Source organism: Carcharhinus amblyrhynchos, chromosome 22 (assembly GCF_965287045.1).
Source record: "Carcharhinus amblyrhynchos chromosome 22, sCarAmb.v2.hapA, whole genome shotgun sequence".
NCBI lineage: Eukaryota > Metazoa > Chordata > Chondrichthyes > Carcharhiniformes > Carcharhinidae > Carcharhinus > Carcharhinus amblyrhynchos.
The window spans coordinates 38062110-38134198 of NC_137345.1; the positions used below are offsets into that span (position 1 = coordinate 38062110).

The 72089-nt window shown below is 46.6% G+C and overlaps 2 protein-coding genes and 1 pseudogene across 4 annotated transcripts; 1 reads left to right on the plus strand and 2 right to left on the minus strand.

The window, feature by feature from the left end:
• Positions 1-1678: 1678 nt before the first annotated feature.
• LOC145357072 (methyltransferase-like protein 27) lies at positions 1679-42938 on the minus strand. The gene is made up of 6 exons (XM_080210159.1): positions 42701-42938; positions 13845-13964; positions 4657-4785; positions 2744-2882; positions 2351-2443; positions 1679-2008 (listed from the first exon to the last, which is right to left on the minus strand). Exons 1-6 carry the CDS (start codon positions 42713-42715, stop codon positions 1806-1808), a joined length of 699 nt encoding a protein of 232 aa, XP_080066285.1. The 5' UTR covers positions 42716-42938; the 3' UTR covers positions 1679-1805.
• LOC145357139 (small nuclear ribonucleoprotein F-like) lies at positions 24633-32727 on the minus strand (annotated as a pseudogene).
• On the plus strand, positions 34554-56742 carry LOC145357074 (uncharacterized). 3 transcript variants are annotated; one of them, XM_080210163.1, is made up of 4 exons: positions 34554-34696; positions 39314-39434; positions 47327-47465; positions 53390-56742. In XM_080210163.1, the coding sequence occupies exons 2-4, from the start codon at positions 39315-39317 to the stop codon at positions 53431-53433; spliced, it is 303 nt and encodes a 100-aa protein (XP_080066289.1). In that variant the 5' UTR covers positions 34554-34696; position 39314; the 3' UTR covers positions 53434-56742. The 3 variants fall into 3 exon arrangements, 1 of the variants encoding a protein (XP_080066289.1); XR_013889244.1 differs by lacking the exons at positions 47327-47465; positions 53390-56742 and adding an exon at positions 42669-42754; XR_013889243.1 differs by lacking the exons at positions 34554-34696; positions 39314-39434; positions 53390-56742 and adding an exon at positions 43047-43253 and having other exon boundaries at positions 47327-47460.
• The last annotated feature ends 15347 nt before the right edge of the window (positions 56743-72089 follow it).

Consider the following 72089-nt stretch of genomic DNA (forward strand, 5'->3'; position numbering starts at 1 on the left):
CATCTGACCTGGCACACATCTTGTTTACACTCTCCACTCCTTGCAGAACAAGCTGCTCACAATAACACGGAGTGAGCACAGACTGGCAAAGGCATGCCCAAACTGAAAATCCTCTCACTATTCAGGGAGAGAATCCTCAGATTACCGGGGAAGAAGGGGACTACTTCTGCACTGACGATGAGGTGGGTGCAAAGGGAAAAAAGTGAAGACCCACAACCTGTTCTTCCATCTCGCTACCCTCACATGAATCCTCTCTTTCCTATCCTTATGGCCCTGCCTTGCAGTAATGCTATGTACCTCCCCTTGGAGGAAAATGAGTGAAGCAGCCCAGCCCAGCCCAACCACAAGTGCAGTTTTGGAGACTAGCAGGAGAGCAACTCTGAAGAATTCACGGACTTTGCCACTGAGGAGATGTAACAGCTGCCACCCACACCTTCACCAGCTCAGACACTCACACCTCGGTGGGAATGGCTAGCAGAGAGGCTTCTGATGGGTACCTCTGATTATCCACAGCAGGTGGAGGCAGTAACCCTTCTGCAGGGATCTGGCACTAGGGCCACTGCTGGAGCCAGGACTCAGCTGAGCCTCAATCAGGTGACATGCTTCTGGACCCAGACATCTCTTAGCTGCTGGATCTACAAAGTCAGGGACATCAGGAAGGCTTCACCTGTCACATTGCAACACCGGCCGGAGGAGTTTTATCCTCTGCTGACTGAGGAGATTGGACCAATGAGCTAACACTGCTAGGGTGGTGCCTGTAGTGAAGACCTTGGTGCAGAGTGTATATGCCATGAGGCAGGATGTTCATTGTTTGGCTCAGACCATGGACTCCATGGTTCAGGGTATGAACTTCATGCTTCAGGGCACCATGGTGCAGACCCTTGCCATTGCCTACTGGCTTTCCTCCACCTTCTCCAGGGGTTCTGCCTTGGCACCCTTCTCAACATCCACCTCATCAGAGGAGATGTGCCGCTTATTCATCTCCTCTGATGCCAACTCCTTGCCCTGTTGCAACGCCAGGTTATGGAAGGCACAGCACACAACAACAAAGTGCAAAATGATCTGGGGTCTATACCCAGCATCTCCCATTGTTGGTCCAGATACCAGGACCATATCTTCAGCAGGCCACACATCTGCTTTACCTAAGCATGAGCTTCATTGTGACAGCCTCTGCTGTGCTCTCTGGCCTCCGCACAGGCATCATCAGCCACATCCTAAGGGGATACCCCTTATCCCCAAGCAGCCAACCCTGTAACCAATCAATTCCCTCATCCCTGTATTTGAGAATGGCCAAGGCTACACTCTAAATTTCCTGGAATTCTGGGGAATTTTACAAGATGGGCCTTCAATTGGCTCTAGACCTGTTCTTCTAATGACATTGAGTCAGAAGCTCATTTCCTGCCTGGATTCTGGATTGCTGCCTAGAACAAAGTGAGGGCTGATGTCCATCAGTGCAATGTGGGAACATGTCGGCTGCCTGCCATCTAGGATACTAATCCACCCATTTAACACCTGAAAAATAGACAAAAACACAAGAGATTTTGGGGCCCTGGGCTTTTATAGACTTTGAAACTATATATATTGTATGTATATATATCAACACATATCTTTCATTGCACACACCACGTAACATCAGCAGCACATTCAGCACAAACGAAGAATGAAGAGACAAGGAAAGTAACAGTCACTCTCTGCTTTATTTGCACCAGATGAATTTTCACTCATTTATTTTCATATTGAAACCATTCAATGACAATTTTCAAATGTGAAGCTCCCAGGTTATCCCGGGTTTGGCCACAATGTTATTATATCTTCCTGTAGACACCCACTACTCCATCAGCGTACTCTTCTGCCAGTCCTGTCTTCAGCACCTCCTTCTGCCATTTCTCCACATACCGTTCGACAACCTTTTCCCACAGCCCCCTGCTCACCAACTCCTGGATTGAAGCAAGAAGTTTGCTTCTGTGATCACTCTCCTCAGCTCTCAGTGTGAAACAGATAAAGCCACCTGCAGGAGAGGTACATTAACAGGTCAATGTGAAACAAGAACAATACAGTTAAACTGCAAACATGCTTTCAGAATCGCAACCTCAGCATATCTGAACAGTGGGTTCCTGTTTGAAAATCTGTCCACAATTAATCTACAAAGAATTCTTTGACAGAAATGAAAGATTTGATTGTAAAACTCATATCCTTCACCCTCCACTTTTCATTTGCCTACTTCTGTCTGAAGAAGTATTTGCCCCCTGTTGTTGTTACCATATGGCAGCCTTCTTGTTTCGGTGGTACTTCCTGTGGGTGCTGTGTTGATGGGCTGAATGATGTGGTAGGAATGGACCTTTCTACTCACCTGATTTGGTGACTCTCAGTATTTCTGGAAGGGTATCCCAGGGAAGATGTTGCTTAGACAATCCACCAACAACCATCACTAAATCATAGGAACCTTCAACGATTCAAACAACAACAAACAGGCTTGTTAGACTTTACAGGCTAACTGTTACCCTGCCTCATATCACAAACTGAGAGGAAATCTTTAGAAAGTATTTCCAGTTCCTTTTAATCTCAGTCAGTCAGATTGAAGATTCTGTGACTCTGACAGTGGAGGAACTCCAAAGATCTCTGAAATATTTGGACACCAGCTTCTCAAAAGACCCAAACATCAGAAAGGAGATCCCCAGAATAATGCAGCCTATTCCCTGGGGTCTGTAGGTGCTAATTAGATGTGATAGATTCTGTTGGTTACCTGGTTCTGTAGGCAATGGTTTATCTGAAGTTAATATCCAACGTGTCAATTTCTGATACAGGCCTTTGGATTCAGCCATCTTCAACATTCGCTCACTGCCATCTATCCCATGAAAGTTCTTAAATCCCATTTCTTGCAGCTATAGAAAAGAGACTCTTTCATGTTAGGTGTATTCCAACAAGCCTCTGATTGTCCATTCAAATTCTTTGCTGTGGATTTGACTAAGCTCCAAATGAAGGGTTAACCGTATCACAGTGCCATGATCTGCAACTCAGCAATTCAACACTTGCACCAATTGCAACTAATTGGAAGCAGAATGATGAGAGGAATGAAGCGTCTGTCTCTCTCATGTTTCATGTGCTTGGATTCTCTCTGTCTGTCACTTGTTCACATGGATTCAAAACTCATTAACACAAATGGTCCAGCTTGTTTCCCACCCCCGTGAACTCCAAAAGACACTGCAAGGTGTTAATTATCTAAATTCAGGGCAAAGATAAACTATAGAGGGAACTTATTTCAGCATTTATAAGGGACATTCCCCAAGGTTATCAGGTCCAGGCAGTGGACAGATGATGGGGACATTGAACCTGCCTATCTGCCCTTCTTCTGTGGGTCAGCCGTGCCCAAGTGTCCCTAGAGAGGGAGAACTTGCTGCCTGCTGGGATGCTGAGGTCTTCCATGACCAGGGGGCGCACAAGGGCTGAATTTTATTTTTAGTTCAAGTTTGATATGTTTCTTTTAAAGTTTTGTTATTGTGTTATGACGTTCACTTTCTCTGTGGCCCCTGTGCGAAGTTAACAGGCTGTGGAAATTGTAACATTTAAGAACAGGATGTTTCAATGCTCGTTGCATTTGTACACACCTCATAAGGAACACTTCTGAAGTGTTGTGATAGCTCACCAGATCAGTTCAGGAAGAGACCAAGAAGAGGATGAATGATCTCATTCACACCCTCAGGGTAAATTGACATTCAGTTTACTCCAACACACACTCACATCATGCACTCAAAGGGTCACACAGCTCAGTGAGTCCACAAAATGCGAGCAGGGGAGATATCAGTATTAAAAGCCTAATCACCAGCATCCCAGCTCTCATACTGTCCAAACTCTATCCTCACCCATTATGGGAGAGTGCTTCGCACACACAGCAGGCATGCATGCTTCCCAACCTCTTTTTCTCTTCTCATCATATCCCATCTGCCTTGTCTTCATGCAAGCCAAAATGTTGCACAACAGGGACCAGAACAGAAAGGGAATGTGAACATCCCAGGCCTCACTAAATTTGAGGAAGATGCTGTCAAGTTGACAAAGAGCGGGTGTTCCTGTGGGGAAGATGAGATAGGCCTCTCCCAATAACCAGTACAGATGTGCCCTCCATGAGTGGATCACATCCTGATATTTCCAGTGAGTGACATGTAATGTTGTATTGAGCATGTTCATGAACTAATTCTACCTTCTTGTTCTTACAGGCAGCAGGTCCAGATAGATCAGCACAGCCACCATAAGCCCCATCCCCCTCCCAGTTCCTGCCAACCTCCATCACACCTCAGAGAGGATGCTGAGGATCCATTCAAAGGCGTCCTCTCAGCGCATTCACCTGCACGCTCCTTCAGCACAGAGTTACACACTGATATTCCACCGCACCAACAATAGCAACATTGATCTTTAATAAGAAATAGAAACTGATTTTCCAGATTCACCGTCCCCTGGGACCATCCAGTCCCACCAAAAGTCAGTTAATTTTTGGCTGTGCAAATCTCCTGCAATGACTCCCATTGTGGTAAGGCTGGAAAATCCCAGCCACTGGTATTCTAGAAACTTCCGACTATTGGATAGAGCAATGAATGGCGAGAGCAGTTTACACTGCTATATGCCAATATCTCCATGGTATTTCATTACAGTTTCATCTCTTACCATCTCAGCCACGAGCCCTGTTCCGCAAGGCACATCAAGGACCAGCGCATTCTCTCGATCTCCCACATATACAGGATCCAAAGTCTCCGCACCAAACTTGGGAGCCTGGTAATCCATCACACTCATGTCCTGTGAGTAGAAAGAGATTTCATTCATGCAGTCTAGGTACTGAAGAGTTTTGATCTGTACAGTCTGTATCTTTGAGCAGACAGTGAGAGGGGGCTAATTCTGAAGCAGTGAGATAGTTGAAGGTTGGTTTTAATTTCCCAAAATTCCTGAGATTAGTGGAATGTTCTAATAGATTGAAAAATAACAAACGTAACTCCTTCATTCAAAAATGGAGGGAGACAGAAAGCAGTAAGGAATAGGGCAGCTATTCTTAACATCTGTCACAGGGAAAACGTTGGAAGCCATTATTAAGGACATTATAGCAGCGCACTTGGATAATTCAAGGAAATCAGGAAGAGTCAACATGGTTTTGTGAAAGGGGAATCACTCAACCAAATTATTGGAGTTCTTTGAAGGAACCACATGCTGAGGATAAAGAGGAACCAGTGGGATATACTGAACTTAAATTTTCAGAGGCACTTGATAAGGTGCCACATCAAAGGTTATTGTGGAAAGTAAAAGCTCATGGTGCAGGGGGGTAATATATTGGCATAGGTTTAAGATTGGATGGGTAACAGGAAGCAGACAGTAGGCATAAATGGGCCATTTTCTGGTTGCTGGCAAGATGTAACAGTGTGCCATAGGTATCAGTGTTGGGCCCTCAACATTTTACAATTTATATAAATGACTTGGTTGAATGGACTGAAGATATGGTTGCTCTATTTGCTGATGACACAAAGATAGGTCAGAAAATAGATTGTGAATAGGGCATAAAGAGGTTACAAGGGCATATAGGTAGGTTAAGTGAGTGGGCAAAGATCTGACAAATGAAGGATAATGTGGGAAAATGTGAAATTGTCCACGTTGGCAAGAAGAATAAACAATAAGTTTGTTATTGTAGCTCTCTGAGATGCAGAAGGGTGTGCATGAATCTCCATAAATGAGTATGCAAGGGCTCATAAGTAATTAAGAAAGCTTATAGAATATTTTTGTTTATTCAACAAATACAAAGTAGGGAGATTATGCTTCAGTTCCGTAGGGCAGTGGTGAGAACACACCTGGAGGATTCTGTACAGAATTGGTCTCCTGACTTAAGGATAGATGTAACTACATCAGAAAATGTTTACCAGACCAATACCAGGAACAGATGGGTTGTCTTACGAGGAAAGGTTTGACAGGTTAGGATTGTATCCTCTGGAATTTAGATCACTAAGAGGCAACTTGATTGAAACATGTAAGATCCTGAGGGGCATTGACAGGATGGATGTAGAGAGGGTATACCCTCTTGTTGGAGAATCGAAGACTAGGGGTCACTGTTTAAACACAAAGAGTGGATGGAGATGAGAAGAAATGTTTGCTGCCAGAGGGTTCTGAATCTCTGGAACTCCCATCCTCAAAAGGCAGTGGAAGCAGAGTCTTTGAAAATTTTTAACGTAGAGCCTGATAGATCCTTGATTAACAAAGGAGTGCAAGGTTATCAGGGTGTTAGAGTAACTTGGAATACCCTGGGATTTGAAACACTAATAAAAACTAATAGAACCCTAACAAACAGAATAAAACACCAACAAAGACTATTAAAGCAGAGTGGATTAACTTAGGATAAGAATTACAGGCTGCCTTATACATATATTTTACAGAGGTACTGTCTGTATAGAAACAAACACAACCACAGTTAGAGGATATAAACATGTATTTTTGAAAAGAGTATTATTTGACAGCCATATATATCTTGGCTAATGGCACAGGGTCTAAAGCATCATGGGAAATAGGCTTGCAATGTGAACCACATTTCTTATAACAATACATTCAGTCATGGTTGCTGCTTGGATCTTAACTAACATATCACTTACCTGAACTGACCAACAGCTGGGAATATAAAAGAAAGCTGCAGGGACTATAAATAAAATAGTTAATTGTCAGAATGATTATGTGTGTTTTGATTCTTTTAGTATTGAGTTTACTGATTTTAACTCAGACTAGCCATTCAACGTTCTCCTTGCAAATTACATGCCAACACTTGCTTACACATGGGATACACATGTGTTATAATTTCCACAGTAAGAAGTCTCACAGTACCAGGTTAAAGTCCAACAGGTTTATTTGCTAGCAAAAGCCACTACCTTTCAGAGCGCTGCCCCTTTGTCAGGTGAGTGGGAGTTCTAGTCACAAACAAGGCATATCAACGATTTAACCTGTCCTTAACGCTCTCCCCACTCAAAAAGACTTGATTACCTGTAAAGACTCACATTCATAAGAACATAAGAACATAAGAAATAGGAACAGGAGTAGGCCATCTGGCCCTTCGAGCCTGCCCCGCCATTCAATAAGATCATGGCTGATCTGTCGTGGCTCAGTTCCACATTCCCGCCCTCTCCCCATAACCCTTAATCCCCTCTCTTATCAAAAACCCATCAACCCGCGTCTTAAAAATATGTAACGAAGTAGCCTCCACCACTTTAACGGGCAGAGAATTCCAGAGATTCACCACCCTTTGAGTGAAGAAGTTCTTCCTCAACTCCGTTCTAAACCGCCCCCCCTTTATCTTGAGGCTATGCCCCCTAGTCCTACTGTCCTTTCTGAGCGGGAAGAGTCTCTCCACCTCTATCCTATCCATCCCATTCATCATCTTATACGGCTCAATGAGATCCTGAATGCCAACAGCCTTCTGGGATCTGAGACCATTTACTTAAAAAACATCCATTTGGTGGCCTAATCTTGGACTAACATAGGACCTAGAGGGGGGATTTGTTGGAGGAATTCGAAATACCCTAAGATTTAAATATTTAAAGACTATTAGAACCTTGGGATTAAAGCATAAGAACATAAGAACATAAGAAATAGGAGCAGGAGCAGGCCATCTAGCCCCTCGAGCCTGCCCCGCCATTCAACAAGATCATGGCTGATCTGTCGTGGCTCAGTTCCACTTTCCTGCCCTCTCCCCATAACCCTTAATCCCCTCTCTTATCAAGAACCCATCAACCTGCTTCTTAAAAATATTTAGCGAGGCAGCCTCCACCACTTCAACGGGCAGAGAATTCCAGAGATTCACCACCCTTTGAGTGAAGAAGTTCCTCCTCAACTCCGTTCTAAACCGCCTCCCCTTTATCTTGAGGCTGTGCCCCCTAGTCCTACTGTCTCTTTTGAGCGGGAAAAGTCTCTCCACCTCTATCCTATCCATCCCATTCATCATCTTATATGTCTCAATGAGACCTCCCCTCACTCTTCTAAACTCTAACGAGTACAAGCCTAGTTTATTCAGCCTCTCCTCATAGCTCAACCCTCTCAACTCTGGTATCAGCCTAGTAAACCTCCTCTGCACTCCCTCCAAGGCCAAAATATCCTTGCGCAGGTGCGGCGCCCAAAACTGCACACAGTACTCCAGCTGCGGCCTCACCAATGCCCTATACAGCTGCAGCAAGACCTCCCTACTTTTATATTCAATCCCCCTCGCTATGAAGGCCAGCATCCCATTCGCCTTCCTGACCACCTGCTGCACCTGCAGGCTGGGTTTTTGTGACTCATGCACAAGGACCCCGAGGTCCCTCTGCACCGTCGCCTGCTGCAGTTTTTCGCCACGTAAGTAATAGTCCTTCCTACCATTCTTCCTACCAAAGAGGACCACCTCACACTTGCCAACATTAAATTCCATTTGCCGTTTCCTGGCCCATTCGCCCAGCCTATCTAGATCCTTCTGCAGACTCTCCACACCCTCCGCACAATTTGCCTTTCCACCAATCTTGGTGTCATCAGCAAATTTCGACACCCTACACTCGGTTCCCTCCTCCAGATCATCTATATAAATGGTAAATAGCTGAGGCCCCAGCACCGACCCCTGGGGCACCCCACTAGTCACCAACCGCCAATCCGAATAGCACCCATTGACCCCCACTCTCTGTCTCCTATTTGACAACCAATCCTCTATCCACGCTAACACCCTGCCCCCAACTCCATGTCCCCTGACCTTCTGCAATAACCTCTTGTGAGATACCTTGTCAAACGCCTTCTGAAAATCCAGAAAGACCACATCCACCGGCTCGCCTCTATCCACCGCCCTAGACACATCCTCATAGAACTCCAGTAAATTTGTCAGACACGACTTCCCTTTAATGAAACCGTGTTGCGTCTGCCCTATCAAGCAATTCCCTTCAAGATGCCTCGCAATTTCCTCCTTAATGACGGATTCTAACATTTTACCTACCACAGACGTTAAACTAACCGGCCTATAATTCCCCGCCTTTTGCCTGGCACCCTTCTTAAACAACGGCGTAACATTAGCCGTTTTCCAATCTTCCGGCACTTCCCCGGAATCCAGCGACGTCTGGAAAATAACCACCAAGGCATCCACTATCACCTCCGCCATTTCTTTCAGAACCCTCGGATGCATTCCATCTGGTCCTGGGGACTTGTCCACAATCAGCCCCTCCAGTCTGTCGAGCACCACCTCTCTAGTAACAGTAATGTCATTAAGACCCTCCAGTCCTACCACCTTTCCATCGCTAACACCCGGCAAATTATTCACGTCCTCCTCCGTGAAGACAGAAACAAAAAAGTTATTCAAGACCTCAGCCATATCCCCATCCCCTACCACTAGGTCCCCTTTCTCATCCTCTAAAGGACCAACGTTCACCCTAGCCAGCCTCTTCCTTTTTATATATTTATAAAAACTCTTGCTATCCTTTTTTATATTAAGCGCTAGCCCAGCTTCATAGCTTCTCCTACCCTCCTTTATCAACTTCTTTGTCAATCTTTGTTGACATTTAAACCTTTCCCAATCCTCTTCTTGCCCACTGCTCTTAGCTACTCTAAATTCCTCCGCTTTTAATTAAAGCACTATCAAAGACTATTAAAACATGGATTAATTTAGCATAAGAATCACAGACTGCCTTATTTTACTGCAGTACTATCTGCATAGAAACACTGATATCCACAATTAGAGGATTTAAATGCGTATTTTTGAACAGGCATACATCTTGGCTAATGGCACAGGCACCATGGGAAATATAGTTCTTATCAGCATGGGTACCACTCAGCTCAGTGAAAGAGACATTCACTGAGCAAGGACAAGCTAGTGGTTCCAGGCAGCTCAATCAACAGCAAAGTTTTCAGCTAGATAAGAGTGCCTGAAACTGGCAATAGGTGGCCACGGGAAAGTCAGGCAGAAAACACTAGAACTTATTGTTCCCATGCTGTTAGGGAATATCTGTAATTGGTTAAAGTATATGACCTATACTACTGGCAATTGGCTCATGTTGAGCCAGAGGTCGGGTAAAATGTCTTTTGGAAAATGTATAATTGTATTGCCACTGTGATGTAACTTCAGAGAAGTGTTGGACTGCCCAAACCTTTCCCTCCCAGTCTGCATTGGTCAATGAAGAATGTCTTTCACCAGGATATTGTGGTCGCGAGTCTTTGTATTAGCTAAAGCTGAGCTCAATAAATAGCCACTGTAAAAATCCCTACATGGTGTGTGGGAATGAGGTTACAATCAGATCAATCATGATTTTATTGATTGGCAAAGCAGATCCAAGGAACCGAATGGCCTATTCCTGCTCCTAATTTGAATGTTTGTTGTGTTAGATTGGGAGAGCTTGGCATCCAGCAGCATCTATTGTTATAACACGTGATCTCATCCACTGAATCAACAGACAGACAATGTACTTATACAGGTGGAGTTACGAATCCTGACATTAATCCAAAAGTTTAGGTTAATTGTACCTTTGCTGCAACTCTGCTCGCACCTCCTGACCTCCTTCCTCTATCATGCTGATTCTAATTCCAGCTTTCTGGTTTTATCTCCTGCCTGTTCTCTCTTCTCTCTGACTGTCCATATGATTAAAGGGCCCCATTCCCCTGTTTGCTATCCAACCATACTCTGCCTGCGTGGACAGCTATAGCTAGCTGTCTGTTACTGTACCAGGAACAGTAATGACTGAGGCTAAAGGTCAGACTGTGTTGCAAAAGGTGGGAACTAGCTTAAAGAGAGGAGCTGAGGTTATCACTGGTCCCAGTGGATCAGTTTGGGGCCCTTGCTATTTTTCACATATTGACATAAAGAGCAGGAGATGATAGTAAATGGTAACATTTAAGCCACACAAATGCCAGGCAGTGCCCATCTTCAAAAAGAGAGAATTCAACAATCTCCCTGACATTCAATGTATTATCATCACTGAATCCCCCACCATCAACATCCTGGAGCTCCTCATTGACCAGAACGTGAACTGGAACAGCCATATAGAAATCTCAAAACAGGACAAGGCCATTCAGCCTATCGAGCCTGCCCCACCATTCAATGTAATCACAGCTGATCATCCACTCTTTTGTCCTCTTTGCCACAATATCCCCATATACCTCCGTCTCATTGGTATTTAGAAATCTGTCATCCTCCGCTTTAAACATACCCTCTGAGTTAAGAAACTCCACTAATCTCAGTCCTAAGTGGATTCTCACTGATTTTGAAATTGTGTGCCCCTGGTGCGAGATTCCACAGCCAAGGGAAACATCTTTGCTATATCTCCCCTGTCTATCCCTTTAAGTATTTTGCAGCTTTCAATGAGATGACCTCTCATTCTTTGAAACTCTGAAGAATACAAGCCCAGTTCACCCAATCTCTCTTCAAAAGACAGTCCTGCTGACATTCCATTAGCCTTCCTAACAGCTTGCTGCATGCTAGCCTTCAACGACTTATTGACAAGGATACCCAGGTCCCTTTCTACATCTAAACCTGCTAATCCCTTACCATTTAAGTAATACTCTGCATAGGAGATGAGTTACTCTGGCCAAATTGGATCACCTCACATTTTCCCACATTATATTCCATCTGCCATGTTCTTGCCCAGTCACCGAGTCTGTTCGAATCCTCTTGTAGCCTCATTACTTTTTCCACACAACACACATTCCCACCTAGCTTTGTATCATCTACGACCTTGGAAAGAGTATATTTGGTCCCCACATTCAAACCATTGATATATATTGTGACAGCTGGGACACAAGCACTGATCCTTGTCGTCCCCCTCTAGCCACAGCCTGCTAATATGAGAATGACCTGTTTATTCCTACTCTCTACTTTCTGCCTGTTAGCCAATCCTTCACCCATGCTAATCCACAATTCATATCAATATATTTACCTCGTATCCCATGAGCTTTTATTTTGCTAATCAACTTCCTAGAATCATAGAACCCAACAGTGCAGAAAGAGGCCCTTCGGCCCATCGAGTCTGCGCCGACCACAATCCCACTCAGGCCCTACCCCCATAACCCCACATATTTTACCCGCTAATCCCTCTAACCTAAGCATCTCAGGACACTAAGGGGCAATTTAGCATTGCCAATCAGCCTAACCCGCACATCTTTGGACTGTGGGAGGAAACCGGAGCACCCAGAGAAACATGTGCAGACATGAGGAGAATGTGCAAACTCCACACAGAGCTGGGAATCGAACCCAGGTCCTTAGAGCTGTGAAGCAGCAGCGCTAACCACTGTGCTACCGTGCCGCCCCTGTTGGAGATTTTATCAAAAGCTTATTGAAATTCTGGGTATAATGCATCCTCTGCTTCCTATTGATCAATTCTGTTAGTAATATCTTCAAAAAATCTCCAACAGGTTCATCAAACCTAGGGCTGGATTATCCGGCTGTGAGCACGCCAAGGAAATTCCCCTCAAGGTCAACGGACCTTTAAATGGTCTGCTGAATTCTCTGTCCCAGCCGCTACGATTCCCGCTGTGGGCAGAACAGGAAATTTCCGGCCATGATTCCCCATTTGTAAATCCATGCTGACTATACGCAGTCAGATCATTAATGTCCAAATGTTATTTTATTACCTCCTCTATAATAGATTCCAGCATTTGTCCAATTACTGATGTAAGGTTATCAGGTCCATAGTTCCCTGTTTTCTCTTTCACTCCATTCTTAAATACCAAGATGACATTTGCTACCTTCCAATCTGCAGGACAATTCCAGAATCTGTAGAATTTTGGAAGATTATCACCAATGCATTTCTATAGACACCTCTTTCAAAACTCTACTGTGGCTAGGAGAGCAGGTCAGAGGCTAGGAATTCTTCAGGAAGTAATTCATCTCCTGACTCCCTAAAGCCTGTCCACCATCTATAAGACAGAAGTCTACCTTCTCAGAAGACTAATGAAATTTGTTATGTCCACTACAACTCTCACCAACTTTTACAGACGCATTATAGAAAGCATTCTTTCTACTTGTATCACGGCTTGGTATGGTTCCTGCTCTGCCCAAGACCAAAAGGAATTACAAAGGGTCATGAACGAAGCCCAGTTTATCACTCAAACCAACCTCCCATTCATCGACTTGACTACACTTCCTGCAGCCTTGGAAAAGCACGAGTGTAATTACGACCTCACACCCCTGACATACTCCCTTCTACTTTCTTCCATGAAGAAAAATACACAAAAGTCTGAAGACATGTGCCAACCGACTCCAGAACATCATCTTCCCTACTGCCATCAGACTTTTGAATGTACCTACCTTGCATTAACTTGATCTTTCCCTACACCCTAGCTATGATTGTAACATTACATTCTGCACTCTCTCCTTTCCTTCTCTATGTACAGTATGCTTTTTTTTGTATAATGCGCAAGAAACAATACTTTTCACTAGATACCAATACACGTGACAATAATAAATCAAACCAAAAGGTATGTTTGGAATACTCTCCACTTTCCAGGAACTCCCTTCCTTACAGCACTGTGGGTATACCTAATCACATGGACTGCAGTGGCTCAAGAATGTAGCTCATCACCATCTTCCCAAGAGGCAACTGGGGTTGGGCAATAAATGCTGGCCAGCCAGCGAGACCCACATCCCAGGAATAAAAAACAAATACAATATGGTGGAGAAAGAATTCCTCCTGCTCTGGGTGATGACTCCACAGTTACAGCAAAAACATTTTTTCTAGTGGTCATTTGATGTAAAATCATAAATACAGTAATAATGGATATGTGGAGACACCAGAGAAATCCATGGTAACAAGGCCACAAGAAGTGTGAGGAATGGTTCTTTCCCCAGAGCTCCCCAGTTCAGTAGATGGTAAAATGAGATGTGAGTGTTTTACCTGTTCATAGTCCTGTGCCCAAGAGTCATAAAATTTCACTCGTTCATCTGTTTCCAAACTGCTGTATGAAGTCAGTAGGTTCTTGATGGTAGCTGACATAACAGTTCCAGAGTGTTTCACCTGTGGAACAGAGAGACAGTAAAATGAGGGTTAGAATCAAATATTTCATCAAAACTCCTTTCATTCTAAATGTGAGGAATTGAAATACGATGAGTGCGTACAGCCTGTACACAATGTGCACAATTTGTTTCTGTGCTGTGTGAGAATAAACTTGGAATCAGGACATTACCTTCAAACGTGGCTATAATGATTTAACTTAATGGCACGAAGAAAATGTTCTCACCTACTGCTCACACACTCAGTGCAAACTTACCGTCTGCACATTCAGCATCTCACTGAAGAAATGAAGGCTGACACTCCAGGATGGCATTGTGACTGATGCTTCATTGAGATCTGATTGCGCTAATGGTCCAATTACGCATCAGCAACTAAACTGAGTAATGAGTAACAACTTAGTTTGAAAACCAAAGAGCAGTGTGTACCCTGCTGGAAAATAAATCTCTGCTGTCAAAGACAACATTATTTATCAACCAAATGGGAATTTGTATTATAGAATTGTCAATCTTCCAGGATTATCTCAGAATCTAGAAAAATTAAAGAATAATCTCCAAGAAAATCGCTTTCGGCAACTTGAGAGGAAAAGCAAATAGCATTCAATGAAACATTTTTGTCCAATGTTGTTCATTAGCATAGAAATATCGGAAGTTGGACAAAATAGTTGCGTCATTGATGGGAGAGCTTAACAAACATTTGTTTCAACATTGTTTATTCTTTGGGATGATGTGTCTCGGAAATTTTGCAATTCTGTTGTATGTTCTCTGCACAATGCCTTACAGTGTCAAAGATGAGTGAAAGGATATTGAGGGTCACTGAGGGATGTCAAATACCAAATCTGAGACTTAACCAGACTGGCCTCCAGCGGGACCGGAGCGAGCTCCACCGGGACCGGAGCGAGCTCTGCTGGTAATACCAGGGTGGCTGAGCTTTGCTGAGAAGACCAGGGTGAAAGGATGCCATCCTAAAATTGCCCGGCATTTCCCAAATCTCTGGCTTCTATCAGTTAGCAATCCTTTATATTATTATGCTACTCCGAACAGCATGGGCTCTTACCTCACTAAACAACCTGTTGTGCAGTACTTTATGAATGCATTTTGGAAATCCAAATGAATTACATTTACTGGTTCCCGTTTATCTCTCCTGCTCATTACACCCTAAAGAACGCTAATAAATATTTCAGGCATGATATCCCCTCATGAAGCCACGCTGATTCTTTTTGATTAGATTATGTATTTCTAAATGTCCTGCTATTATTTGCTTTATAATGGACTCTAACATTTTCCCAATGACAGAGATTAATATAACTGGCCTATGGTTATTTGTTTTTACGTCTCCCTTTATGAATAAGAGTGTCATGCTGGCATTTTTCCAATCTTCTGGGATTTTTCCAGAAATTAAGGGCCCGATTCTCCCAAAAAAGTCAAAGTGCTAAATTTGTGGGAAAACTGGTATAAATCATGATTGCTTTTTCAGTGGGAGTTCAGACTTGAATCTCCCACACTCTGCATTGCAGATGCTACACTTGTGAATATCATTAAATTCTTGGGATGGCGGGGCCTATTCATGCTGGACTCTGACAGTTCTGGAACTATATGCATGCGCAGAGGCCCCAAATTGTCAGCCTGCAGTTTACTGATTAGCTCAATTGCTGGCCAGCCCGGGACTCCATCAGTTCTGCCCCTCCAACTCCCCCCACCACCGAATCATGGTCCCCTCAAGCATACCTGGGCCATAAGACCCTCCCTCCTATCCCGGAGCACCCTGATCTCCAGCTCCCACCCCCAGCATGATGATCCCATCCCAACCTCCAACAGACCCCCCCATCCACTGAGCTTCCCCAGCAGATCATTCCCCACCCATGGGAGGCAGACCCACCCCAGCAGATCATTCCCCACCCATGGGAGGCAGACCCACCCCTGCAGATCATTCCCCACCCATGGGAGGCAGACCCACCCCAGCAGACAACACGCCCCGCCCCAATTGTTGGCCTCCCTTGAGCCCTGACTGATTGTATCTGCAGAGTGACAGCGGGACCCCCACCCACAGTGATCTCCAGGCCCCACCCATACACCCCACCCCCTTGCCATCTAGGCCCTGCCCCCTAGGTCTCACCCCCTCCCTTGGCACTGTCCAATGCCTGGTGCCAAGGTACTCCCTGGGCATTGGCACTTTGCCCCTTGGCCAGTGCCAGGGGCACAGGCTGGCACTGCCAGGCTATCAATTCCCAGGGGCAATACTCCCCACCACCGGGTGGACCCCGATTGCCCCCCTGTCACTCCCCCAGGGTCTCCTGCTAGCTAGTTGGGGAGCTTGTCTGAACCCTGCCAGAGTGAGGTACTCCAGGCAGAGTGGGAGATGTTATCGGGCCCAGAGAATTCCATGCTCGGCCCAATAATGAAATTTAAAACACACAAGGCACAGATTCAAACGACCTACCTGATCTTCCCGCTGGTTTCCAGCGTGGTCTTGACTGTGCCTGCTCTCTGGCTGTGGGAGACGCACGTGTCGGGAACGTACGCGCGAGTCCCATGAAATGGCCCACAGGCGATTTTCCCATCCCGACGCACCGAGAAAACCTACTTGTCAGGATGGGAGAATCAGGCCCTAAGTATTTTTAGAGGATTACTGCCAGTGTATCCACCATCTCTGCTGCTGCTTCCTTTAATATCCTGGGCTGCAACCCATCAGGCCCAGTCACCTATCAGCCTTTAGTCCAATTAGTTCCCCTGGCATTTTTAGTATTATTTCCTTCCCCATTCTGCCTCCTGATTATTTAGTATTTTTGAAATGCTATCAGTGTCTCTCACCGTGAAGACTCTCACAAAGTATTTCCTGTCCTCCATTATTATTTCTCTATCTCATTCTCTAAAGAGTCTTTGTTCACTTTGGCCTCTCTCTTCCTTTTTATATCTTTAAAGAAGCTTACTGTACATTTTTATCTCACTTGCTACTTTACGCTCAGCTTATTTTCTCCCTCTTTATTGATTTTTGTTGCCTTTTGTTGGTTTTTAAAACTTTCGCAATCCTTTGTGTCACCACTAACCTTTGCCACAGTTAGACACGATCTTACCAACTGTTCATGCCATGCTGCCACTGCAAGCCAGAACAGAGAATTTGGTGCTCAGTCAAGTCTCCATTCACTGCAGTAGGACCAAAGAACCCCGCTGGCGTGAATGTTTGGAAAATTCCACCCTCTGCTTTTTCTTTCAGTTTAATACTATCCTTAACTTTCTTATTTAACCATGCTTGATTTATCTCCTTCCTGGGATGCTTCTTCCTCACAGGGATATATCTTTGCTGTGAAACATGAACTATTTTCATAAATGTCTGCTGTTGCTGATTAACTGTCTTTCCTGCTAAACTCCTTTCCCAGTCCAGTCCAGCCAACATGTACAGAATTGAAGAGCTACTCAGGGATGGACAAAGTTACCCTCACTGACCGACAAGTTTAAAGTTCCTTTGTATAACCCTAATTGTTGATGCACTCATGAGAACACCCAAACTCAGCAAGACACATGGAAGGCATGGACTTCTGCATGCATCAAGGAGATGACCAGCCTTTCGTCAATTCTCAAAGCTATGCAGCAGAAAGGACCATTGGCTGTGAACTGCACTGGAGCAAAGGCTACAAAGCTACAAAGAGTTGTGCACTGATCTAAACAGACCATATACAATGGGTACATTCAGGCACTATCCGGTCTCCTGTCAGAAACATACACACAAAGTGACAGACAAACTAGAAAATGATGATGATGTACAAAGAGATGAAGAGCATGTCTCAACCCATCAATCTCGTAGAAAACATAAGCACATCACACCAACCAAAGTGTTCGCCAAGATTTGAATTATCTGCCCTGAGCTAATTGGTGACTGCTCGTTATTGGCCAAGATTGGCTCAAGAGCAAGTACCAACTTGGATTTGGCAGCTTTTAGTTCTCATAGTGTTATCCAGCTTTAATGTAAACACTTTCCAAGCATTCCACTTTAATGAGACAAAGACAGTAATTCAATTATATTTTTATTGAACATTTCTAGTATCATCTCAAACATAAACAGTTGCAACTCATTAACTCTTTACTGAACTTTAACTGAACATCAACTCGCAACTAAACTCTTCAACTGCACTTTAACACTAACTGAACAACAACTTTTAACTATTTAACTGAAAATAGATACTACTGAGTTTAGGAAAACCTTGGCCAAGAAATATCCTTGATGTAGAATCTATCTTCCTGTCTCTGAAGTATCCTTCAGAGTACAAGCTTTGAACAAAGAACAAAGAACAACACAGCAGGGGAAACAGGCCCTTCGGCCCAACAAGCCCACGCTGCCATTTTAACATTGTGAGTTCCCTCTTCCACCCATGACCCATGTCTACGCTTATGGCTCTCCACATTGGAAACCAGATGGAGGGGAGACTAATTCAGGGACAATTTGTGACATCAATCAGCCTAAGAGCACATCTTTGGGGTGTGGGAGGAAACCGGAGCACCCGGAGGAAACCCACGCAAGCATGGGGAGAATGCGCAAACTCCCACAGACACCGGCCCGAATCCATGTGTCTGCACAGCAAACAGTGATAGTCACCGAGCTGTCATGTTGCCCATCAGCTGGTCCAGTTCAAGCATACACTAACGACGTGAAGCACTAGGCAACTCTCAAAACATCCAAGAGCAGCCCTCGTACGACCCACCGCGTGTATGCCCCTTGTTGGACAACAAGGTGGACCGAATCTCCTGTGGATTAAAAGAGAAAAACATCAATAACAATCACATCTTATGCAAACATTCAAGGGAATCCCCAGAAGCTCAAAAGTAAAACAAGTGAGCCAGAAAATATGTTGGAAGGTCCATCGGAATCAATTGATTCCCAGGAACATCCCAAGGCTCTTGATCCTTTTTTAAAACAGTCTCCTATATCCCTCCATCTCTATTACGCTCATGTGCCTGAGTATCCCTTAAACAACGCCAGTGTGTCTGCCTCCACCACCTTACTTGGCAGAGCATTCATACCCCCACAACCCTGCGTGAAAAGCCTCCCTCTAACATCCGAATTATACCTCGCCCCCTCACCCTAAGCCCGTGGCCCCTTGTAATATTTGTTTCCAATCTAGGAAAAAGCTTTGTTGCAATGATTGTTCTCTTTGCGTTATCACTACCAAATAAAGAACTCACATGTCTTTTATCCGCAATTCTCCACTTGCTTCTGGAAGATTCTGTAACATCCAGCCAATTGTGTAACTAGAAACTGATCACATGTCTTGAACATCCAGTGTAACTACTGTTGAACGAAGTTCAAACTGCATACTCCATACATAGCAGCCATAAAAATTGGAGCCACAACGTCTCAGTTAATGTAAACAACTTCCCTGATTTGACAAACACGGGAAGCTTCAGGTCACAGCTCCTAGACTAAAGCCTCTTTACAACCTGCAAATGGTTTTAATCAATAAATTGACCAAAAATCCCAGCATGCTTAGCTCTCACCAGAGCAATCATTTTAAAACCATTATTGCCAATATTGTTGTTAAATCATTGTTGCACCTGTTCTTTCTCCATCCACAATAGTTTTGTCAATACTCTCCCTAGTGATTTATAAATGTTTTAAGTTGTTCTCTCCCTTTGACCTCTTGTTGCATAATTATTCCTGGGATGTTATTTATATTCTCTACAGTGAGCACAGTCACAAAGTATCTGCTCTATTAAGCCACCACTTCCGTCTTTCTTATTATTAATTCCCCATTCTCGCTCTCTCAAGGAGAAATACTCACTTTAGTTATTCTTCTCCTTTTTAAATATCCATAGAAACTCTAACTATCTGTTCTTTACAATTCTGCTAGTTTTCTCACATACTCAACTTTCTTCATCTTGTCATTCTGTGGTGTTCTGTCCAATTTTACTACCTGCTACTGATTGCCAGAGAATTTTATGATTTTTCTTGGCAATGTAGAAATCCCATGCACAGACCTACACACTGAAAACATGCCAAATTTAAACATACGGTTCTACATTTTAAAGCTGTCTGAAATGAAGCTGCAGTTGTGCTGCAGCCTCTCCCCAACTTCACTTCCTTGCCCCAACAATAGCTGAATATTTACACCTGTTTATTTGCACATTTTTTCTGTGCTCTAGCTGCAGTGAGTAGAGGCAACAGACATTCTTTGGGTAGGTTAGTCATTTTGCAAATTTGCTTAAATGATGCTGAAAATATATGTAATGCACAGAAAGTGAAAGAATTTTAAAAAATGTTCATTGAAATCCTACAGTACAGAAAGAGGCCACTCAGCCCATCGAGTCTGCACCGACCACAATCCCACCCAGTCCCTACCCCCATATCCCTACATATTTTACCCACTAATCCCTGTAACCTACACATCTCAGGGGCAATTTTAGCAGGGCCAATTAACCTAATCCACATGTCTTTGGAGTGTGGGAGGAAACCTGAGCACTTGGAGAAAACCCACACAGACACGAGGACAATGTGCAAGCTCCACACAGACAGTGACCCAAGCCAGGAATTGAACCCAGATCTCTGGAGTTGTGAAGCAGCAGTGCTAGCCTGTGCGCTACTGCACCGTAGCAATTTTGCAATTCTTTTCATGACATTCTGTTAATTCCCGTAAAAAGGATGTTAAGCGGATCCACACTGGTTGGTGAAGTTAAAACTAAAACGCAGTGCCTTTCTTTGCAGGAGAGAATTAATTGATTTAGTTCATGGTGTATACCAATCACACATCAGTTACAAGCCCCACTTACAGGGGTTCCAACCCTGTACAATATTTTAACTGGTATTAAAACTTAACAACGTCATAACATTGACGGACTTCCCTCTTAAAAATTAAAACTTTTGAAAACATGGGAGCAGTCATTCAAATTAATCAAAAAGAAACCCCCTCTCTCCCCTTCACCTCAATCGCAGTGTCCCTCACCCCCCTCTCTCCCCTTCACTCTGACGGCAGTGTCCCTCACCCCCCTCTCTCCCCTTCACCCTGACGGCAGTGTCCCTCACCCCCCCTCTCCCCTTCACCCTGACGGCAGTGTCCCTCACCCCACCTCTCCCCTTCACCCTGACGGCAGTGTCCCTCACCCCCCTCTCTCCCCTTCACCCTGACGGCAGTGTCCCTCACCCCCCTCTCTCCCCTTCACCCTGACGGCAGTGTCCCTCACCCCCCCTCTCCCCTTCACCCTGACGGCAGTGTCCCTCACCCCCCTCTCTCCCCTTCACCCTGACGGCAGTGTCCCTCACCCCCCTCTCTCCCCTTCACCCTGACGGCAGTGTCCCTCAGATTCTGGCCTCCGCACTGGCATCTTCAGCCAAGTTCTCAGACCCAGACCCCCACAAGCCATCCCTGCATCCTGGGCTGATCCTCAAAGACTTCTGGAAGATCTGAGTTCCTCAGGGTGAAGCTGTCATGGGTGTTGGGCACACGTGTGTGTGTGACGTGCATTCGATGCTCACACAGCAGCTGAACGATAATCGACTGTCTCTTTATTCTGTCTCCTTGTGGAGCCCGAGCCTGTCCGACTGATGCTCAAATGGGCACTGCCCCTGAGGACCGGCCGCACCACACACTGCCCCACCGAACGCACTGCCCCCCCAGCACTGCCCCCCAGCACTGCCCCCCAGCACTGCCTTCCCAAGTACTGTCTCCCCCAGCACTGCCCCGTTCAGCACTGCCCCGTTCAGCACTGCCCCCCAGCACTGCCTTCCCAAGTACTGTCTCCCCCAGCACTGAGCCTCCAGCACTGTCCCCCCAGTCCTGCACCCTCAGCATTGCCCCAGCAGTCACAGGTGGCCATTTCCATCAGGCTCTCTGATTTAAATACAAATTGTATTTCCTACCTTTTTGTAAGGCCAGTCTCAAACAACTAACATCAATTATTCAAGCTGATTAACTTGCATCACACATCCCCAGCACACCAAACTCTCAACTCACTTCACAAAGATATTCAGTCTGCTTCAATTTGGGCATCTTTCCAGATACTAAGAATCAACGTGAAGAGTAAAGTCCACTTTCAAAGTGCACAAACCCCAGTGCCTCGAAACTCAATTCTGTGGTGTGCGTACAGCGGACTGACTTATTAAAGCCCAATAGTAGAGGCGGGACATTGTTGGAAGAACAGGTAGGTCAATATGCAACAGAGAGATGTGTTCCCGCCCTCCTTGGCACAGATTAAACAGCTGGACTCTCTGGACCCAATTTTACCAACAATTTGCGCCCGTTTTCGGGCGAGAAATCATGGTAAAGTTGGGTGTGAGGCCTTTATCGCGATCTGTACCCGAGTCCGTGCAGATCGCCACTTTACCGAGACACGTGAATGGCGGGGATCCGTTCCGCACCCTAACCAGGTGCAGCGACATTTTAAGTGCATTTGCACGTGTTTAAATCGAATTAATGAACTGCCCGGCCAACTCGATCAGCATTTCCCACCGCGTTGACCAATCTGGAACCGCGCTATTAGGGACCTGCTGAATAAAAGTCTGAGTTGGGTGCTCCAGCCTCTGAAGAGCGCGATCAGTGTTCCCAACAACTCTCTGACTCAGATCAGTGGTGGGGCTGGGGGTGAAAGCGAGTCAGATCGTCCTCTGGTTGGAGGGAGGAGGAGGGGAGTGAGGTCAGATCGTTGTCTGGTTGGGGGGGGGTAGGAGGAGAAGGTGGGTCAGATGTATCTCTGGCGGAGGGGGGGCTGATCGTTGTCTGGTGGTGGGGGGGGCGGGTGGCTGATCATTGTCTGGATTTTTTTCAGATTGAAAACTAGTTTTGTTGGTTCAACTTACACCTGAATTCACATTTGAACATATTCAGACTCATAGAACATAGAGTATAGAAAAACTACAGCACAAACAGGCCCTTTGGCCCACAAGTTGCACTGAACATCTCTATGTACTGGGCTTACCTATAACCCTCTATCTTAGTTCCATGTACTCATCCAGAAGTCTCTTAAAAGACCCTATCGAATCCGCCTCCACCACCACCGCCGGCAGCTGATTCCACTCATCCACCGCCTCTGAGTAACATATGTACCCCTGATATCTCCTCTGTACCTACTCCCCAGCACCCTAAACCTGTGTCTTCTTGTGGCAGCCATTTCAGCCCTGGGAAAAGGCCTCTGAGCAGCCACTCGATTGATACATCTCAACATCTTATACACCTCTATCAGGTCCCCTCTCATCCTTTGTCTCTCTAAGGAGAAAAGACCGAGCTGTCTCAACCCATCCTCATGAGGCATGCCACCCAATCCAGGTAACATCCTTGTAAATCTCCTCTGTACCCTTCAATAGCTTCCACATCCTTCCTGTTATGAGGTGACCAGAACTGAGCACAGTACTCCAAGGGGGGTCTGACTAGGGTCTTATAAAGCCGCAGCATTATCTCCAAACTCCTAAACTCAATTCCTTGATTGATGAAGGCCAGCACACCATACGCTTTCTTAACCACATCCTCTACCTGCAAAGCCAATTTGAGAGTCCTATGGACCCGGACCCCAAGATCCTTCTGATCTTCCACACTGCTAAGAGTCTTACCCTTAATACTATATTCCTTCATCCTATTTGACCTGCCAAAATGAACCACCATACACTTATCTGGGATGAAGTCCATCTGCCACTTCTCCACCCATTTTTGCATTCTATGTCTCGTTGCAACTTCTGACATCCCTCCAAACCATCCACAACACCTCCAACCTTCATGTCATCGGCAAACTTATCAGTTCATCCCTCCACTTCCTTATCCAGGTCATTTATAAAAATCACAAAGAGCAAGGGTTCCAGAACAGATCCCTGGGGCACTCTGCTGGTGACCGACCTCCATGCAGAAAACAACCCATCTACAATCACTCTTTGCCTTCTATGGGCAAGCCAGTTCTGGATCCACAAAGCAATATTCCTTTGGATCCCATGCCCCCTCACTTTCTCAATAAGCTTTGCATGGGGGACCTTATCGAACACCTTGCTGAGGTCCATATAAACCACATCCACCACTTTTCCTTCATCAATGTGTTCAGTCACATCTTCAAAAAACTCAACCAGGCTCGTAAGGCACGATCTGCCTTTGACAAAGCCGTGCTGACTACTTTTGATCATACTAAACTTCTCCAAATGTTCATAAATCCCATCTCTCAGGATCTTCTCCATCAACTTACCTACCACTGAGGTTAGGCTCATCTGTCAATAATTTCCTGGGCTATCTCTACTCCCTTTCTTGAATAGAGGAACCACATCCACAATTCTCCAGAACTTCTCCCATCTCCATCAATGATGCAAGGATCATCGCCAGAGGCTCTGCAATCTCTTCCCTCGCCTCCCACAGTAACCTGAGGTACATCCCATCCAGTCCTGGCGACTTATCTATCTTGATGCTTTTCAAAAGTTCCAGCACATCCTCTTTCTTAATGTCAATATACTCAAGCTTTTCAGTCTGCCGCAAGCCTGCACTACGACCACCAAGATCCTTTTCCACCATGAATACTGAAGTAAAGTATTCATTGAACACCTCTGCTATTTCTACCGAACAGTTGTCTACAATTAAATTATAGTTTGTCATTACACTTTGCAGCACAGTACAAACCCCTGACCTCTTCAGTGCAAATCAAAATACAGCATATTCGAATGACTGAATATAAAAAAAGTACTCAAAAATTCAACACATTGCTATTCTTCAAATAAAAAGGATTAATATTCTCTCATTTCCCCATCTTCTTCCTCTTCCTCAACCCCTCTGATGTACAGGACATTGTTACACCTTATTAGAACTTTACCAAGGTGAGCTGCTAAAGCGCTATCAATATATTCTTCTGTGTTAGCCAGCTGCATGTTCATATATCCACCGACTGATACCAAGTAGCTCTTTTTAACTTCACCATCACCAGTTTGCCAGTTAAGTCATTGAGGAAAGGTTTTGGATTCAATGGTAAACTCCTGCCGGGGGGAGGGTACACCGAGACCTCGGGGCCTGGCTCCTCAATCTCTCTCCCTCCCTCACGATGCTGGGGCAGGGATGGCTGATCGTTGTCTGGTGGTGATGGTGGGGGGAGCGGTGGGAGAAGGCGGGTAAAATGTTCTTTTGTAACTGGGGGGGGGGGGTTAGGCCAGACCATTCTCTGGGGGGGTGGGGAGTGAGGCCAGATCATTGTCTTGGGTGAGGGGGGTGGGGAGGAGGGAGGCAGGTCAGATGGATCTCTGGTGGGAGGTGGGGGCACTGGGGATCCACTGCCACTCTGAGGGCGATCGGTCTGGGTAGTGGGGGGGTGGATAAGGGGGGCAGTGACGTGTGTGTCCCTCTTATCCAACCCCCGCAATTACCCAAACCGATTGTCATCCCTGCCCCCTCCGCCTCCCCACCCCACGGTCACCCAGAGTGGCAGTGGACCCCTCTGTGCCCCCCCCACCAGAGTTCATCTGCACCCCCACCCACCAGAGATCCATCTGCACCCCCCCCACCAGAGATCCATCTGCACCCCCCCCACCAGAGATCCATCTGCACCCCTCCCCACCAGAGATCCATCTGCACCCCCTGCCACCAGAGACCCATCTGCACCCTCCCCCACCAGAGATCCATCTCCACCCTCCCCCCACCAGAGATCCATCTGCACCCCCCCACCAGAGATCCATCTGCACCCTCCCCCCACCAGAGATCCATCTCCACCCTCCCCCCACCAGAGATCCATCTGCACCCCCCCACTAGAGATCCATCTGCACCCTCCCCCCACCAGAGATCCATCTGCACCCCCCCCACCAGAGATCCATCTGCACCCCCCCCACCAGAGATCCATCTGCACCCCCCCCACCAGAGATCCATCTGCACCCCCCCACCAGAGATCCATCTGCACCCCCCCACCAGAGATCCATCTGCACCCTCCCCCCACCAGAGATCCATCTCCACCCTCCCCCCACCAGAGATCCATCTGCACCCCCCCACTAGAGATCCATCTGCACCCTCCCCCCACCAGAGATCCATCTGCACCCCCCCACCAGAGATCCATCTGCACCCCCCCACCAGAAATCCATCTGCACCCCCCCACCAGAGATCCATCTGCACCCCCCCCACCAGAGATCCATCTGCACCCCCCCCACCAGAGATCCATCTGCACCCCCCCCACCAGAGATCCATCTGCACCCCCCCCACCAGAGATCCATCTGCACCCCCCCCACCAGAGTTCATCTGCACCCCTCCCCCCACCAGAGATCCATCTGCACCCCCCCACCAGAGATCCATCTGCACCCCCCCCACCAGAGATCCATCTGCACCCCCCCCACCAGAGATCCATCTGCACCCCCCCCACCAGAGATCCATCTGCACCCCCCCCACCAGAGATCCATCTGCACCCCCCCCACCGGAGATCCATCTGCACCCCCCCCACCAGAGATCCATCTGCACCCCCCCCACCAGAGTTCATCTGCACCCCTCCCCCCACCAGAGATCCATCTGCACCCCCACCCACCAGAGATCCATCTGCACCCCCCCCCACCAGAGATCCATCTGCACCCCCCCCACCAGAGATCCATCTGCACCCCCCCCACCAGAGATCCATCTGCACCCCCCCCACCAGAGTTCATCTGCACCCCTCCCCCCACCAGAGATCCATCTGCACCCCCACCCACCAGAGATCCATCTGCACCCCCCCCCACCAGAGTTCATCTGCACCCCCCCCACCAGAGACCCATCTGCACCCCCCCCACCAGAGATCCATCTGCACCCCCCCCACCAGAGTTCATCTGCACCCTCCCCCCACCAGAGATCCATCTGCACCCCCCCCACCAGAGTTCATCTGCACCCCCCCCACCAGAGATCCATCTGCACCCCCACCCACCAGAGATCCATCTGCACCCCCCCCACCAGAGATCCATCTGCACCCCCCCCACCAGAGTTCATCTGCACCCTCCCCCCACCAGAGATCCATCTGCACCCCCCCCACCAGAGTTCATCTGCACCCCCCCCACCAGAGATCCATCTGTACCCCCCCCCACCAGAGATCCATCTGCACCCTCCCCCCCTGCCCCAAGATACACCCTTGCTCCCGCTTTTTGCTTCCTGGCTGCTTTCTCTGTTTTCTGTGGCCCGGGAGTGGTCTGACACAGGCCAGCTTTTTCCAATGTTTTTGTAACTGTGTGTGCGCAGTTCAGAGCTCCGAACGTTCCAGCCGCGCTAAGCCGCACCCACAGAGCGAATGGGGCTGCAGATGGCTGAGAGCGTTATAGGGGCGCCTGAAAGCGGATTTCTGAGTCGGATCTGTACTACGCCCAGAATCAGCACTTCGAATGAAAATGGTAAAATCGGGCCCTCTGAGTCACTGGGGGAAACTGGAGGAGGCACAATGAACATGGGATGCGAGTCTGACCATTCTCTTGTAAAGAGGTTATTCCCGAATTCTCTTTCGGGTTAGTGACAATTATATTTATGGCCCTTCATTCTGGTTCAACCACAAATGGAAACATCCTGTGGGGGATTTTGTGTTCCTGTCCGCAGCAGGCGTGAATGGTGATGGGAGTGCGGAACATTGCGAGGGGCCCAAAAGATGATTTACACCGACGGGAATTCCCATTGGCACTGACCCCGCCCACTGCCACTGATGGGGATCCCAATGTTCAATGTGGGGGAGCCCCCTACAATAAATGTATATCTCATGATGAGAGCTCCCAGATGGTCATCCCCCCTCTGTTATATAATCCATTCACATTAGTGTGACGGTGTGTCAATGTGCATCACAACAGCGCTCCGACGGCTTGTACCCAGTGAGCAGAACCTGCCAAAGGAGTTCAGAATTGTGCATTGCTCAGAGGAAATAGGGTCGTGCCTTAGCACTACCCCCTGACATTACCCCCTGGCACTGCCCCCTGCCAGGCAGTGCTGAGGGCTGTTCTGTGCAGCAGGAGAGGTGTTCTGTGGGGAGATTGTTGTGTGGGAGAATGTCCCATGGGGAGGCGGGGTTGGGGGGAGCACAGGAATTGTTGTGTGGAGGGGATGTTCTGTGGGGGGAGGGGGAGATTGTTGGGAGGGGGATCTCCTGTGAGGGGGAGAACTGTTCTGTGGGTGAATGTTTGCGGGTAGGGTGGGCGTTCTATCTTTAATTTTTGGTATTGGGGTGCCCTTTGAAAAGGACGCCCTGGTGGTTTAAAACCCAAGTTGCTGGCAGGGTTCAGTCAGAGACAGAGTTATGTTGTGGGACCTGCCCCTACACATTTTCTCGACTATCTGATATGATGGGGATGTTCAGTGGGGAGGCGGGGGGGTTGGAATTGTGTTTGGGGGGGGCGGTAATTGTTGGGGGGGAGCTGACAGCTTCCATTCGGATTTTTCCACTCTCTGCACCACTCTACTGAAAAATAGGAAAGTTCCACCCATTTCCCTGTCAAATATTTTGATAATCGAAAGATGTATCATCTGCCCATGATCCCTGCAGTAGCAATTCATTTAACAATTATCTTAAACTGGTGTCCTCTGCTTCTCGACCTTCTGGCTCGCTACTGGGAGCAGTTTCCTGTAAATGTTTGTGTTTGCACCCTCCCTGATTCTCAGAGAGCAGAAACTGTTTTCCAATTTATTCCTGTAAATATATCCCCTCATTCCCTGAACTATTCTTATAAATCATTTTGCAGCATTTAGTCTTCACATCCTTCCTGAAATGTGGGGCCGAGAATTGGACGCAATGAGGGTGATTTTCTAACGTCACATTGCTGAGGTCTTGGAGAATCACAGGGGAGGGACATAGTAAATCTATCAGCGGCTAAATATCGATTGAAATATGGCTATTAATTTCAAACTGGATGCTCCATGTCCCAGGATTCCCTGAGCCCTGGGCCCAGCGGGAAACTGATGTGAATCACCACTGGCCTCCACAAACGGCGATGATGGCCACGCCAGAGGACCCAGAGATCATTGAAGTCTCCAGATGGTCTGGGACATGGTTAGGCAGTAACCACCTGGCACTTCCCCCTGGCAGTGCCAACTTAGCATTGGGACAATGCCAAGGAGTGGGAGTTGAGGGGTGTGGCCTGAAGGGGGACTCATTGGGAGAGCCCCGATGGCACGATCTACGGTGGGTAGAGGGGAACATTCCTTCAATGGAGGGGGCCGTTCCCAATGTCCATGGGGGGACGGTGGGAGGGGTCTTCAATTTCACTTTGACATGGGGTGCCTTTTAAAAACAACAGCTGACCTGTGAGGCCAGGTTTGTTAGTGTGTTTAGGTCCTGCCCCTCTTAGAACCAATATAAAACTCACCCCTACCCAAAACAGATGCCTCAGAACAGGAAGTGGGATCCATGACATGCTAATGCGAACCACACTAGTTTTCTTGCCAAACAGATATTCTTTGGGAAGATTCTGCCCACTCCTCCAGTTGTGGTGAAATCAATGTTCATACAGGAACACAAACCTTTTTGCTTTCACAGACTATGCCTCTATTTATAAAAGTCAGGATTCCAAGGTTAAAATCATACTAAGGCCTGAATTTTCACTGTTTACAGGTTAGTGTTTAAAACATGCTTCTAGGGCAGGGTTTAGTTTGCTTAAACCTGTAAACAGCAAAGTAAGAAGAAAACAAGATAGAGTGAGGGTGAGTCAGCATATAGCAGGCATGATAAAGTAAAATTTATTTATTAATCACAAGTAAGGCTTACATTTACACTGCAATGAAACTACTGTGAAATTCCCCTAGTCGCCACACTTCAGCGCATTTGGAAATGGAAGAAGATATTCAGATAGAAAGAAAAATGCCAGATGGGATCATTAAAGACACACAGGAGCAAAGAAGAAATAAATTGTTCCTTTCCTTACAGTTTGTTCGATGATTTTTGTTAATCACATATTGATGTGAAAGAAAAATATTTTTTTTACATCAAACTTACTCTGGCAGTATTAGTCACTAACTAGACCAACATTTATTGGCCATCCTTGCCTGAAGAAGGTGCTGGTGAACTACCTTCTTGAACCGCTACAGTCCCTCCGGTGTAGGTATACCTACTGTGCTGTTAGGGTTGGAATGTCAGGATTTTGACCCAGCTTCAATGAAGGAATGGCAGGAGATATTTTTCCCATTCAGGATGGTGAGTGGCTTGGAGGGGAAGTGGCAGCTGGTGGTGTCCCCAGATATCTGCTGCCCTTGTCCTTCTAAGTGAGATTTGCCACAGGTTTGGAAGGTGCTGCCTAAGGAACCTTATGAGTTGCTGCAGAGCATCTTGTAATTGGTACACACAATTGCCACTGTGCATCTCTGTGGTGGAGGGATTGAATGTTTAATGTGGTGAATGGTGGTCCAATCAAGCAGGCTGCATTGTGCTGGATGATGTCAACTTTGTGTGTTGTTGAAGCCATACTTATCCAGGCAAGGGAAGGGTATTCCATCTCAATCCCGAATTGTGATTTATCGGTGGTGGGCAGGATTTAGAAACTTCACCATAGGATTTCCAGCCTCTAAATCACTCTTGTAGCCATGCTACTCAACTGGCTGATCCAGTTCAGGGTCTCTGGTCAACAGTAACCTCCAGGTTAGTGGGGGATTCAGAGCTGATAATGCCAGTGAATGTAAAAGAGTAAAGGTTATGTTCTCTCTTGTTGGAAACGGTCAGTGCCTTGAGCTTACGTGGCACAAAAGGTCCATGTCACTTGTCAGCTCAACCCTGAGTGTTGTTCCCAGCGAAAAAATCGGTGTGCTTCTGAGAGGAACTGGTTGTTCTTTTCTCCAAATCATACAATACTCTGCCAGAAAAAAATCAATGGGTCATGTTTCATACCATCATGCAGGGGTGCAGGGCCTCAACACATGGGAAAACCTGGCTCCACAGAGATCGAGAGCGCCATTTTAAAAGGGCATCTTTTGTGTGTTTTACTGTTGGATAAACATTTGCTTAATTATTATAACCAGATTTAAACCTTCCTCACTGGTCTTTACATCTTTCCTCACATTATACCAAATTGCAAAAATATGCAACTAGTGGTTGGCTTTCTGAGTTTCCCTTCTGGAATTTGCAATACACTAGCAATTAAAATCAATTAATAAAAAATGGACATATCCATTTCTGACCTTATGTTGGAGAGAAGGTCATCGATGTGAAGATTGGGCCTAGGATACTATCCTGCAGAAATCCTGCAGCAATGTCCTAGAACTGAAATGATGGACCTTCAACTTCTCCCTTTGTGTTAGGTATGATTCCAGCCAGTGAAGAGTTTTCTCCCTGATTTCTGTTCAATTTTATTTTTTGATGCTACAGCAAGGGCAATCACTCTCACCTCTGGAGGTCAGATCTTTCAGCCTGCTTGGAATAGGGTGTGATGAGGTCAGGAGCCAAGTAGCTCTGTTGGAACTCAAACTGGGTGTCAGTGTGCAGGTTATTGCTGTGTATGTGCTGCTTGATAACCCCTTCCATTACTCTACTGATGATTGAGAGTAGATTGATGGGTGGTTGTTGGCCGGATTATTTTGTTTGCTTCTTGTGGTCAGGAAGTGCCTGAGCAATTATTTGCATTGTCAGGCTGATTCCAACATTGCAGCTGTATTACAACATCTTGGCTAAGGATGTGACTGATTCTGGGACCCCAGTTTCAGTACAGAAGCCAGGATGTTATTGAGGCCTTTGCAATATTCAGCATGATCCATTGATTCTTAATATCACATCGAGTGAATCTAATTGGCCAAAGTTAAGCAGTTTATCATGGTGGATCGCTCAAAAAGAGCTAAAATCCACTTTATACTTCTGCATCAGGAAGGATAGGAGTGTCCCTGGACAGTCCTCTTCCCATTTATTCAATTATAACAGTTGCTCCATTCTGGAACCAAGTAGCATTCCATAGTTGGATTGGTTTGAGCGATGGAGATGGGCGAGAGCAAAGCAATATGTCAAGAAGCCAACTGACAAGGAATTGTGGGTATTAGGCTGTGGATGACACAAAGATCCTTGGTTCAATCCACCATGCAGAGCCTTGGGAAACTCTGAGGATTTTTGCAGCATGACTTCATCTGGGTCATTTAGAGACTTTACCAATAGGCTAAGGAGTGTTATGTGTACTTGGAGGTAAGATAGCACCAGTCACTTCTGGCAAAAGAGTTGAATAAGGCTGTCTGCTTTCATCACTACTTTATAATGCCATGGGAGAAAGACCAGGAGAGAAATCAGCTCTCCTCTCCCAGAACATCTTGGGCCAGCATTGGTACTCACAACATCTGGAAGGTCAGATATGCTGCTGAGACTACCCCAGTGGCTGAAGATAAGCAGGAACTATTCATGATGGCTGAAGAGCTGAGAATGTCAAGTCTGAAGTTTGGATTTGGTATCACCAATAAAAAGAGATATCTGATGTGTGAAGACACTGGTAATGTCCTCAGAGAGCTAGGCAGGTTCAGGAGGGTAAACTTTCCACTGTCTAGTCAGGGCCATACAGAAAAGTCACTTTACCTCTGTCCCCTTTTTTGTGAAAAAGCTTTAGCTCCTCTATTGGAAGTCCAACTCCTTTGTTTTCCCTGGATTTTCACCTTCACTTCCCGCACACTCTTTGGCAAAGACACACAGCAGATTGTCTTCCTTGTGTCAGAGCCTGTTGCAACCATGGTTCCAGAGATCACTGTGGCAGTTATGTTGATGCAAAAATCACTAATTTACTTGAACACCAGCTGTGAACAGTACAGTTTCACTGGATATCCACGGCTATGCAGACATACTGGTTTATTACCAGCATTTCGAGCGATGGTACAGTTTCAGTTCATTTCATGTCGTTGTCTTTTTTACCTGCAGCAGTAAAATACTTCTGCTCTCAATCTCCTTTTTGAGACCATACCCGACAGTTGATTCATCTACATTTTTTCACATAGATGATGAGCTGTTTTGACAATCCTGCAGTTAATGTTCAGGTAATTTCAACAACTCAAAACAACTCAAGCTGTTTTGCATCTGACTCCACACCTGCTCACTTTCTTTATTCACATTATTGTCCAGTAACTTGTTCTCTTTCTTCACCTTCACCAGTTTTATATGATTGATCGAGAAAATAAGACATTGTTTTTAAGGCAATAACATTCTGGTATACACTCAGATTCTTCTTCCCTGTATGCTTTCTGATATGACTGTTTTAGTTTTAGATCATTTTCCATTGTAACCCTGCCAACTTTCCTGAATTAAAAATATCCACTTCATCCTTCACTTATTCTTGTTCTTTTCCAACTATCTGATCAAAAATGTTTTCTGATAATTGAATTTCAGCTTGTTTTTCATCACCTTTTAATTTCTCCTCTCGCCTTAACCTGTGCCTTTCTGAATTTGTTACCTCAACTTTCAACCACAGTAGGCATCACTCCCACCTGTGATCCAGCTATTTTATTACTCAAGATAAACTGTATTGCTGGAAAAGAGAATTTCTCTATCACTTCTGCTATCACTTCACCACTTTTCACTGGACTCTCCACCCTCACCTTATATGATGGAACACCACTCTTCTCACCCTGAATTCCACATATTACCACATTTGCTGACAATATTCCTAATACATAACTCCTCATCTCTCACCAAAGATTGACTTGCTTCCGAATCTCTTAAAATGTTAACTTCTTTACCTACTCCTCTTAGGTACACATGAGTAAAATTTAACCACACAAGTAAATTCTTTAAAGAGATCTGGCCCTTTCTAAACAACAACCCCTGACGGTGTGGGCAGGGCTTATCGTGCCTGAAACGCTACTGCTCAGATCGGAGACTTCAACTGTGTACGCGCAACAAAAACAAAACCTGAAAAAAATCGCCCCTATCACATCACTCCCAGACCCCAAAAAGCAGATAAGTGGCCTGGGAGAGAAAAGCAGGAACGATGGCCCTCACAGACATTGTCCCACACCCCCAACATAACTGCCCCCCATCCACCTACCCCCAGACTGATGGTGACACCCTGCCCCCTTCCCTCCCCCACCGATCGCCCACAGAGCGGTAACGATCCCCCCATACCCCTGACCTCCCACACCAGAGAATGATGATCTGGCCCAACTCCCTCCCCCTCACGCCACTAATCTGAGTCAGAGAGCCGTTAGGAGCTCTGAACTTACCCCTTCAGAAGCTGGAGCGCCTGAAACAGAGCTTTACTGAGCAAGTCTGTTTCATGCTGAATCTGGATGGGTGAACGCGATGGTAACGGGGGAAGTGCAGGAAGATTGGGTGTTCCATCTCATTAACTCCATTTAAATGCAAGCAAATGCATTTGAATCGCTGTTGTGCCCGTTTCGGGTGTGGTTCAGATCGTTGCCATTTGCGGGCCTTGGTAAAGTGGGCATTTGCTCGGATGCAGGCACAGATCACATTAATCCCCTCACGCCCGACTTTACCAAATTGTGGCACCTGGCAATGCTCAATTTGGGCCCATTGTTTCAAACAAGGAAACTAATGAAGGCAATTACAGAATTATTGATTGGAATTTTATTGCCCTGCCCGCAATGAGAATTGGAGCAGGTGAGAGGCGGAAAATGGGAAAATCTGTGGACCTCGGGCAGGATTTTGTGGTTTCGAGAGAAACGAGGCTATTAAATCCCACCCAATGGGTGTCGTTAACTAACTGCACCAGTTCAGGCAGGTCCGACCACGTGCCTTCTCTCTGCCTCCGCACGGGTTTATTCACAATTTTGTCAGGTACATTTTGTAAATGACATCGTTGTTTGAAAGAGCCCAGACGCATTGGGTAGTGTGAGAAGGGTTATCAGAGCCACAAAGTTAAATAGTTCACTGAACTGAAACATCAGAATTTACTCCTGGAAAATCCGACAGGTCAGCTGTGCATTTTTCTTTGTTTTATATCCCTCAGAATCACGGTAAACATCTCAGTTAGGAGGGTTAAACCCGGTGAAATCCATTCATGCTGAGAAATATGCCTGAGGTGAGACGCCTCTGGGGTTAAGGGTGGGCTTTGCACTGCTGCGGTTTACACTAAATCAACAGCAGGAGAATAAAAAATAGCTGATGTGATCTTAAGACCTCGTCCCACCCATTGTCCAGCGAGGCGAGGTGGTAAGATTGGGCTAGAGGTGGAAAACAAGAAACACACCGGATTTCCCACCTCCTCCGATCGTACCAGCCCTGGTTTGCTGCTGAAATATTTTGCCAATTTAAATATTAATCGCATGCTTAGCATGTCATAGTGAGTCCCAGACTCTACCATCCGGTTTCAGTGACCTTGCCTCCTCACCAGTCAGTGTTCTCCCTGGCAACAACCACAGCTGGTCTTCACCAGCAGAGACCCGATGGCCTTGGCGGGGAGACCAGAGGCCATTGAAGTCCCTCGGTGGTCGGGGCCAGGGACAGTACACCCATGGGGCAGTGCCAGCCTAGAAGTGCCCACTTGGCACCCTGGCATTGATCAGAATTTTCCAGCTGTTCACGCCCCAGCACTGCTGCCAGAGAGGGTGAAGAATTTTGCGCTCAGCCAAATCTCCGTTCACTGCAGCGGGACTGGAGAATCCCAGCCAGGTTCGTGGTTGGAGAATTCAGCCCATAGAGTTGGAGTTCAGCTCAATTTTTCAGAAAGGTTGTACATGCTGACGTGACAATCAGTTCAGGAGCTGAGTCTTTTCCTTGTGAATGATTTGGATAAAGATGTAGACGGAATGATACTAATATTTACAAATGACACCAAAATGAAAACTGGCCTTAAGTCTTTCAGAGAGTGAAGAAAACTTGTGGTGATTGTCCCTTTAAGGGTCACATGACAAAGGAAACCAATCAGGGACTAGGTTGGGGTTCACTCTGATAAGCAGGGGTTTCTATTCCAGAAGCTTCTCGGGAGCTGGCTGTCACCACAAGGCTGCAGTCTCTGTACAAATTTACCCGTCAATAAATGTGTTGTTTTTCTGAAACTGTTGCATAAGAATTATTACAACACTGTAAAGGGATATTGGTAAGATAGTAAAAGGCAAAGAAATGTCAGAGAGAATTTAATGTGTGACATGGTAGCTTCTCACAGGAAGCCTCCTAAAAGAGAGATTCCGACTGTTCAAAGGGACATAACAGCCTCAACTCTCCTCTCAGCATCCGGGTGTGATACAAATTTGTGCCAAGGAGAAACTTCTGAAAACTCTGAAACATTAGTCACTTATCTGGGTATAATTTGTGGAATCTTGCTGCACACAATTAGTTGTTGCCTCTGCCAGCCAAATAACAGTAATACCAGTAATAACAGTAATAACAGTAATAGCGAGGGGGATTGAATATAAAAGTAGGGAGGTCTTGCTGCGGCTGTATAGGGCATTGGTGAGGCCGCAGCTGGAGTACTGTGTGCAGTTTTGGGCGCCCTACTTACGCAAGGATATTTTGGCCTTGGAGGGAGTGCAGAGGAGGTTTACTAGGCTGATACCGGAGTTGAGGGGGTTGAGCTATGAGGAGAGGCTGAATAAACTAGGCTTGTACTCGTTAGAGTTTAGAAGAATGAGGGGAGATCTCATTGAGACATATAAGATGATGAATGGGATGGATAGGATAGAGGTGGAGAGACTCTTCCTGCTCAGAAAGGACACTAGGACTAGGGTGCACAGCCTCAAGATAAAGGGGGGGCGGTTTAGAACGGAGTTGCAGAGGAACTTCTTCACTCAAAGGGTGGTGAATCTCTGGAATTCTCTGCCCGTTGAGGTGGTGGAGGCTACCTCGCTAAATATTTTTAAGAAGCGGGTTGATGGGTTTTTGATAAGCGAGGGGATTAAGGGTTATGGGGAGAGGGCGGGAATGTGGAACTGAGACACGACAGATCAGCCATGATCTTATTGAATGGCGGGGCAGGCTCGAAGGGCTAGATGGCCTACTCCTGCTCCTGTTTCTCATGTTCTTATGTTCTTATACCACTTCCAAAGAAACTCATCAGTTGGAGAATATCCTTGGATTCTCAGAGGTCACAGGAAAGCAAATTCGCTCTTTCTTTTGAAATTTCAATTCCTAAATTAACAGGGTGAAAATATCTTTCAAAAAGACTCCTGAATTCTTCGTCAAAATCTGTGACAAACAACTGGAAAATTCCATGAGCATTGTTTACACAAGCAGTTACAAGTCAAAGTGCTGATTTCAAATTATTCTCTATGACCATGCAATAAGATATAAACCTTGTGGACATGTGATGGATATCTAATGCAATGTAGCACCCAATCCATAATATATTATCCGTAATCTCCAAAGATGTGTGGGTTAGGTTGATTGGCTATGCTACACTGTCCCTTACTGGCAGGGTGATGAGAAAAGTAATTACATCAGGGGTAGAACTTGGGTGGGTTTGTTATAGGAGCAGACTCGATGGGCCAAATGGCCTCCTTTGCACGATAGGGATTCTATGATTCTATTCTAATTAACTCAGTGCTGGCCTGTACAGAACAAGGATCAGACAAATCTGTAACTAGCTGAATTTTCGAGACATTGCTTCAGAGATTTGAATGGGAGGGATGTGAGGCTTAATATAAAAAAGGATAGCAAGAGTTTTTATAAATATATAAAAAGGAAGAGGCTGGCTAGGGTGAACGTTGGACCCTTAGAGGATGAGAAAGGGGACCTAGTGGTAGGGGATGGGGATATGGCTGAGGTCCTGAATAACTTTTTTGTTTCTGTCTTCACGGAGGAGGACGTGAATAATTTGCCGGGTGTTAGAGATGGAAAGGTGGTAGGACTGAAGGGTCTTAATGACATTCCTGTTACTAGAGAGGAGGTGCTCGACAGACTGGAGGGGCTGATTGTGGACAAGTCGCCAGGACCGGATGGAATGCATCCGAGGGTTCTGAAAGAAATGGCGGAGGTGATAGTGGATGCCTTGGTGGTTATTTTCCAGATGTCGCTGGATTCCGGGGAAGTGCCGGAAGATTGGAAAGCGGCTAATGTTACGCAGTTGTTTAAGAAGGGTGCCAGGCAAAAGGCAGGGAATTATAGGCTGGTTAGTTTAACGTCTGTTGTGGGTAAAATGTTAGAATCCGTCATCAAGGAGGAAATAGTGAGGCATCTTGAGGGGAATTGCTTGATAGAGCAGACGCAGCACGGTTTTGTTAAGGGGAAGTCGTGTCTGACAAATTTATTGGAGTTCTATGAGGATGTGTCTAGGGCGGTGGATAGAGGAGAGCCGGTGGATGTGGTCTTTCTTGATTTTCAGAAGGTGTTTGACAAGGTACCTCACAGGAGGTTATTGCAGAAGGTAAGGGGGCATGGAGTTGGGGGTAGGGTGTTAGCGTGGATAGAGGACTGGTTGTCAAATAGGAGGCAGAGAGTGGGGGTTAATGGGTGCTATTCGGATTGGCGGTTGGTGACTAGTGGAGTGCCCCAGGGGTCGGTGCTGGGGCCTCAGCTATTTACCATTTATATAGATGATCTGGAGGAGGGAACCGAGTGTAAGGTGTCGAAATTTGCTGATGACACCAAGATTGGTGGAACGGCAAATTGTGCGGAGGGTGTGGAGAGTCTGCAGAAGGATCTAGATAGGCTGGGCGAATGGGCCAGGAAATGGCAAATGGAATTTAATGTTGGCAAGTGTGAGGTTGTCCACTTTGGTAGGAATAATGGTAGGAAGGATTATTACTTACGGGGCAAAAAACTGCAGCAGGCGACGGTGCAGAGGGACCTCGGGGTCCTTGTGCATGAGTCGCAAAAACCCAGCCTGCAGGTGCAGCAGGTGGTCAGGAAGGCGAATGGGATGCTGGCCTTCATAGCGAGGGGGATTGAATATAAAAGTAGGGAGGTCTTGCTGCAGCTGTATAGGGCATTGGTGAGGCTGCAGCTGGAGTACTGTGTGCAGTTTTGGTCGCCGCACTTACGCAAGGATATTTTGGCCTTGGAGGGAGTGCAGAGGAGGTTTACTAGGCTGATACCGGAGTTGAGGGGGTTGAGCTATGAGGAGAGGCTGAATAAACTAGGCTTGTACTCGTTAGAGTTTAGAAGAATGAGGGGAGATCTCACTGAGACATATAAGATGATGAATGGGATGGATAGGATAGAGGTGGAGAGACTCTTTCCGCTCAGAAAGGACAGTAGGACTAGGGGGCACAGCCTCAAGATAAAGGGGGGGCGGTTTAGAACGGAGTTGAGGAGGAACTTCTTCACTCAAAGGGTGGTGAATCTCTGGAATTCTCTGCCCGTTGAAGTGGTGGAGGCTGCCTCGCTAAATATTTTTAAGACGCGGGTTGATGGGTTTTTGATAAGCGAGGGGATTAAGGGTTATAGGGAGAGGGCGGGAATGTGGAACTGAGCCACGACAGATCAGCCATGATCTTATTGAATGGCGGGGCAGGCTCGAAGGGCTGGATGGCCTACTCCTGCTCCTATTTCTTATGTTCTTATGTTCTTATGTGATAAAAATACACGTTTAATCTTGTTAATTCATTTCTATTTTGACTAGCTGTTATTTACTGGAGAACCTTCCTCTCACAGAATGGCAAAATCTGGTCCAGACACAGATCATTCTATCCAGAACATTCTCACAGTGTACAGCATCAAGAATCCTGAGGAGAAAGTGAAATTTTACAACAGTTGGGCAGAAAACTATGAGAAGGTGATTTTGTCCTTTCAATCTCACATATTTTTAATAATAATGAGTGTGGGAGAGATTAGGTGTGTGTGGTGTAGCTGGTATATGTGTGAGACTGTGTGTGAGACTGTGTGTGGTGTAGCTGGTATGTGTGTGAGACTGTGTGTGGTGTAGCTGGTATGTGTGTGAGACTGTGTGTGATGTAGCTGGTATGTGTGTGAGACTGTGTGTGGTGTAGCTGGTATGTGTGTGAGACTGTGTGTGGTGTAGCTGGTATGTGTGTGAGACTGTGTGTGAGGCTGTGTGTGGTGTAGCTGGTATGTGTGTGAGACTGTGTGTGGTGTAGCTGGTATGTGTGTGAGACTGTGTGTGGTGTAGCTGGTATGTGTGTGAGACTGTGTGTGATGTAGCTGGTATGTATGTGAGGCTGTGTGTGGTGTAGCTGGTATGTGTGTGAGACTGTGTGTGGTGTAGCTGGTATGTGTGTGAGACTGTGTGTGGTGTAGCTGCTATGTGTGTGAGACTGTGTGTGGTGTAGCTGCTATGTGTGTGAGACTGTGTGTGGTGTAGCTGCTATGTGTGTGAGACTGTGTGTGGTGTAGCTGCTATGTGTGTGAGACTGTGTGTGAGACTGTGTGTGGTGTAGCTGGTATGTGTGTGAGACTGTGTGTGATGTAGCTGGTATGTGTGTGAGACTGTGTGTGGTGTAGCTGGTATGTGTGTGAGACTGTGTGTGGTGTAGCTGGTATGTGTGTGAGACTGTGTGTGAGACTGTGTGTGGTGTAGCTGGTATGTGTGTGAGACTGTGTGTGAGACTGTGTGTGGTGTAGCTCGTATGTGTGTGAAACTGTGTGTGATGTAGCTGGTATGTGTGTGAGACTGTGTGTGAGACTGTGTGTGGTGTAGCTGGTATGTGTGTGAGACTGTGTGTGATGTAGCTGGTATGTGTGTGAGACTGTGTGTGGCGTAGCTGGTATGTGTGTGAGACTGTGTGCGGTGTAGCTGGTATGTGTGTGAGACTGTGTGTGATGTAGCTGGTATGTGTGTGAAACTGTGCATGTGTGTGTGAGACTGAGTTAAAAAGAAAAAGGTCATTTCATTTAGAGAACAAAAAGTGTCATTCAGTCAAAGCCATTAACATATCAATAATAAAAAAAACAAATCATTGAAACCACTAATGTTGTGTAACTGACAGCAGAGGTCAGAGTTTGAGTTATCAATAAAGCAATATTTTCTCTGGGGTTTAGGTGTTTTAACAAGCATAATGGATTCTGGCCCCTCAGTCCAGATAACAAATGATACAATTACTATCCTTTGATTAAATATTTCTGGGTTTAAATTCAGAGAGCCAGATAAACATATTCTGTTGTAATTACACATTATTTTCATGTTTGATTTACTTGGTGTTGCAATTATGCACAAATAAGGTGATGTGAGAGTTGTGGTTTATCAAAATATTTTGAACATAATGTTCTTATGTTCTATGTAAGCATAACATTTTGATAAACCACAACTCTCACATCACCTTATTTGTGCATAATTGCAACACCAAGTAAATCAAACATTAAAATAATGTGTAATTACAACAGAATATGTTTATCTGACTCTGAGATCTCATTGAGACGTATAAGATGATGAATGGGATGGATAGGATAGAGGTGGAAAGACTCTTCCCGCTCAGAAAGAACAGTAGGACTAGGGGGCACAGCCTCAAGATAAAGGGGGGGCGGTTTAGAACGGAGTTGAGGAAGAACTTCTTCACTCAAAGGGTGGTGAATCTCTGGAATTCTCTGCCCGTTGAAGTGGTGGAGGCTACCTCGCTAAATATTTTTAAGACGCAGGTTGATGGGTTTTTGATAAGAGAGGAGATTAAGGGTTATGGGGAGAGGGCGGGAAAGTGGAACTGAGCCACGACAGATCAGCCATGATCTTATTGAATGGCGGGGCAGGCTCGAAGGGCTAGATGGCCTACTCCTGCTCCTATTTCTTATGTTCTTATGTTCTAACCCAGAAATATTTAATCAAAGGATAGTATAATCAAATGGGCTGCACGGTAGCACAGTGATTAGTACTACTGCCTCACAGTGTCAGGGACCCAGGTTTGATTCCTGGCTCAGGTCACTCTCTGTGTGGGGTTTGCATGTTTTCCCCGTGTCTGCGTGGGTTTCTTCCGGGTGCTTTGGTTTCTTCCTACAGTCCAAAGACGAGCTGGTTCGGTGCATTGGCCTGGCTAAATTCTCCCTCAGTGTACCCGAACAGGCACCAGAGTGTGGCAATTAGGGAATTTTCACAGTTAGTTCATTGCAGTGTTAATGTAAGCTTACTTGTGACACTAATAAATAAATCTTAAACAAGGGGAATGTCTAATTGCTCCTTCAGTCAATCAATCACAGACAGCAACTGAACACTCACTAAATCATCCAGCTGTAAAGAATCATCCAATAACAGTTACACAATCATTCAGCGTAGTCGCAGGCTATCTGGTCCATCATACCTGTTCTGGTGCTTTGAATGTAATCCAATTAGTCCAATACTCTTGTTCATTCTCCAGATCTCTGAAACTTGCTCCTTTTCAAGAATACCTGTAGCTGTGGTAGTGCTTCAAATGTGTTTCAACTCGTCCCACCCAGTTCTCCTGAAAAAATCCCCTGCCCTGTCAGAGGCTGGTGGGTTCAGCCTCACATTTCCTCTGGAACATTGCAGACAGATTTGGGTGAGATGATCAGACTGGAAATGTTAGTGCCCCTCTCCATCTCCATCCCCTCCTCCAGCCCCTCACTGCCCACCACTTTCCCCCTCATTCCCCACCTTCCTCCCTCCCCCACTGCCCTCTCTGTCACTCCCCACCTTTCCCCCTCTCCCTGTCACTCCCCTCCTTCCCCCCTATCCTCCTCACTCCCCACCTTCCCCCCCTCCCCCTCACTCACCACCAGCTCCCAACCTGTTGGCAGAGGGATGTGAGGAGACGGCGAGTAACATTCTGCAGAACTGATGAAATGAGGTAAGATCAGGATATTCAATGTGGCCTCCACAGGGAGTCGGGAGTGTTTTCCGTCCTGTTTGTTGGTGAATCCCCTCTTACACACCGATGGGATTGAAATGTGGGAGACTGCTCTGGCAGTCACATTAGATTGCAACATATCTGACGCTCTACACAAATACACATTGGGAACAATTGTGCTCACTACTGCTGCAAATCGGTCAGAAGGGAGTGGAATAAAATGAAATGAATAAAAAAGTGACATTTTCTTTTCCAAGGACGTGGCAGTGATAAATTATCAAGCTCATACCTTTGCTGCTGACATTCTGGATCCTGTGTTTCCCAGAGAGAGAGACACTGCCCTAGTCCTGGATGTTGTCTGTGGTGATGTGGAGATGCCAGCATTGGACTGGGATGAAGTCTCACAACGCCAAGTCCAACAAATTTATTTGATAGTAAACTCACAAGCTTTCAGGGTGTGCCCCTTCGTCAGGTGAATGGAGAGTTCTGGCCTCAGGCAGAGCATATAACAGCACACAAACTTACAGATTACCAATTAGAATGCGAGTCTTTACAAGTAACCTGTGGAACAGGAAAAGCTGCTGAACAGGTATCAAGGTGATCAGCAATCACATTGACAGTCGGGTATCGTTGCTTAGGGGCAATTTGACTTGAATTAAAGTTGAAGTCGCATTCTTCTATGTGATTTGCTCAGTTTAAACTGGGGGCATGTGGCAGACATTCCTTCCTTTCTCACTCAGCAGCTGTGGTTCCCAGGAATCTGTACTGCTCTCTCCGCAATCGCTGTATCAACACAAAACTGGGATAAGGAAATAGGGAGCTGGACACCCTGAGGGCTCCAGGTTAGTTGACACAGAAAATAATGTAGATGAGAGCAGAAAGCTGCAAAGGATCATTGATAGATTAAGTGATCGGGCTAAATTGTCACAATTGCTGTTGAATTCAGGAAAATGTGGATGTCTGGATCTAAAAAGGATGATGGGAAGCTCGGAGCAGTGGAGGGGCAGAGAGATTGAAGACTCCATGCAGACTAATCAACAGAAACCAATGGACACATACAGAAATAATTCCAAAACCTCTCTCAGTGGGATTGGAATAAACAGGTTTATAAAACGTGGTTGAATTCTACCTGGAATTCCACATTCAGTCCTGGATACCAGTCCTCAGGAAGAATAGATTGATGTTGGAAGGGGTACAATGCAGGTTAACTGAAAGCTTACTGATCTGCCAGGCTGTCTCTGAACAAACCAGACTGTTCACAACCTTGGTGCCAGGATTGAGCCTGACTTGGTAAATGCCCTCAGCTAGCACCCAAACTGCTACTGGAAATGTTACTGGATATACCACCCAGAATCGACCGAGGCACCTTCACTGTCACCGGGTCAAAATCCTGGTACTAACTGCATTGTGGGAGTACCTACACAATGGGCTTCAGTGGTTCAAGAGGCAGTTCAGCATCACCTTTAGTAAATCTGGCCCAGTCAGCGATACTCACATCCTGTGAAAGAATAAATCATTGTTAAGATCCTCTGCCCTCAGCAGCATTGACTGGCCGTGCAGAATAGTCTGTCACAGAGCTGTTAACCCACACAACACCATTCAGGCTGCCCATTTCCACCCTGTAACGTGGACCAGTTTCAGCTGGATTACCACCTTATCCAATCATTGCCATTTCTAGACCTGAACATCCTGAACATATAATCCTAGTCCAAAGATGTGTGGGTTAGGTTGATTGGCCGTGCTAAGAAATTGCCCCTTAATGTCCAGGGATACGTAGGTTAGAGGGATTAGTGGGTATAATATGTCGGGATATGGGGGTAGGACCTGGGTGGGATTGTGTTTGGTGCAGACTTGATGGGCCGAAGGGCCTCTTTCTGCCCTGGAGGGTTCTATGATTCTATTCTAACACACTCCCTGCTGACCTCTCTCATTCTACTCACTAAACTTGGCCTCATCTAAAACTATGCCCACCTGTGTCCTTATTTACTCCAAGTTCCATTCCCAACCCCCGCCATCAACCCTCACCCCCCACTCCCCCCACCCTCACCTCCCACTCCCCCCATCCTCACCTCCCACTGCCCCAGCCTCACCTTCCACTCCCCCCACCCTCACCTCCCACTCCCCCCACCCTCACCTCCCACTCCCCCCACCCTCACCTCCCACTCCCCCCATCCTCACCTCCCACTGCCCCAGCCTCACCTTCCACTCCCCCCATCCTCACCTCCCACTCCCCCCATCCTCACCTCCCACTCCCCCCAGCCTCACCTTCCACTCCCCCCATCCTCACCTCCCACTCCCCCCACCCTCACCTCCCACTCCCCCCACCCTCACCTCCCACTGCCCCAGCCTCACCTTCCACTCCCCCCATCCTCACCTCCCACTCCCCCCACCCTCACCTCCCACTGCCCCAGCCTCACCTTCCACTCCCCCCATCCTCACCTCCCACTCCCCCCACCCTCACCTCCCACTCCCCCCATCCTCACCTCCCACTCCCCCCATCCTCACCTCCCACTGCCCCAGCCTCACCCCCCACTCCCCCCACCCTCACCTCCCACTGCCCCCACCCTCACCTCCCACCCCCCCAACCTCACCTCCCACTGCCCCCACCCTCACCTCCCACCCCCCCAACCTCACCTCCCACCCCCCAACCTCACCTCCCACTGCCCCCACCCTCACCTCCCACCCCCCCAACCTCACCTCCCACCCCCCCTCCCTCACCTCCCACTACCCCCACCCTCACCTCCCACTCCCCCCACCCTCACTCCAACCCCCCATCTTCACTCCCACTCCTCCCACCCTTACCTCCCACCCCCCATCCTCATCTCCCACCCTACCCCCACCCTCACCTCCCACTCCCTCATCCTCACCTCCCACCCCCCAACCTCACCTTCAACTCCCCCCACCCTCACTTCCCACTCCCCCTCCCTCACCTCCCACTCCTCCGACCCTCACTCCAACCCCCCACCCTCACCTCCCACCCCCCCAACCTCACCTCCCACTGCCCCCACCCTCACCTCCCACCCCCCAACCTCACCTTCCACTCCCCCCACCCTCACCTCCCACTCCCCCCACCCTCACTCCAACCCCCCATCTTCACTCCCACTCCTCCCACCCTTACCTCCCACTCCCTCATCCTCACCTCCCACCCCCCCAACCTCACCTTCAACTCCCCCCACCCTCACTTCCCACTCCCCCTCCCTCACCTCCCACTCCTCCGACCCTCACTCCAACCCCCCACCCTCACCTCCCACCCCCCCAACCTCACCTCCCACTCCCCCCACCCTCACCTCCCACCCCCCCAACCTCACCTCCCACTCCCCCCACCCTCACCTCCCACTGCCCCCACCCTCACCTCCCACTCCCCCCACCCTCACCTCCCACCCCCCCCACCCTCACCTCCCACTCCCCCCACCCTCACCTCCCACTCCCCCCACCCTCACCTCCCACTCCCCCCACCCTCACCTCCCACCCCCCCAACCTCACCTCCCACTCCCCCCACCCTCACCTCCCACTCCCCCCACCCTCACCTCCCACTGCCCCCACCCTCACCTCCCACTGCCCCCATCCTCACCTCCCACTCCTCCGACCCTCACTCCAACCCCCCATCTTCACTCCCACTCCTCCCACCCTTACCTCCCACCCCCCATCCTCATCCCCCACCCTACCCCCACCCTCACCTACCACTCCCCTCACCCTCACCTCCCACCCCTCCCCCTAACCTTCACCTCTCACCTTCCCCTCACCCTCACCACTGCAAGGTTTATAAGGATGGGAATCAAGTGGATTTAAAGGGGTCACCAAGGTAAGTATAATCCCTGAGGAAGAGAGGGAGACAGGCCCGAGCAGTGTCCCTGCATAGGTGGGCAGTGCCAACCTGGAAATGCCAACCTGTGCAGAGGAGCAGTACCAGGATTGGCCTTCCATTGGGGAGGGCTTCAATTTATGTGTTGGGTTGTTGCCAGATGGCAGCACCTGGGGTGTTGGGCAATGGCAATAAGCTGAGGGCAATATCAGTTAGAGGGGTTATGGGGGGGTGTGGGGGGGGGGGTGCGGAGAGAGACCCAATATTTGTCTGGTTGTTTGGGGGGGGTGGGGTGGGGGGAAGAGTGCCCCCGATACACATGCTGTAGGGTGGATGGTTGGGAGTGGGTTGCCTAATGCAGCTGAAGACCCCACGACATGGTGGGCTTTGAGGGAGTTTAATTCCAGCACTGATTGGTGCACCCTTTAAAAATGGTGCCCGATCTCGGTGGAGGCAGCTTTGTCAGTTCTATTAGACCTCACCCTGATGGAGTGATGGTGTAAACCACACCCCCAGATTCTGGTGTGGACTGAAAACACGGCTGTGAATCTGGAGAGAAACAGGCCAGATTTCAGTCAGTGCCTGACACTCTGACAAATATTGGTGAAATCCTGCCCTCATTCTCTGTCTCTCTCTCTCTATATCTCTCTCTCTTCCTCTAGCCCTATCTCACTCTCTCTCTATCTCTATCTCTATCTCACTCTCTCTATCTCTCTCTCTATCTCTATCTCACTCTCTCTATCTCTATCTCACTCTCTCTATCTCTCTCTCTCTCTCTCTATCTCTATCTCTATCTCTATCTCACTCTCTCTATCTCTCTCTCTATCCCTATCCCTCTCTATCTCACTCTTTCTCCCAGAAGGTGGTTATGGTTGGGATAATCACAGAGCTGTGATTAATAGATTTTTTATGAGTTACAGCAGTAAGGTGGGTAAACGGAGTTAAGATTCAGATTGGTGCCAGCTTGAGGAGTTTGATCACCATTCTCTGGCTCCCATGTTTCTGAGTGAAGTAAAGGCAGTAAATTCTGTATCATTCATGGATAGGCTTACAAAATAAAAGAGAGACGACAGAAAATTAAGAGTTCAATGAATATTTTCCTGTTTTTTTTAGCTGCAGAAACTGGGATTTAAGAATTTCCATGGAATAGACGGCAGCGAAGGCATGTTGAAGTTGGCTGAATCCAAAGGCCTGTATCAGAGTCTGAAAAGATGTCTGATTGTTCCAGATCAACAGCTCCCCGTGTCTTCAGGTAACAAATCCACTTCATGGAATTACACAGAGTAAAGCACTGAAAGAGACTATTCTACATGGTCAATCAGTGATGGCGCAGATATGGGGATTTTAAAAATGGTTTATTCTTTCACAGGGGCATGAGTATCGCTGGCTGGACGAGCATTTAGATCTTAAGACCATAAGACCCAGGAGCGGAATTAGGCCACTCGGCCCATTGAGTCTGCTCCACCATTCAATTATGGCTGATATTTTTCTCATTCCCATTCTCCTGCCTTTTCCCTATAACCCCTGATCCCCTTATTGATCAAGAACCTATCAATCTCTGTCTTAAAGACACTCAATGAACTGGCCCCCTTCTGTGGCAAAGAGTTCCACAAGTTCATTTATTGAAGGTGGAGCTGAGTCCCTTCTTGAAACGCCCATCATGTAGGTACTCCCATAGTGCAGCTAGAGAGGGAGTTCCAGGATTTTGACCCAGTGACAGCGAAGGTGCCTCGGTTGATTCTGGGTTGTCCACCAGTTTCATTTCTTTCTGACTTTGCAGCAGTTTGTGTGGTAGATGAGGGCATTTACTGAGTTAACCACATTGCTGTAGATCTATAGTCACATGTAGATCAGACCAGGTAAAGTCAGCAGATTCCCTTCTCTAAAAGGCCTTTAGTGAACCAGGTTTTTATGACAGTGGTTTCATGGTGACCAGAATAGCTTTTAATTGTAGATTTATGAATTTAATGTAAATATTGCTGTGGTGGGATTTGAAGTCATGATGTGGGATTTTAGTGGGATTTGAACTCAGAACATTACACTGGATCACTGGATTACTAGCCAAGTGACAATTCCACTTCACCGCTGGCTCCACACATTGCCAGGTCTGGTTTGGAATAACCCTGGAAATTTGATCACGTGACATTATACCACATAATACTCAATCACATGACATACAATCACATGACCATGCTCAATCACATGACATTTTGTTTCCATGAGATTTGCCCACTGTTTGCAAATGTTATTACATTTACTTTTTTTGAGTATCCCACTGCCATCAAGATACAAAGTTAAAACCTCCTGCTTTATAATGAAATGAATATCAGAATTTATAAATTAAAGGGACAACATGAAAGCAAAAGAAAAATTTAAGAGTAATTTTGATGTAAATGGAATTGTGATATTTCTGTAACATCATCCACAGGTGGGATTTTACAGCTTCACTCATTCCGAAACTGTAAAATCCTGCCCGAGGTCAGCGGACCTTTCATTGTCCAGCCCTCACTCGCTCCCAATCCCTTGGTGGGCAGGGTGGTAAAATTCCAGCCATCGAGTAAATCCGTTAATTCACCAAATACATTAATAAGCAAGGGGTAAATAAATTTTCTTGCGATTTTACAGCTTTTACAATAGACAGAAAATGATTAAATTAAACCAAAACCAAACTTAATTCATTCCCTCATCTCACCACGGAAGCCGTGTCCTCAGCGGAAAGCTGCTCCAGGTATAATAGCACACTGTGCAGGAATTCCACTCCCTCTTCTTCATGTTTCTTTGGCTGGGATTTTCCAGCCCAATCACGACAGGAAATTTAGTAGCTCAGCCAATGCTACATCACCAATCTGTGGCTACGAGCAATCCCAGCAGCAGACAAAAAATTCCACCCTTTCTCTCGCTCACTCGCTCCCCACAATTTAAGTTTCAAACTTCCTTCCTTCCCAATTTGTGCTCCTCTCTCTCTTTCTCTCTCTCAGTTGTTTCTTATTCTCACTGTCACTCCCTCCCACAATTTGTATTTCTCTCTTACTCCTAGTTTGTTTCTCTCCCTCCCTCTCCCAATATGTCATTCTTTCTCTCTCTGCCCCAATAAGACATAAGACATAGGAATAGAATTAGGCCACTCGGCCCATCGAGTCTGCTCTGCCATTCGATCATGGCTGATATTTTTCTCAACCCCATCCTCCTGCCTTTTCTCCATATCCCCTGATCCCCTTATTGATCGAGAACCTATCTATCTCTGTTTTAAAGGCACTCATTGACCTGACTTCCACAACCTTCTGTGGGAAAGAGTTCCACAGATTGCAGCACCGTGATCCATGGAAACACAGTGATTCCCTCTCTCCCTCTCCCAGTGTGTCGCTCTTTGTTAAAATTTGGGGACAGTGAGGAAGAGTGAACCCATCATGGTCAAAAGCTTGGTGGGGATCTGTTTAAATATGTGCAAGTGTTGCTGAAGTTTGATGAGAAGGATATGGAAGACTTTTCCATTTAATTTGAGAAAGCAGCTAAATAAATGTAATGGCTACAGACCTTGTGGGTAGTATTGATTCAAACAAAATTATTTAGGTAGAGCTAGTGAGGTATGGGCATCACTATCAGAGGATGTATCTCAAGATTATGATGAGGTGGAAAAACACCATCTTAAATGCATATGAACTAGCGCCATAAGCCTACAGGTAACGATTTAGAAACCTAATGAAAGAACCTTTTCAAACGTACATAAAATTTGAAAGATTCAAACAAAGTAATTTTGATAGGTGATTAAGGGCCTCGAAAATAGACTAGATGTATGACGCTCTTAGAGATAAATTTATTTGAGAGGAGTTTTAAAAATTCACTCCCCAAAGTAGTGAGAACTTATGTGATAGAGCATAGGGTTAAAACTGCAAGAAATGGCAGATGTCTATGAATTAGTTCACAAATTAATGTTTAGTATCTGACATCAGTTTCAGGCTGTGAGGGATAGAACTGGGGGAAAGAAAAATCTTCAGATCATAACGATAAAGGGAGATAATAAAGACAGAGCACCTCAGGTTAAAAAGGAAACACATGAGGGCGGAAGAGAAATAAAAACCCTCAGATATTTTCACTGCAATGAAATAGGACACACAAAGTTGCAGTGTTTGTGGTTTAAGCAAAGCACTGGGAAGACAAAGGTGGTGTTTGTTAAAGTGGCGAAGGAAACTCCAGTTGAAGCTAAAGAGGTGCAAAAAAATGTACAGTCTGGTTAAGGGTTGATTGATCCGAAGGTGCCAGTTCTCTTCAAGGAATTTACTTGTGTGGGTAAAGTTTACTCGAGTACCCAGGAGGAGTATGGGGAGCAATTAAAGAAGGTACAATTTTAAGAGGTACAGGGGCTAGTCAATCATTGATAGTGAGAGATGAGGAGTTTCGTAGTTAGGAGTATTGCCAGCAAATGTAGTAATATGTGGAATTCAGGATGAGAAGAGTAGTGTTCCAGCAGAGAAGGTGAGGGTGGAGAGTCCAGTGGAAAGTGGTGAAGTGATAGTAGGAGTGATAGAAAAATTCTCTTGTCCAGCAATACAGTTTATCTTGAGTAATGAAATAGCTGCATCACAGGTGGGAGTGATGCCTACTGTGGCTGAAAAGCCAGTGGAGAGTTAAATGACTGAGGTGTTAAAGGAAGCATATCCTGGAATTTTTCATGATTGTCTGGCAACAAGTTCACAAAGGCACAGGTTAAGACAAGAGGAGAAATCAAAGGGTGAAGATAAACAAGTTGAAGTTCAATTATCAGAAAGCATTTTAATCAAATGGCTGAGAAAGAGCAAGAAATGGTGGAGGATGAATGGATACTTTTAGAAATAGAAATAGAAACCCTATGGTGCAGAAAGAGGCCATTTGGCCCATCCAGTCTGCACCAATCACAATCCCACCCAGGTCCTAACCCCACATTACCTACATATTTACCTGCTAATCCCTCTAACCTACACATCACAGGGCCCTAAGGGGCAATTTTAGCACAGCCAATCAACCTAACCCGCACATCTTTGGACTATAGAAGGAAAATGGAGCACCTGGAGGAAACCCATGCAGACACAAGGAGAATGTGCAAACTCCGCACATGATGTGGAGATACCGGCATTGGACTGGGGTAAGCACAGTAAGAAGTCTCACAACACCAAGTTAAAGTCCAACCAGTTTATTTGATAGTAAACCCACAAACTCCGCACAGACAGTGACCCAAGCCGAGAATCAAACCCAGATCCTTAGAGCTGTGAAGCAGCAGTGCTAACCACTGTGTTACAGTGCCGCCCATAAATTTTAGTTCAGGAAGTTGGCAGAATTACAACAGAAAGATGCGGAGATAAAACCGTTGCATCAGAAAGCATACCAGCATAATTAAGGATCCCATGCACCCCAGACATTCTCTCTTCCATCTTCTTCCTTCGGGAAAAAGATACAGAAGTCTGAAGTCACATAAGAACATAAGAACATAAGAACATAAGAAATAGGAGCAGGAGTAGGCCATCTAGCCCTTCGAGCCTGCCCCGCCATTCAATAAGATCATGGCTGATCTGTTGTGGCTCAGTTCCACTTTCCCGCCCTCTCCCCATAACCCTTAATCCCCTCTCTTATCAAGAACCCATCAACCCGCTTCTTAAAAATATTTAGCGAGGCAGCCTCCACCACTTCAACGGGCAGAGAATTCCAGAGATTCACCACTCTTTGAGTGAAGAAGTTCCTCCTCAACTCCGTTCTAAACCGCCTCCCCTTTATCTTGAGGCTGTGCCCCCTAGTCCTACTGTCTTTTTTGAGCGGGAAGAGTCTCTCCACCTCTATCCTATCCATCCCATTCATCATCTTATACGTCTCAATGAGATCTCCCCTCATTCTTCTAAACTCTAACGAGTACAAGCCTAGTTTATTCAGCCTCTCCTCATAGCTCAATCCCCTCAACTCCGGTATCAGCCTAGTAAACCTCCTCTGCACTCCCTCCAGGGCCAAAATATCCTTGCGCAGGTGCGGCGCCCAAAACTGCACACAGTACTCCAGCTGCGGCCTCACCAATGCCCTATACAGCTGCAGCAAGACCTCCCTACTTTTATATTCAATCCACATACCAACCAACTCAAGAACAGCTTCTTCCCTACTGCTGTCAGGCTTTTGATGGACTTACCTTGCATTAAGTTGATCTTTCTCCACGCTCTAGCTATGACTGTAACACTACATTCTGCACTCTCTCCTTTCCTTCTCTATGAACGATATGATTTATCTGTGTAGCGTGCAGGAAACAATACTTTTCACTGTATGTTAATACATGTGACAATAATAAATCAAATCAAGTCAAATCAAACTGTGTGCCATTCAGAATAGCAAGCAGTGTCAAAGCAGTGGCATCAAACTTTAAAGGCGATACTGAGGATTTATTGTCAAGACTATCCAGAGGATTGGAATAAAGGAATTCCATTTGTGCTTTTTACAATTAGGGATGAACCTAATGAATCAACTAAATTCAGTCCATTTGGATTTATTTTTGGTCATGAGGTAAGAGGATCACTTAAATTGATTAAGGAGAAATTGGTGAGTCAGTGTTCTGAGACTGCTTTATTGGACTATGTCAAATTTTAGGGAAAGATTGAATAGAGCAGGTCAGTTGGCTAGACAACCTTTAAAGCTGGCACAGCATGTGACAAAACAGGAAGTGAATAAGAAATCAAAAATTTGTGGTTTTGCTAGTAGGGATAAAGTCTTAGTATTACCACCTGTGTTTGGTGAACCTTTAAAAGCAAGGTTTAGTGGACCTTACCAAATTGAAAGGAAATTGAGTCAGGTTGACTATTTGATAAGAACACCAGAAAGAAGGAAAACTCACAGTATGTCATGTGAATAAGTTCAAATGGTATTTTTATATTGAAGGAAAACAGAAGAAAGAAGTGTTAATGGTTACAATTCAGAGTGAAGAACTAAACTTCGATGATTATGAATTTGACATTCCGCAAATTAAATTGGATAATAAGAAATGCATCAGAAATTGGGATAAATTATTCAGTTACCTTCTGGAGAAAATCAAAATGACCTCAAAGAGTCATAATCACACAGAGAGACATGTAGGAATAAGCTAGTAAATACTAAAACTATTGTAATGAGGTAGTGATAGATAATGCTGCTCCAGTGGAGCTATATCCATATAGACCTAATCCTCTCAAGTTGGCACAGGTTCAGCAGGAGAAAATGATGTTTATTTGGTCTGAGATGCAGTCGCTGGAAATCTCGATCAATCATGTAAAACTGGTCAAGGTGGAGACGGAGAACCAGTTACTGGACAATAACGTGAATAAAGAAAGTGAACAGGTGTGGAGTCAGATACAAGACAAGTTGACTGCTTTGGAATCTGTTCCTGAGCTGTTAAAAGTACTTCAACATAAATTGCAAGATTGTCAAAAGTAGTTAATCATCTATGCAAAGGAAAACATAGATCAATCAGCTGTCACATGTGATCTCAAGATGGAGATTGAGGAGCAGAAGTATTTTACTACTGCAGCTGAAAGGAAAGGACAACGGTGTGGAATGAAACTGTTTGCTGAAACTATACCATCATTTGAAATGAACTGCTGGTGTAATCAATCAGTACAGCCTGCATAGCCGTGGATATCCAATGAAACTCTACTCTTCAAGTAAATGACAATGGTTTTTGCAACAACATAACTGTCACAGTGATCTCTGGAAGCATGGTTGCAAGAGGTTCTGACACAAGGGAGACAATCTGCTGTGTGTTTTTGCCAAAGAATGTACAGAAAGTAAAGGTAAATATCCAAGGCAAACAAAGGAGTTGGACTTCCTGATAGAGGAGCTAAGGCTAATTAACAAGAAAGGAGACGGAGATAAAGTGACCTTTGTGAACTATACCCATATAAAGTTGTATCCTCCTGATCCTGCCTAGCTCTCTGAGGATGTTACCAGAACTAATTTATCATCGTTATGACAAAACTGAGGTTAAATTTAGAATCAAAGCAGGATGAAGGACTGAAGGGAATTCTGTAGGGGAATGAGGAAGCAACAGCAGCTTGTTGATAAAAGAAAGGAGAAGGAATGTCAGATGGTGGGAGATAAGGGCTGAATTGGATTATATTACTGTTATGTTTGCATGTTTTGATTTTATAAAATATATACCTACTAGAGCATTACGAGTATGAAGCCAAAAGGTGTTGGAAAATTAAGCCATCTTTGAATATTGACTGTTCATTTTCTTCTTAAAGGAAAAGCTCCCTAGTGGATCACTTGAATCATACCTGGAGTGAAACAACTTTTGCTCACCAATGTCAAACCAAAATGTAAAATTTAGGGCCTAGGCTAACTTCTCAAAACACTTTGGCATTTCTGGCCTGTGTCTTAACAGCCTGAATCACACTTCAAGGGACCAGTGATTTGCACCCGTGTGACATCCCACTGGAGAAGTGGGGATGATCGTGTGCTGAACTTGTTAATGAGATGGAAATCCAGTCAATCTCATGCAAAGTGACTTTGTGTTCTTTCTGGGTGCCCCATTAGAAAGGGGCAGGGAGAATCACAAACTGTTTGGCTTTGGATTGGAAATGGATTTTTAGACCTGCATGCTATTCCCCAGGATTGGGGTGATCTGCATCACGCGTGGCAAGGTGGGAGAATCGCCCCCTTGTGGTGTACTTGATTACGAGAACATTGAAGTTTTGAAGTTACTAAAAGAAATGTTTTCAAGGCATGGGGAATATGGAGGATGTTGAAGATTGATCGTATAATAAGATAACTTGCATTATCATTTTGTATTTTTTCTTATGAATAATTTTGTTTATCTATCAGTTTAATTTAAGCATAGAAACATAGAAACCAGAAGCTGGAGTAGGCCATTTGGCCTGCTTCACCATTCATTTTAGTCATGGCTGATTATCAAATTCATATCCTTATTTCCCCTTTTCTCCATATCCCTTCATCCTTTTAGCCCCTAGAGCTATATCTAGTTTCTTCTTGAAATCAGACAATGTTTTGGCCTCAACTACATTCTATGGGAGTGAATTCCACACATTCGCCATCCTCTGGGAGAAGAAATTTCTCCTCACTTCAGTTCTAAAAGGTTTAGACTTATCGTCAAACTATGACGCCTAATTCTGGGCTTCACCATCATTGGGAACAATCTTTCTGAATCTACCCTGTCTAACCCGATTAGAATTTTCCAAGTTTCCATGAGATCCCATCTTACTTTCTAAACTCCAGTGAATATAATCCTAACCAAATTAATCTCTCCTCACAAAACAGAACTGCCATCCCAAGAATCAGCCTGGTAAACTCTCACTATACTCCCTCTGTAGCAAGGACATCCTTCCTCAAATAAGGACACCAAAACTGCATGTGCTATTCCAACTGTGGCTTCACCAACGCCCTATACAACTGCAGCAAAACATCCCTATCCCTAGACTCAAATCCTCTTGTTATGAATACCAACAAACCATTTGCCTTCTTTATTGCCTGCTGTATCTGTGTGCTTACTTTCAGCGACTGATGCACGAGGACACCAAGAGCTCACTGAGTATCCACTTCTTTCAATTTACACCCATTCAAGTAATAATTTATTTCCCAATTATTTCCACCAAAGTGGATAATCTCATATTTATCCACATTCCAAGCATCTGCCATGTATATGCCCACACACTCAGCCTGTCCAAATCACACCGAAGCATCTCTGCATCCCCCTCAGGGCTGCATCCTCCTCCCACTCAACTTTGTATCATCCACAGACTTGGAGATAATACATCCAGTTCCTTCTTCCAAATCATTAATATGCGAACAGTTGGGGTCCTAGCACAGATTCATTTAAGCCAATTCTTTGCTTCCTGTCTGCTAACCAGCTTTCTACCCATCTCAAGATATTACCTACAATCCCATGTGCTTTAACTTGCTGATTTTGTCTGATTATGCCACTACTTTCCAAATGCTGAGTTATGAAATCCTTGATAATGGACTGTAGCAACTTTCCCTGTATTGATGTCAGGCTCACTTGTCAATAGTCCCCTGTTTTCTCTCTACCTCCCTTTTTGAATAGTGGACTTACATTAGCTACCCTCCAATCTGTAGGAACCAGTCTACTAATGTTGATTTCCTTCAGTTCCTCAATAAAACCTGTTTCTCTCAGAACTTCTGATATATGATTCATGTCTTCCTATGTGAAGACTAAAGCAATTTAATTCCTCGGCTATTTCTTTATTCCTTGTTATGAGTTCTCCAGTTTCTAACTATATAAAGCCTACATTCGTTTCTGTCAATCTTTTTCTCTTCACATACCTATAGAAACTTCTACAGTCAGTTTTTATGTTCTCCACTAGCTTACTTTCATACTCTATTTTTCCCTTCTTAAGCAATCCCTTGGCCCTCCTTGCTGAATTTTAAACTGCTCCCAGTCCTCAGGCCTATGCTTTTTCTTGCCAATTTGTATGCTTCTTCCTTGAATCTGACATTGTCTCTAATGTCCCTTGTAAGCTATGGTTTGGCCACAATTCCCTTATCACTTTTGCACTAAAGAGGAATAAATAACTTCTGGAGTTCACCTATTTGTTTTTTAATTGCCTGCCATTGCCTGTCCACTGTCTTCCTTTTCAGTCATGTTTCCTAGTCCACCATGGCCAATTTATGCTTTATACCATTATTGGCAGCTTTATTGAGATTCAAGACCCTGGTCTCAGAATCAATGATGTGGAGATGCCAGCATTGGACTGGGGTAAACACAGTAAGAAGTCTCACAACACCAGGTTTAAGTCCAACTAGTTTATTTGATAATAATCCCACAAGTTTCCGGAAACAGTATTCCTTCGTCAGGTTAGTGGAAAGTTCTGATCAGAGAAAGGCAAATAAAGACACACATAGTTTACAGAATACTGATTAGAATGAAAGTCTTTGCAGCTAACCTGCTATTCAAGTCTTAAAGATGCAGACGATGTGAGTGGAGATCGAATTAGCATGGATTAGAGAGATGTGGATTGTCTCCAGACAGGACAGTAAGTGAGATTTTACAAGCCCAGGCAAGTCAAGCCTCAAATCAATTACATCACTGTCCACCTTGACAAAGAATTCTACCATACTATTTCACTAATAGCTAATTAATCCTTTCTCATTGCACAATCTCCAGTCCAAGATGGCCTGTTCCTTTGTTGGTGCCTCAACCATCCCTTATGCAAATTCTTCCTCTATTGTGCTGTGACTAACTTGACTCTCCCAATCTATATGCAGATTAAAGTCGCCCATAATCACAAATGTTTCTTTAACACATGCAGCTGTGATTTCCTTTCTAATGTTTTTCCCACCATGACCATACGTTTGATGGAGTTTGCACATTCTCCTTGTGTCTGCATGGGTTTCCTCCGGGTGCTCCGGTTTCCTCCACAGTCCAAAAATGTGCGGGTTAGGTTGATTGGCCATGTTAAGAAGTTGCTCCTTAAGAGTCCTAAGATGTGTAAGTTAGAGGAATTAGCAGGTAAATATGTAAGGATATGGGGGTAGGGCCTAGGTGGGATTGTGGTCGGTGCAGACTCGATGGGCTGAATAGCCTCCTTCTGCACTGTAGGGTTTCTATGATTCTATGATGATTTGATGGTTTGCATATCACCCCGCCAATGTCTTTTGCCCTTTGTTGTCTCTCAACTTGATCCATATAGATTCCACATCACCTATGCTAATATCGGCCGGAGTTTTTACATCCCACTGGAATTTTAGCTGACGGATTGCAGACAATGTGAAACCCCATTGATAGTTGAATGGGCATTTCTGGCCTTTAGACCAGCATGGCTGGAGAATCCCACCCATCTTTCCTCAATATCGTATCAATATCATCCTTGAATAACAATGCAACTCCAGCAGCTTTTCCTTTCTGTCTGTCTTTCCTAAACACTGAATAGCCCTCAATGTTTAACTCCTATGCTTGGTCACCTTGGAGACACATCTCCATAATGCCAACTATATCATACCCCTTTACATCTATAAGTTATCCATTTTGTTTGAATGCCCTGAGCGTTTAGCTACAAAACCCTAAGATGAACATTTCTTTTATATCTTATCCATTCCCTACTTTTTTTTTACTTGGTCCTTATCTCAGTCTGGCACTTGATTTTTCTGCCTATCACTTTCCTCATTCTCCTTTAGTCTTTGTTCTTAATTCCCCCTGCCCTGAATCCTTGAAAATGATTCCCTTGCCATATAGTTTTAAAGAATAAAAGGGGAATCTGTTAATATTAGAAAGGTTCTGTTAATGGATGTTAAAAACCCAAGTAGTTAAGGATATGAAGATTAAGAGGTGTTGGGTACTAATTAGTTAATTATACTCTGATGTGTATACAAAGAGTCAGTCAGCACTGAGGGAGATTGTATTAGAGTGTCGAAATAAGCTCTGTATTAAAGAATCTAAACCAAAAACATTCCAGTCTCAGTCACTGGAACTCTACCACTTGGCCCACCATGGAATTGAGGCAGGTGAGGGTCAGACAACAGAAATTTCTGTTGACCTTGAGCAGGAATTTCAGATCTCGCCTGAGTGAGGCTGTAAAATCCCACCCAGTGTCATTTTTACAACTAGGTTTGGGAGTTTATCCAGTAATAGTCACTCCCTGCAGGATGTTGTTGGGGGATGCAGCAATGAGTCATTGAGAATCAAGGAGAGGTGGTTAAATTCCCCCCTGTTGGAAATGGTCATTGCTGACACTTGTGTCATGTGGATTATACCTGAATGCTCATCATCAGTGTCCCTACATCTAAGAAAACTGTCCAAATCACTGGCCATTGCTATTGCAGGTAAAGAGCTTAAACCTGCCTCCAAAATCATTTTAATAATGAGACACAACTTCACCAAAGTACACCAATGCTTCTGTTATTTAATGAAATATAGTTCAGTGCTTCAAATAAACTTTGTCAACAGAATGTACATTGAAAGAGAAAACTTCCTTAAATTGTAAGTCCCAGAGCTCAAAACAATGGATTATAATTGCAGAATCCTTCACCAGAGTTTCCTTTTAATAATAGTTTTTATTTGCAGCTTATTGCCAAAGCCTTGTGTTCTGTTTTTCTGATAAATTATTAAGTAGATTTCACGGTACGCTGTTCAGAGTGAGGGTGAGAGACCTGGATAAGGTTCCAGTCGTGTCAATGGGAAAGCCTGGGAACTATCAGCAAAGTCATTTGACAAACTGACCTTTTGACAAGACTCGTCAGTGCATTATGTGTTAATATTTCTTACTCCTCTTCCCCAGCCTGTACCAAATCCACCAACGCTATCAACAAAGTGAAAAAACATCTGAATGGTGAACATTTTAAACCACTGATATTTTTAAGTTGATTATCTTTCAGTCTTACATCTCTCACTGGTTATTGAACAGTCCACTTGTTTCCTATGGTCATAGCCAGAAAAGGGAGACAGGCAGTCACTGGATATCTGGAATTTCCCATTAATCTATAATACCTCCTTAGAAGACAAACACGGGACACGGTGGACAGAGTACCCTTCATTGTCCAGTACTTCCCCAGAGTGGAGAAGCTACGACATCTTCTCTGGAGCCTTCAACATGTCATTGATGAAGACGAACATCTCGCCAAGGCCATCCCCACACTCCTACTTTTTGCCTTCAAACAACCACACAACCTCAAACAGACCATTGTCAACAGCAGACTACCCAGCCTTCAGGAGAACAGTGACCACAACACCACACAACCCTGCCAGAGAAAGCTCTGGATCATTGACACAGATGCCATCATCTCACGTGAGAACATCATCCACCAGGTACACGGTACATACACTTGCAACTCAGCCAACATTGTCTGTCTGTTACGATGCAAGAAAAGATGTCCCAAGGCATGGTACACTGGGGAGACCATGCAGATGCTATGACAACGGATGAATGAACACCGCTCGACAATCACCAGGCAAGACTGTTCTCTTCCTGTTGGCGAACACTTCAGCGGTCATGGACATTCGGCCTCTGATCTTCGGGTAAGCGTTCTCCAAGGCAGCCTTCACGACACACGACAACACAGAGTCACTAAGCAGAGACTGATAGCCAAATTCCACACACATGAGGACAGCCTCAACCAGGATCTTGGGTTCATGTCACACTGTCTGTAACCCTCACGAGTTGCCTGGGCTTGCAAAATCTCACTAACTGTCCTGTCTGAAGACCTGTTTTTTAACCTATGCTTCACGCTCTCTCCACTCACATTGTCTGTATCTTTAAGACTTGATTACCTGTAAAGACTCGCATTCCAACCATTATTTTGTAAATTGAGTTTGTGTCTTAATACGCCCTGTTTGTGAATAGAACTCCCACCGACCGACAAAGGGGCAGTGCGGCGAAAGCTAGTGTCTTTTGTTACCAAATAAACCTGTTAGACTTGAAATGGGTATGGTCAGACTTCTTTCTGAATCTAAATACTAACCAGGGTTCTGAGTTGGAATAAATTCCACATCAAATTCACCTCAATTGTAAAGTTGGCAGAAATTCAGACAGGCCTCTGCTGCTCAGTTTTATCAATTTTATTCGGTGTTAAATTTGCTGAGAAAGATGTAATCACTGTTTGTCTGTAAACCACAACCTCCTGGTCTCACTGTGACAGCAAGGTCCACCTTGCTGCCACTCCAAGGGGGTTAGTTTCTGTACTATTATTGTCTGTGTGGGTGCCAGGCTAGGCGGGGAGAGAGAGAGAGAGTCAGCAACAGGCTCAGAAATGGCTCTGCATAACCACTCACTGGGAAAACCAGTGCTCGCAGATGTTGTGATGATATAATATAAAATGATGGTCTTATTTATTATACATCACACAAGACACCAGTTGGTCATAAGGGATTTGATAAACACATGCTTCTTTTGGAATTATCAAATAAACTAAATCAACAAATTGAGGGATAAATTAAGACAGATTGGCAGATCTGCTTGTAGCCTTGACCTCACACTATTGGCCTACTCCAATAAGCTTTTACTTTTGTGTTAGTAAAAACCTATCTTGCTCTGCCTTAAAATATTCAAAGACTCTGCTTCTACTGCCTTTTAAGGAAGAGAGCCCCAAAGACTTATAGAATGCCTACAGTGCAGAAGGAGGCCATTTGGCCCATCTAATCTGCACTGACTCTCTGATAGAGTATTTTACCAGGCTCACAACCCACCTTATCTCTGTTACCCCACCCATTTATCCTGCGAATCCCCTAACCTACACAGCTTGGGAGGCTAAAGGGCAATTTAGCATGGCCAATCCAGCTAACCTAAACATCTTTGGACCGTGAGAGGAAACCAGAACACCCAGAGGAAACAAACACAAAAATGGGGAGAACACTCAAACTCCCCACAGACAGTCACCCAAGGCTGTGTCCCTGCTGCTGTGGGACAGTAGTGCTAACCACTGTACCACCATGTCATCCCATGTCTCAACAATGCGCTGAAAGAAAAAGTTTTTCCTCATCCATGTCTTAAATAAGCAACCCCTTATTTTTAAGCAGTGACCCCTAGTTCTAGATTCTCCCATAAGAGGAAACATTCTCTCCACATCCACCATGTCAACACCCTTCAGAACCTTCAAGGTTTCAATCAAGTTGTCTCTTAACCTTCTAAAGACTAGTAGATACAAACCTAACCTTTCCAATCTTCCCTCATAAGACAATTCACACATTCCTAGTGTTAATTTTGTAAACCTTCTTTGAATGCTTCTAATGCATTTGCAACTTTCTTCAACAAAGAAGACTAATATTGTATTCCAGATGTGGTCACACCAATACCCTGTACAACTGAAACATAACCTCCCTTCTTTTGTTATCAATTCCCTTCACAACAAACAATAACGTTCTATTAGTTAATCACTTGCTATTCCTGGATACGAGTCTTTTGTGATTCATGCACAAGGATCCAGCTCCCTCTGCACCTCACAGCTCTGCAAGCTCTCATCGTTTAGATAATTAAGTTATTTTTTTCTTTTACCAAAATGGACTATTTCACACTTGTCCAAATTATATTCCATTTGCCAGATTTTTACCCACTTTCTTAACTGATCGATGTCCGATTGTAGCTTCCTTACATCCTCTTCAAAATTTACTTCCCTACCTATCTCTGTGTCCTCTGTGACTGGATCCTGAACTTCCTAACTTCCAGACAACAATCAGTAAGGATAGGCAAGATTATTTCATGCAAACATCACCCCAACAATAGCCACTTGTTTCAAAATCTTGGGCTGAAGTCCATCAGGCCCTAGAGATTTGTTAACCCACAGACTCAATAATTTGCTCCGTACCACTTCCCTGGTGCTAGTAATTTGCTTGAGTTCCTCGCTCTCTTTCGTATCCAGATTTACAGCTATTTCTGAGATGTTACTTGTATCCTCTGTAGTGAAGACAGATGCAAAATGTCTGTTTAGTTCATGGTTGATGGCTGCTTTTATGACGTCTGTGTCCAGTGGTGTACCTGAGGATTGGTGCTGGGTCCCTTGTTGTTTATGGTGTACATTAATGATCTGGATATGAATGTAGGAGGTATGATAAGTAAGTTTGCAGATTACAAATGATTGATGTGGTAAATAGTGAGGAGCAAAGCTGTTATAAACGGGCTGATTAGATGGGCAGAGCAGTGGCAAATGGAATTTAACACCGTAACGTGAGGTAATGCATTTTAAGAACATAAGAACATAAGAAATAGGAGTAGGCCATCTAGTCCTTCGAGCCTGCCCCGCCATTCAATAAGATCATGGCTGATCTGAAGTGGCTCAGTTCCACTTTCCCGCTTTCTCCCCATAACCCTTAATTCCCTTGTCTATCAGAAACCTATCTACCCGTGACTTAAATATATTCAGCGAGGTAGCCTCCACCACTTCAACGGGCAGAGAATTCCAGAGATTCACCACCCTTTGAGTGAAGAAGTTCCTCCTCAACTCCGATCTAAACTGCTCCCCCTACCTTGAGGCTGTGCCTACCCCTGCTGCCACTCAATTTCTACCTGTACTCATTAGTCACAGCTGGAAGGTGCAATTAATAGTTTATTGTGTGCTTAACGTTATGGATTAATAAACCCTGACTATTGGTGACCTTCACCCAAGCCCTTTAGTGAACTACAATTTGCTAACATTGTGCTGTCTACTGCTTCTTCTGGGTACTACCCCAGGATGCACATCGGAGATGGAGGTCCGGCTGTGATGACGCCCCATTGCCTGTGATGTCCTTGGCAGATGCCCGCTGGGTGGCTGGATCTGGAGAGCCCCGGCTGACTTGCAGATGGCACTCTTTCAATGTCACCCTGTTCATCTCGCTGGCCCTGAGATGCTGTGGTGTGAGGAAGGGGGAATCAGAAGGTGTCAGGATGTCCGGGATCTTCTGAATGGAAGGCCCTGACATGGGCTCCAGCCCTTCCCCCTCCCAAAGGTCCCAGGAACATTCCGTGGGACGCCCGGGTAGCTGCACTAAGCTCCAGGAGCTCCAGCGTCACCTGGCTCTGCCAGTCCTGGAGGCCTAGATGCATCTGCCCCAAGATCTGTGATCCCTCAGCCTTCTGAGACTGGGCCAAGCTCTGGAGCCCCTCCACTACAGCATTCTGTGAGCGAGCCAGGCTCTGGAACCCCTCAGCAGTAGCCCTTCGAGCCTGGGCTAAGTTGTCGAGACTCACAGACATGGCCTGCTGTGTCTCCAGAATGCTAGTGAGAGTCCCAAACATGGCCAGCAGTGTCTCCCACACACCCACAACACCCAGCAGTGTTGGCCTGGGTCTCACACTGTGTCGGCACCACCTTCCCCAACAGCACTCTGTTTGACTCCCCTAAACAGCCTTCCAGTTGCAGCATGGTAGCTGACAGCCCTTCCACAACTCCCCGGGTTTCCTGATGCATCTCCACCAGCCTTGGGAGGATCAAACCCAGAGACCCAGCAGCTGGCTTGGGGACAGCTGAATCCTGGCCACCAGCAGACCTCCATGTGCCCGAGCCCTCGGATGTGCCCACCACCACCCGATGTGCATCAGTGTCTGTGATCTGCTCACCAGATCATGACCCAGAAACCTCAACACTAAAGGTCCTCACTGTGGTGATAGTCTCTGTGTTGGTGGGTTGTGTGGTACATGCTGGTGATGCTTCAGTGGTGCTGTCTTCGGAGATGTCATCCAGGGGGCCGTGGGCAGTTTGCTCCAGAGCAGCAGGGTGGGTGGAGTGCTGGCAACACCCAAAGGATTGTGTTTCTCTGGGTCCTGAGCTGTAATGAAGAACGCACATTAGGGAGAGGGAGGTAAAACATTCCATGCAGCATCGCACTTACTGTGAGGAGGACCTAGGTTGAGGGTGCCCTTCTGCTCACTCACATGCTGGACACAGACCTGGCTGTCGGTGACCATTCAGGATGGCCCATCACCCCCTGCCAGCTCCATGGCACGCTCCCCCATGCTGGTCAGCTGCCACAGGTCAGGCACACCATCACCAGTCTGTGTCGTTTCCCATGTGTTGTGAATGTCCTGTGGGAACATAAGGTGGATAGCAAGCGTTAACACATTGACACATTGATGAAGGAAGAGCGGTTTACATGGACTTCAGCAAGGCGTTTGATAAGGTCCCCCATGCAAGACTTCTTGAGAAGGTGAGAGGGCATGGGATCCAAGCGGCTTTGGCCTTGTGGGTCCAGAACTGGCTTGCCCGCAGAAGGCAGGGAGTGGTTGTAGATGGGTCTTTTTCTGAATGGAGGTCAGTCACCAGTGGAATGCCCCAGGGATCTGTTCTAGGACCCTTGCTGTTTGTGATTTTCATAAATGACTTAGATGAGGAAGTGGAGGGGTGGGTTAGTAAGTTTGCCGACAATATGAAGGTTGGTGGTGTTGTGGATAGTCTGGAGGGATGTCAGAAGTTTCAGCATGACATAGATAGGATGCAAGACTGGGCGGAGAAGTGGCAGATGGACTTCAACGCGAATAAATGTATAGTGGTCCATTTTGGCAGGTCCAACAGGATGCAGGAGTACAATATCAAGGGTAGGAGGCTTAGCTGGGTTGAAGAGCAGAAGGATCTTGGGGCCCGGGTCCATAGGACCCTTAAATCAGCCTCGCAGGTGGAGGATGTGGTCAAGAAGGCCTTCATTAATCGAGGGATTGAGTTTAGGAGTCGGGAGGTAATGCTGCAACTTTATAGGACCCTTGTCAGACCCCACTTGGAGTACTGTGCGCAGTTCTGGTCGCCTCACTACAGGAAGGATGTGGAAGCTACTGAGAGGGTGCAGAGGAGATTCACAAGGATGTTGCCTGGATTGGGAGGCATGCCTTATGGAGATAGGTTGAGGGAGCTAGGTCTCTTCTCCCTGGAGAGATGAAGGTTGAGAGGCGGCCTGATAGAGGTTTATAAGATGTTGAGAGGAATAGATAGGGTGGATTCTCGGAGGCTATTTCCCAGGGCTGAAATGGTCGCTACAAGAGGACACAGGTTTAAGGTGCTGGGAAGCAAGTACAGAGGAGATGTTGGGGGTAAGTTTTTCACTCAGAGGGTGGTGAGTGAGTGGAATCGGCTGCTGTCAGTGGTGGTAGAGGCAAACTCACTGGGGTCTTTTAAAAGACTTCGGGATGAGTACATGGGATCTAATGGCATTGGAAGTTACAGATAGTTCTATGGCTTGGTAGGTATAGATCGGCGCAACTTGTGGGCCGAAGGGCCTGTTTGTGCTGTAGTGTTCTATGTTCTATGTTCATTAACATACTGCAGTGCACACCGTGTGTGCCTGTGTCTCGGGTGTTGTACTGACAGATTTGGGGAAAGGGGTCACCACTGAAGGGTGCTGGTTGAGGGGTGAGGGGAAGGGGTTAGATTCTGTTCCTGGGGGAAGGGTCACTTGCTGCATGGGTTTGAGATCCGTGCCAGGCATGTGCAGGGTTCCAAGTGGGATGCTCACTGACCCTTGCTGCTCGAAGAAGGTTGTACAGTTTTCTGTGACACTGCCTCCCAGAGCGCGGTGTCAGGCTCCTGACACTCACCACTCCTGCCACCTCCTCCCACAATGCCGAGGCAGATGTACCCCTTGGGTTGGGGCCCAGGCCGGGGATGATCCACTCACCCCTCTCCTCCATGGCATCTAGCAGGTGATCCTGGTCGGCCTCTGAAAATCTGGGAGCTGGTTTGCGTGCAGCCATCTTTGTGATGTGACTGGCTGTGTGTCCATTCCTGCAGCTTATATACAGCTCTGGTTTATTCGGGGAGTGCAGGTTCAGTGAGTGCGGCCTGTCAAAGGCCCATCGGCAACAAATATTTGTGAGAGATTTTAAAGGCTGCTTTCAGTTCCTTGGGGTGCTGATTGGCTGCCATTCAATAGGCTGCTGTGTCCAGTGGGGGGGATGCAATATTCAGGGCTCCCAATCAATAGTTTGCTGTGTCTGAGGGGGAGGGGGCCTGGTGGGGGGTGAGGGGGAGGTGGGTGGGGGGAGGTGGGTGGTGCAATGGTCAGGGCTCCCAATCAAGAGAGGGAATGATCACAAGCTGGGGTTGTGCATGTCAGCAGTGAGGGCGGTATGTTCAAGGGATGGAGGGATTGGGAACCTGCTTTATCCAAATCCACAGGGGCACGGGGTGAGCGAGGACATGTCTGTGTGTGGGGAGGCAACTGGGGGCGGCAATGAGGCCAGTGATGTCTGGGGGGATGGGGGGGGGCAGCGATGAGGCCAGTGATGTCTGGGGGGGGTGGGGGGGGGTTGTGGGGGGCGGCGATGAGGCCAGTGATGTCTGGGTGGGTGGGGGGGGATGTGGGGGTCAGCGATGAGGCCAGTGATGTCTGGGTGGGTGGGGGGGGATGTGGGGGGCAGCGACGAGGCCAGTGATGTCTGGGGGGTGGGGGGGGATGTGGGGGGCAGCGATGAGGCCAGTGATGTCTGGGGGGGGTTGGGGGGGGCGGGTTGTGGGGGCAGCGATGAGGCCAGTGATGTCTGGGGGGGTGGGGGGGGTTGTGGGGGTCAGCGATGAGGCCAGTGATGTCTGGGGGGGGGGGGGGGTGTGGGGGGCAGCGATGAGGCCAGTGATGTCTGGGGGTGGTGGGGGGGTTGTGGGGGCAGCGATGAGGCCAGTGATGTCTGGGGGGGTTGGGGGGGGTGTGGGGGCAGCGATGAGGCCAGTGATGTCTGGGGGGGGGGTGTGGGGGTCAGCGATGAGGCCAGTGATGTCTGGGGGGGTGGGGGGGGGTGTGGGGGTCAGCGATGAGGCCAGTGATGTCTGGGGGGGTGGGGGGGGTTGTGGGGGGCCAGCGATGAGGCCAGTGATGTCTGGGGGGGGTGGGGGGGTTGTGGGGGGCCAGCGATGAGGCCAGTGATGTCTGGGGGGGTGGGGGGGGGGGATGTGGGGGCCAGCGATGAGGCCAGTGATGTCTGGGGGGGTGGGGGGGGGGGATGTGGGGGCCAGCGATGAGGCCAGTGATGTCTGGGGGGGTGGGGGGGTTGTGGGGGGCAGTGATGAGGCCAGTGATGTCTGGGGGGGGGGTGTGGGGGTCAGCGATGAGGCCAGTGATGTCTGGGGGGGGTGGGGGGGTTGTGGGGGCAGCGATGAGGCCAGTGATGTCTGGGGGGGGGTTGGGGGGGGGATGTGGGGGTCAGCGATGAGGCCAGTGATGTCTGGGGGGGTGGGGGGGGGGGATGTGGGGGTCAGCGATGAGGCCAGTGATGTCTGGGGGGGGGGTTGGGGGGGGGATGTGGGGGTCAGCGATGAGGCCAGTGATGTCTGGGGGGGTTGGGGGGGATGTGGGGGTCAGCGATGAGGCCAGTGATGTCTGGGGGGGTGGGGGGGTTGTGGGGGGCCAGCGATGAGGCCAGTGATGTCTGGGGGGGGGGGGGGGGGGGGTGGGGGGGGGGGATGTGGGGGTCAGCGATGTCTGGGGGGGTTTGGGTGGCAGTGATCTGGATGCTGGGAGGTCTTTTCCGCGATCCCCAGTGATACGCACATACACGGATTCTCGCGAATCCTGCTGATTTCAGGCTCTTTGGCGTGAATAGACCCCGGCCTTTGAGTATTGAATGATATTCAGGACTGGGAGCTCTGCAGTGCACAGACTGCGGAGATTCAGGTCTGAAACTGCACTGAGAAAACAGTCATGACCTAGACCAGTTTTCTCACCAATCCAGTGCTGTTGGGAGAATCACCCCCATTCATTCTGGAAATTACTGCTGTTTTCACACCAACTGGTGACTTGGAATTTTTGGGAGAATCCTGACCAGTTTGTTTCAACTGTTGAGAGACACCAAGGGTTCAATACAGCTGGAAATGAAGAGAAATGTAAAATGTGTCGGGATGAAAGTAGAAGAGAAATTAGGAACATAATGAGAGGCCATGGAAAGATATTGGTTAGTGTGGGTCACAGCCTGAAATATTGGGCCAGATTCTCCCATTGGGTCAGGAGATATGTGTGTTGGAATGAAGTACTCCTGGCAAGGTAGGAGATGCGATTGGGCCAGGCATGTTCTGTTCCAGGTCCAATAATCACATTTAAAACACATTTAAAATATATATAAAACTAGATGGCCTACTCCTGCTCCTATTTCTTATGTTCTATTTCTTATATTCAAATGACTAACAAAGAACAAAGAACAAAACAGCCCAGGAAACAGGCCCTTCGGCCCAATGAGCCCGCGCCGCCATTTTAACATTACCAGTCCCCCCCCTCCACCCATGACCCTTACCTATGCTTATAGCATTCCACATTGAGGGAAGACTAATTTAGGGACAATTTGTTACACCAATCAGCCTAATAGCACATCTTTGGGGTGTGGGAGGAAACCGGAGCACCCGGAGAAAACCCACGCAAGCACGGGGAGAATGTGCAAACTCCCACAGACACCGGCCCAAATCCATGTGTCTGCACAGCAATCAGCGATAGTCACTGAGCTGTTGTGGTGCCCAGCATCTGGTCCAGTTTAAGCATAAACTAACGACATGAAGCGCTAGGCTACTCTTGAAACAACCAAGAGCAGCCCTCGTACGATCTATCGCCTGTATGCCCCTCGTTGGACAACAAGGTGGACCGAAGCACCTGTGGATTAAAAGAGAATCATCCTCATCCTTACATGTTACCAGGGACGTCCCAAGGCTCCTGAACCTTATTTAAAACCATCTCCTATATCCCTCCACCTCCAACCCACTCATGTGCCTGTCTAAGTAACACTTAAACAACTCCAGTGTACCTGCTTCCACCACCTTGCTTGGCAGAGCATTCCATACCCCCACTACCCTCTGTGTGAAAAACCTCCCTCTAACATCCGTGTGGTACCTCTCCCCCCTCGCCCTAAGACCATGGCCCCTCGTAATGTGCGTTTCTAACATAGGAAAAAGCTTGCCACTGTTTACTCTATCTATATAATCTTATACACCTCTATTAGATCTCCCCTCAGTCGCCTTCTTTCAAGGGAAAACAGCCCCAATTTGCTCAATCTTCCCTCATAACCCAGTCCTTCCATACCAGGCAGCATCCTGGTAAACCTCCTCTGCACCCTCTCCAGGGTCTCCACGTCTTTCCGGTAGTAAGGTGACCAGAACTGGACGCAGTACTCCAAATGCAGCCTAACCAACGTTCTATACAACTGCAACATTAGACTCCAGCTCTTATACTCTATACCCCTTCCTATAAAGGCTAACATACCATAAGCTTTCTTCACAACCTTCTCCACTTGTACTGCCACCTTCAAAGACTTGTGCACTTGCATCCCCAGGTCCTGCTGCGTTTCTATACTCTTTATAGGTCCACCCTTTATTATATAACTCCCCCCCTACATTATTTCAGCCAAAATGCATCACCTCACATTTATCAGGATAAAGTCCATTTCCCATGTATCTGCCTAATATACCAGCCTATCTATATCCCGTTGTATTGCCAGACACTGCTCCTCACTGCCCGCCAATCCAGCCACCTTAGTGTCATCTGCAAATTTGCTGATCACACCACTTGCTCCCTCTTCCAAGTCATTTATGTATATTACAAAAAGAAGAGGAGCCCTGCGGCACACCATTAGTGACAGACCTCCAGCTAGAAAAGGACCCTTCCACTACTACTCTCTGTCTCCTCTTAGCAGCCAGTTATCAATCCATCTAGATACCTGGCCTTGTATTCCATGAGCCTTAACCTTTTCAACCAACCTACCATGAGGGACTTTGTCAAACGCCTTACTGAAATCCATGTAGACGACATCAACGGCTCATCCTTCATCGACCGTTTTTGTCACCTCCTCAAAAAATTCTACCAGATTCGTAAGGCAAGACTTCCCCTTAACAAAGCCATGCTGCGTATCCTTAATCAGATCGCAACGCTCTAAGTGCTCATACATCCTATCCCTAAGAATCCTCTCCATCAACTTGCCTACCACTGACGTTAAACTCACCGGCGTATAGTTACCAGGGTTATCCCTCCTACCCTTTTTAAACAACGGTACCACGTTCGCTATCCCCCAGTCCTCGGGGACCTCACCTGTGTCCAAAGGAGAGACAAAGATTTGCGTCAGAGGCCCAGCAATTTCATCTCTCACCTCCCTAAGCAGCCTAGGATAAATGCCATCGAGCCCCAGTGATTTATCAGTTTTAATGCTACCTAATAGCCCTAACACTTCCTCCCTTGTAATGGATAGTTCCTTCAATTGCTCCCTCGAAGACAGTACCAGACATCAAGCCCCTCTCCTTCATGAATACCGACACAAAGTATTCATTCTGGATCTCCACCATTCCCTCAGACTCTAAGCACAGTTCCCCTCCTCTGTCTCTGAGAGGCCCGATTTTCCTTCTAATCACCCTTTTGTTCCTGACATAGCAGTAAAATGCCTTTGGATTTTCCTTAATCCTGTCTGCCAAAGCCATTTCATGCCCCCTTTTTGCCCTTCTAACTCCCCTTTTGATTTCCCTCCTACACTCTCTGTATTCCTCCAATGCTCTCTCCATTCCCAATTGCTCAGACCTAACATACACCTCTCGTTTCTTCCTGACCAAGTCCTCAATATCTCTAGTAATCCACGGCTCTCTAATCCTACCTTTCCCATCCTTCCTCTTAACTGGCACATGTCACAAGAGGTTATTGCAGAAGGTAAGGGGACATGGAGTTGGGGGTAGGGTGTTAGCGTGGATAGAGGATTGGTTGTCAAATAGGAGGCAGAGAGTGGGGGTTAATGGGTGCTATTCGGATTGGCGGTTGGTGACTAGTGGAGTGCCCCAGGGGTTGGTGCTGGGGCCTCAGCTATTTACCATTTATATAGATGATCTGGAGGAGGGAACCGAGTGTATGGTGTCGAAATTTGCTGATGACACCAAGATTGGGGGAACAGCAAATTGCGCGGAGGGTGTGGAGAGTCTGCAGAAGGATCTAGATAGGCTGGGCGAATAGGCCAGGAAATGGCAAATGGAATTTAATGTTGGCAAGTGCGAGGTGGTCCACTGTGGAGAAAAACTGCAGCAGGCGACAGTGCAGAGGGACCTCGGGGTCCTTGTGCATGAGTCGCAAAAACCCAGCCTGCAGGTGCAGCAGGTGGTCAGGAAGGCGAATGGGATGCTGGCCTTCATAGCGAGGGGGATTGAATATAAAAGTAGGGAGGTCTTGCTGCGGCTGTATAGGGCATTGGTGAGGCCGCAGCTGGAGTACTGTGTGCAGTTTTGGTCGCCGCACTTACGCAAGGATATTTTGGCCTTGGAGGGAGTGCAGAGGAGGTTTACTAGGCTGATACCGGAGTTGAGGGGGTTGAGCTATGAGGAGAGGCTGAATAAACTGGGCTTGTACTCGTTAGAGTTTAGAAGAATGAGGGGCGATCTCATTGAGACATATAAGATGATGAATGGGATGGATAGGATAGAGGTGGAGAGACTCTTCCCGCTCAGAAAGGACAGTAGGACTAGGGGGCACAGCCTCAAGATAAAGGGGGGGTGGTTTAGAACGGAGTTGAGGAGGAACTTCTTC

Bases quoted from the DNA above. Each gene is read 5' to 3' on its own strand.
- LOC145357074 (XM_080210163.1), top strand. From the start codon at position 39,315: ATGGCAAAATCTGGTCCAGACACAGATCATTCTATCCAGAACATTCTC. The intron at 39,435-47,326 runs GTGATTTTGTCC...TGTTTTTTTTAG, and splicing joins GGGCAGAAAACTATGAGAAG to CTGCAGAAACTGGGATTTAA. The intron at 47,466-53,389 runs GTAACAAATCCA...AATCCTCTCAAG, and splicing joins ACAGCTCCCCGTGTCTTCAG to TTGGCACAGGTTCAGCAGGA.
- LOC145357072 (XM_080210159.1), bottom strand. The intron at 2,444-2,743 runs GTAACCAACAGA...GAATCGTTGAAG, and splicing joins ACCATTGCCTACAGAACCAG to GTTCCTATGATTTAGTGATG. The intron at 2,009-2,350 runs GTGAGTAGAAAG...CCTCTCCTGCAG, and splicing joins ACTGAGAGTCACCAAATCAG to GTGGCTTTATCTGTTTCACA.